Genomic DNA, 56,962 nt, shown 5'->3' with positions numbered 1-56,962 from the left:
ATGGGGTTATTAAAAACTAGATAAAAAATAAATATAAAGCTTGACCGCATAAAATAATTGCTCACATTATTAATTTTTATCGAGTAATTATTTGACAGGTTGTACCTAACTCCATTAAAAAAGAAACGCACCTAACTAATTTAATTTCTTTAATTAATTAATTAACGAGAGCGTGGCAAGAAAGCGCGTGTAATCCTGTCATGAAATCCATGCACAAAGCGAATAATTTCTCAAACCCTAATTATCCTATAAAACTTTCATCCATCCAACTATTCCTCACAATTCACAAACCATTTTCAAACTCTTCCTCTCCTTACAACATAATCTCAAACAACAACTTATATTGAAATCTCGCCGAGAACTTAAAATCACAACCCTTTTTCTCAGCTTCGTAGAGTTGCCAGCTTTCTAAATTTATCTCCGAAGATGTCAATGGAGAACGACGATATTCGCCTTAATCTAAGATTAGGGTTACCGGGATCCAATGAAACATCGGATAATAAAAGTGGTAGCAAAAGAGCTTCATCAGAAGTTGACCAAGATTCATCTCCTCCTCCCACCAAGTGAGTATACACCGTTTCTTCGAAAAACTGTTCTCGTAACGTAAAAAACCAGCTGAGACAGATAGAGTATATTTTTATACTTTCGAGTTATTAATTATAATTTCGTATTATTTTGCAGAACACAAGTGGTAGGATGGCCACCGGTTCGATCATACCGGAAAAACATCTTGCAACAAAACAAAAGGGAAGCCGAATTTGCCGGGACGTACGTGAAAGTGAGCATGGACGGAGCTCCATTTCTTCGAAAAATCGATCTCAAGGTCTACAAGAATTACGCGCAGCTCCTTGATGCGTTACAAAGTATGTTCAAGTGCACCGTAGGGTACGGTGGATCTGAGCATGCTCCAACTTATGAAGATAAAGATGGAGACTGGATGTTGGCGGGAGATGTTCCATGGGAGATGTTTATTACTTCTTGTAAGAGGATGAGGATCATGAAAGCTTCGGAAGCTAGAGGCTTGGGGTGTTTGTAGTTGTTTTTTTTAATTTTTTTTTTATAAATTATACATACAAATATAAATATATTATTTATGATCGGGCACCGAAAAAGGAATGTATTATAACTTATAAGTAGCATGAGATTTTCACTTTCGGTGAGATTGTAGATCTATTATCTATACACATATATATACACACGGCAATATAGTTTGTCGATTCTGATGTAATTTTTTTAGATTATTATTAATTCTGATGTATTGATTGAACTAAAATAAAGAAAATAGCAGAGGTTCTAAGCGATAATTTTGTAACTAAGACTGCAAATGAGCAGAGCTATTCGTTAATTAATGAATCTCAACTCAAAACGGTATTAACATGTCTCGGTTCGCTAACAAACTCGAGTTTGAACTTGAAAATAGCTGGATACTAAGTGGCATCCTTGTAATTACGATCATAAATACAGAGACCGATTCAACTCGATAATTAACTCGGCTTGACTAGCTCGATTTGATAATCAATATAAGTAAGAAAAAACAATTCGATTCAGTAATCGACTAGACAATTTGTCGAGCAGTACACCCAGAATAATTATTGATAATATATCATCACAGCCAGGGGAGTTGCGTAGTAAATTATCAGTTATAGCCTCAACTGCATTATGTGCTCTTTTGTTTGATGCACACGGTATGTAACCCGGTCATCTAAAATCTTAACGTGTCATATAAATGCTCCAACAGGATTTTATACTATAACAAACATTATTCGAGACAGGGAGTCCACTTTTCCTGTTAAACTGATGCAAACTAGCTTGTGTTCAAGCTGCAAAAGCATATATACACTATCAACTCTAGCTCCCTTGCTTAGCTTTCAAGAAATTTCAATCTTTGCTCCTATAGATGTAACATATTGTCTGTTTCTGCAATTTTCTTATAATCTTCAAATAGCCAGCTCAGTTTCCCCGCAGCTTAGTGATAAGCTGCCGATCTTTTAATCTTTATCATGAAACTTTTTACCCAGGTTGCTTATTGTCTTTTCCTTCTGAAATGCTAGTGAGGTTCATGACCTCTGTCTCTTATACTTTTCATTCTTTTACAGATAACCAATTTAAGTATACAGCACAGATAACTGAACTATTAATAACAGGAAATTGTCTCGGTCCAGCTAAACAAATCGGTTTGACGGATTATTTGAACATCCGACGATGAAAAGAAGTGGACTGATACAAGTTAAACAATTTTAATCACAGAAAAAGAATGAAAGAAAAAGTTTACCTAACAATTTAAGCTTCGCAGGGTTGTGTCCATGCTGCCCAGCTTATAGCAAAGCTGCGAAACTTTCTTTACAGCAAAAATCAATATCTGTACACAATTGGTAAGAAAGAAGCAAAAGAAAAAGTAATAGTCAATTTAGCAAAATAATAAAAAATAAAGTAATAGTCAATTCTATCACTATGCAAATTGCATTATCAAGCCGACCAATATACTAAAGAAAAAAAAAAGCATAGACTTTTCATTGATGATAATAGCTGCACCTTTATGTAAAACCAACCATTACTCAGTTAAGTTTCATTCCACTTATTCAAATCATATAATTACACTCATAGACCTATTTACAAATCATACTATCAAAGGTCCCCACTATCCACTATCAACTGTGCATAAAAAAGTAGACCTCCCACTATGAATGAGCACAGGTCACTAACCACTACACCCACCATTGAAACAAAAAGCAGAGCATATAAAGAAAGCTTTGCCAATATATTTTGTGGTTGAATCTGGCAAAAGATGTGAATGGAGGGCTTTAATTATTTTGAGCAAGGCATCACATCCTGTCTCGAATAAAGTCAATGGAACGGTTGGTGACATAAACGTAGAAGGTGGACACATGACATCTGAGTTCGGTTGCAATTGACCGGGTTTCTTCTAGGAAATGTTACGAGGGGTGTATTGTGTCTCTTAGGTTTATAACTGAGGGTTTGTTTCGGGTTTGACATGTGAAGTGGTGCTATCTGGTGGTTGAGTGTGGTAGATAGCCGTGGCGAGTGAGATGGGCATTATGCAAAGTGCCTTGGATTGAAGGAATTGCATGGCCGCCCCAACATTTTCGTCCATAAGCTTTGCCACCTGTTGCTCCGTGCCATCATTTGACCATTTCTCCCAGGCTGGTTGGTTTCCTCCACCTTCAGTACCTTCTTCCTGAACAATATGATACACAATCACAAAAGACTTCAGAAAATGGAAACAATTACCAATAGAAGCATTTATAACCTATTACCTCAAGTGAGGAGATTGGAGTATCAGCAAAAAGTGGGGCAACAGCACCAGCACCTCCCAGTCTACTCATGCTCAGCACCTGTAAAAATTAATAATTTATATGAAAACACAGAGTTTTGAAGCCGGTAGCCAAAAGCCTCAAAGTTTCATAATGCAGTCTCTTGATGGTAATCGTTTGCTTGCCCTTACTAAGGTCGTCATGATGTCACTGATTGCATAAGAAAACATTAGTTATAACTTATTACCCTACATAATTTGCGCTGTACTTTTAACTAAGAAAGTAATTCAGTATATTTTGCAGAGAATGATGAAAGAACTAAAAAAGAGACCAATCGAGTGCATTGGCACTTCCACTACTTGTGCAACTTTGCAAGGGACCTGATAACTTTCATGTTGATTACACCTCACTAAATGAGGGCCCAAGGAGTTGACAATGACATGTATCTAAAATATAGGATATGCCATAAGAGCTGGTAAGAAAACTTCAGTACGGTTTATTGTGGAACGAGATTATACAATACAGGCACATAGATCCAAATAAGATCTGTCCATAGTGTCTGCAGATCCTTGTGGGCAATTTTGGTTTCATCTCCAGCTTTAGCTTATCAAAAATAATTCTTATAGTGGAAGACTAAAGTCAACAATAGGTCCCTTTACCTTCACTTGAAGCCTCAGGAACTTCACATAATCCACAATTTCATCAAGCATTGCAGCTCTATCAGTCTGCACAAGGAAGATATGAACATTTGTCTTGTTTATATGGGATGAAGCGACAGCAAGTTGTTATACCACAGTTAAATTTGTGGTCACCTAGTAGGCTAGTACCACACTAGTATCAAAGAAAATTAAGTACGCATACATATCAATGATAATCTGACTGTTCGAGTTGGGTAAGAAAACTACTTGGTATCTGCTGCAATAAATCATAAAGCATCTGTAATTGATTTTTATCAAAGTGTAAACTACAAACTGCAGTTACTAAATATTAAATAAAATTATATACCATAAACTCATAAAGCATACATAAAGTGAAAATAATAAAAGCGCAAACTAAACAAACAAGAATGGGACTATATATCACTACGCTTCAATAGCTAATTTGTACTTGCGGCCAAATTTCATCTCCAATGTCAAAGAGAGAGGTTACATATCTAACTAAATGTTCAAGGAGAATGCCAAATATGAATGAGTATGTCATCTACTAATGCAATAAATCAAATTCTACCTCTTGCTTTAGAAGTACATTACTTGTTGAAGTTTTAAAAGATTAAAGATTAACACAGATGGTCAGAGACTGCAATAGTGCGAAACTTAACAAGCATGTATATATATAGGCAGTGATTAGGCTGAGAACAGTTTTTAGAGTGAGAACGATTGTTTCTGCACCTTAAGAGTGCAAAACAATACAATATCACATTAAAAATGTAGAATCTAGAAAGTACACAGAATACCTGTTTTCCGCACTTTTTAAGAGTGCAGAACAATTATAATTGTTCTCGCGCGAAAATGTATACTCCATAAAGCGAGATACTATATACATATCACACATATGGGAAAAAGCATGAGAGTTATTTAATTTTATGAGAAAAGAAAACACCGCGAAAAACTAGGAGTCTAAATATGACTGCACAGAGGAGATTCTAACCTTATTCACACTAGGAACGAGTTCTTGTAGTGCCCTAATTCTTTCTGCTATTCTTTCTCTACGCAACTGCACCAACAGAATAATTCAAGCTGAAATATCCTCTCACAAATATATAAGAGACAATCTCATGTAAGAACTAAACATCACTCTCACGTACATACTGAAGCAAAGAACAAGTTGGAGCTAATATGCAGGTGCAAAACATGCTGTTTATGGAAGAGGAGCCCGTACACTAGTATACTAACCTTCTAAACATTCAAAGAAGCTACTCTCATGCAAACAATTCGACTGTTGATGGATAGTTATCTACACTCCCATGTTAAATGACTGTGAGAATTGCGTTATAAGTTACCTTTAACAAGAAACGGGATAGTACATATCTGTCTCTGACTTGTTTGCATATCAATTTTAATATTAACGGTCTTAACTCTTGAGCCAAAACTCATAAAGAAAAAATTTCTTCAACAAAATATACTTATATCACCTATTAAGAGAGCCCCTATTTCTATTTCACTGGTAACATACCGATCAACTTTCATGCCGAACATTTGATACTGAGAAGACGTTGAGGTGTGGGGTAACAAATAACAGTACTTATTTATCCCTAATACCCATTCTAAAATTAGGTCAAGAAAAACTAGTGACTTTACCCGCTCGGCAATGCTGTGGGGATCCGTGGCCTGGCCTCTTCTTGCCCTTACTCTAGGGCGAACTGCCGGTGGATGTGACATTGCAGGAACTGCATTATGAATTGGTTGTCCTTGGAAACCCTGCAAAGTTAATTACCAATAAGCAACAAGCCAACAGAGAAATAAAAGGAAGCTATTTTCACTGAGGCAAAATGAAAGCTGAACTATCAAAAGAAAACAAAAGCAAGAAGCACCACAGTTCCATTACTTTGTTTTGTACAAATGATTTCTTCATATTGAATTCCTTCTTTCTATTAACCCTGATCCTATCATTCAAAATATTAACTCACATTAAAATAAACCTTCCCTTGTCATGGAAATGCAAGTCAAAACATCTTCTCCCATGTTAATTACCCTCCGGAAAACAACAAAATATTTACTCCACCAAAAACCTATATTAATCATAATTCTAACTCCTCTTAACCAACACTAGTGAATAATCCCTCAAAATGACACAAAACAGCGTAAAATCACAGCATAAAGAACATAATCCCAGCATTAAATTACTCTATTCCTGATCACCCTAAAAACGCCAATAAGCCACCCTAAAGAAACCGGATAACAATTGTTATGCACATCTCATAATTTACAAATTTCCACAACAATATTTAAAAAAAATACATGCAAACAGAAGTTCTAAACTAAAAAAACTGTTCTCGCTTGAGCCACCTTTATACTACACAAAACTATTCAATTAAAGAAATACTCGAAAACTCGAAAACTCTTACAGTTCTATTAGCATGAGAACCTCTAGAATCAACAACCACCTCATCGACTCGAAATCGCTTTCCGCTCCCTGAGGCCTCCACCTCCTCATGATCCATCTTAAAGTACTCTCCACTCCCCTTCCCTTGCTCCAAACTCAACCCTAGCGGAAACTCAAATCCTCCGCCGCCGACGTCGCCGCCGGGGATATTACCGCCGCCGCGGTCGCCGGAATTGAGCTGAAGCATCATCGGAACCTCGTTTCCCGCCAAATTCGTATCCGCTCCCGCGTAAACCGGAAAGCCGAGGATTTGCTCGAGGAAGTCGTCGCCGGCGCCGGCGTCTCCGGCGTTGTTGGACATAGCTCCAGCGAGTGTAGATTAACAATCTATACGTACATAAACATGTATGTATGTGTCGAATAGAGAGTTGGAGAGTTCTGGAATCGATCTATACGTACAGAAAATTGTGTCTATATATAGGGATAGAAGTGCGGGGAGAAATGGTGAGTGTTGAGAAAAGTGGAACTGTGGGAAAAGGAAGGCTCTGGCTCAGACTTTTTTAAATGGACTCCTTTATATAAATTAGTTTTATTCGGTTTACTTTATCAAACGAGTGTAGTTTGGTTTAGCTTGATTTTAATTTAAAATCATAAAAACAATTATAAATAGACTTTATGATTTGATTGATTGATAATAAAATATAATTGAAATTAAATTATTTGTGAAGTCAGTGTTTTCTTAACAGATAAATAATTTTATTAAAACAAAATATTTATAAAACAAGTACTTGAATTAGGTTTGGATAAATTCCTCAACTATCAATTACAATCAGAATTATAGTCAAATTATAAAATAAATAAAGAGGTACACAGACAGGTGCTTCTGAAATTCATGATAAATGGAAGCCTTAAGAGCCTTACATTCAAGTCCGTGCTCACAAGAAAATGAAAAAAAATTGACTTCATTTTGGAGGCTAAATATTTCCATTGATGTCGCATTAGTATTAGATTATCATAATTAAGGTGGTAAGGATTATCTTCTGTTGATAAATATGATTAATACAACATGTAAGGATTTATCTTCTGTTGATAAATTCATGTCTTAGAAAACTAAAATATGGACGGGAAATCATTTGTTCAATATTAAAGCTGTGGAATTCATTTATTAGAAGTGTTCTTTGGACAACGACCTACCGATAGCAGCATACTTGATCGACAATGATAATAATCTTCTTAACTTGATCGACAATGATAATAATCTTCACAACTATGTGTGAAAGGCTTTTCCACATAGAGTGATGTTAATTACTGATCCACGGATCATAACTGATCAAGAAAATAATGGCATGACAAAGAATCAATCACACAGCAACGGTACCTAAAGTGGGAATTTTGTGTTCAGTTGAAACGCCAAGAGAACGATTGACACTGAAGTGGAAATTTTGTGTTCGGTTGAAACGCCAAGAGAATGATTGACATCAGCGTCACTATTAACAAGCTACGTGTCGCAAGAGACAGACTTCTCCGGCACAAGCATTAACCTGGCTGGCTGAGAGTAGAATCATTAGGCATCAAATACCTACTCTCCTAATGTCACAAGAGAGAATCTACTGCAGTGTAACTCTTTATATCTGCAAGTTTCAACCTTTTTGTTCTCTGAATCAGATTGCTCACATTCATCACATTACAAAAGGCTCTCAATAAAGATACCGAAAGTTTTCTTCAATATTACATGAAACAAAATCTTACTGGTAGTGAATTTTACCATAGAGTTTGAACTGAATATAAAGAGGTGTAAGCTGCTATATACATTATATAAAAGAAATGGGACACTTCACATTGCCGTTTCATAAGGTCTAACAAGTTATATCAGAGGAGCATGAAGAAACTCCGCAAGTACATATATCAGCACTCATTTTATTCATAATATCATATCCACTCGGAACCATAAATAAAATCCGTTATGAAGTTCCAAAACTGATTCATAACAAACAAATTACTACAGAAACTGGCGGCTGGACCAAATAACAAGATATAACATAAATAACAGACAGATTAACGCCGCTCAGATGCCACTGATTCAGATGAAAAGAGGTACTTCACCCGAGAAAGAACAGAGTCATGTGCAGGATCATATGGATGGTCTTTTGAAGGAATCTCCAAAATTGCTGGAATTGGTTTATTGTAGCTGTCAACCAGAAACCTAATCATATTGGCAACCTGAAGATCGAAAAGCATTTAGAGTGTATACAGATACATGTGAACACTTATATATACACTATTCATCTATTCAGAAATGATCTGAAAAATGTTAGGAACCAACTAAATTGAATGCAATAAAGCATGGTACTGTTTTGTACCATTTCCTACAATGTCTTAACAGTGGGACACGTGTAATTGCCAAAATCAAATCACTTGCTGACTTAAAGACGATGTTACAAGGTCCACAAAAGATTAGGTCACTGAAACAAAAATGTCTATCAATCATGACAACCGAACTGATCTATCTACTAAAGAGTAGACAATAAGAAGATGACCATTTTTGGAAAATAAAGAAACAAAGTGAGATGACGTAAGTACAACGTAAAAAGAATAACCACTCACCACCATAGCAAATTTTAAATAATACTCCTATATGGACTAAAAGGAAGGAGTTTTTCATGAAATAGATTAATTAACCAAAAAGATCAAGAGAACAAGTTCGACTTAAAAAGGAAAGAACTGAATCCTAAGAAGTGCAGTTGATGGGGTAGATATATCATCCAGTTCTAAATACTGCTAAATCGCTAAAATGAACAAATAAGGACTTGTATAATGGCCCTGTTTAGAGGTTAGAGGTTAGAGAAAAATTAAGAGGTTTGAGCCACATTAGAGGTTTGACCATGTGAATCATCTAATATTGGTGTTTGGTAGCTAGCGAATTGCAATAGCGGTTTGGACTCAAAAAATTAATTTTGAAAAGGCTACTTGAAGGAGCTTTTCAGTTAGATGATTGCCCCGTGTCTGCTTAAAATACAAAAAGCTTACTCAACAGCTATATACCAAACAGTTTCATATATAAAAGCTAATTCAAACTGCTTGTCAAAACAACTACTTCCATCAGCTAGTCAAAACAGCTAATTCAATCTACTAACCGCTAATTGCCAAATAGGGCCAATATAACAGGTCAGCGAAATCACTAGGCTTAAAGAGACACCATGCTCAGACAGACATTAACCAATTAATTTCAACTAACAAGCTTACACAATGAACTACTAGTCTACTACTACAACAACAACGAAAAAATAACAGTTTAAATTCTCTCACATAGGAAGCATGCTTTCAGAAAAGCATCAGTCGAAGTCCATATAACAACAAAAGCATAAGCTACAATTGTGTGATGTGACATAATTTCCATTAAAAAAGGTATACAAGTGTATGCTCATTTTAAGTCCACATAACTTCCACAGAAAAATATCCGAAAATCGAAATAGTGAAACAGTACTAACAAGTTGACAGACAAAGATGAATACAAAAAGGCTATACTTACATATTGGCTGACCAAAACTATTGCAATGTCCTCTCTTGCGGTGAACTCTTTGAATGCGTCTTCGATTTGTTTAACAGTAGTTTCTGAACCATGAACAAGAATTATATGTGAGACAATGAACAATAAGTATATATAAGACCAAAATAATATCACTTAGTGTTGATTCAAAAGTATCCTTGCTTTTCTTGGCAATCAAATATACCTCAGGAGCTTAAGAAAAAACATGAACCAATCACTTGTATGGCACATATTATTGATTCAAAAGAGTCAGTGAAAGTGAATATAGATAATGTCACAATTATTAAAAGAATTAGCCAATAAACACATTCCCCCTACCTCCACTCCCACAAAAACAAAAAACAAAAAAAAACTGATAAATCGGGTAAAGACACACAAAACCATTTCCGTATCTAAGCAGAATTGAATTTGAGATGCCATAGATGAAAAAATAATACTGCATAACAACGTTACATAAACTATTCGGCCAAATTTGCCACTTTGGTATTTACTCAGAACCCTGAAAAACTAATTCTAGATAAATATAAAATTTTGTGACAGGATATTTTACTTAAAACCAAGTACTGCAGCAAAATCATTCAGTGCATAGCATAACTACTGCTAGCAGAAAAAACATTACTTCCATCCACAATTAGATAATTTGTCTTCCTCCTCAAGTCAACATTTCCGACTCCAGCAAGCAAGAAGCCAGTTATTGTGTCCTGCACAAGAAATTTACTATTTATCAATTTGCCTAAAAAGGTTAATAAGAACTCATAGTTTTTACAGGCTGACACAAACCAATTAGGAATTTCATAATATGCAGTCAAGGGCGGAGTTTGCACATATGTGTATATTTTAGCAAAGCCATTTCTGACTCGAGCTATTCTACTGAAACCTTTAACCCATAACTGAAAGCTACAACTACAAATACTCATTTCAAAGCAACACCTTATTTTCACAACATAAACTCATGGACGTCCAATTATTGAAAGGAATAAGATCGTTTTCTAGAATATTCACGTCAGTTACTAAAAGAACTATGCAGTCATACTACAAACTTAATCTAAACCTCCTGTTTTTGAGGAAATAAACAACACCAATCCGCATAGTTTGTTCATATGCTAGGACAGCCATACAATATTACAATATGTTATAAAAAATTGGGGGTACCTCAGAAGGTCTACTTGAGTACTTCACATTAGTTCACCAAGGGGAAAAGAGGATTCAAAAGTAAAGTTGGATCTACTACTCTACCTTAATGTTCTTATTTAAGTGAAAAGAAAGCGTGCTCAAAACTTCCCAGTAAACATAGTTCCTAAATACCTAAAGCGCAAAAGATCTCTTAAAGCTTAGGCTGCAAATAGAGTTCATATAAAAGAGAGAGCAGCGGAGCTTCAAAAATCAGGAGCAGCTGCGAAGCTGATTTTTTTAGCAAAAAAAAAAAACGCATTTCTTAATTAAGGATGAACCGTAGCCTTTCTGCATTAGAAACACCAAAATCAACCCTTAAATGCGAGCTTCGATATTCTATGACATTAAAATCAATTCAAGCTGCATACATATTAACTTTTTCAATTTTACTGACTAATCGACGCCACGCTCCAAAACTGAAGTCTAATCAACTTACCTATCTTCAAATTGCGCTTTTCTACGCTTCAATTTTGGTTGCACTTGAGCAGAATTTTTAGAAGTCACTGGCCTTTTATAAAGCAAAACCCCCTTTTTCCTGTGATTTGGGTTACAAGAACTTCTCACAACTACACTACAGAAAGGTACGTGCTCCGCTATTCCTCATTTCTAACTCTAAAGGTCCTTCACGAAAATTAGACCCCGTAACTTCACCACTAAAATTTCTTATCTACCTGTATCCTACCTATCACAACCAAGATACAACAATCAAATTTTACCAACATCACATAAACAGATCTGAACTAATTCGATCATGTAGGCCAATAAAATACACACATTAAAACCCTCAAATCTCAACAAATCCATACAGTAAACACATTCCACAACATCAAAACACTGCTAAATAACAATTAACTCATCAGCAATTATCACAATTAACGCAGAATTATTAGTCAGAATTTAACCTCTACTCACATTCAAATCCTAAATTCTCAACAAATACATACAGTAAATCAAACTTAATCCCACAGCATCAAAACACAGTAAAATAACAATTACCTCATTAGCAATTATTAGTCAGAATTCAACCTCTATTCACATTCAAATCCTAAATTTTCAACAAATCATACAATAAACTCAAACTTAATCCCACGGCATCGAAACGCCGTGAAATAACAATTACATCATCAGCAATCATCACAATTAACGCAGAATTATTGGTCAGAATTTAACCTCTATTCACATTCAAATCCTATATTCTCAACAAATCCATACAATAAACTCAAACTCAATTCTACAGCACCGAAACACCGTGAAATAACAATTACCTCATCCGAAATCATCACAATTAACGCAGAATTCAAATCCTAAATCCTCAACAAATCGGTACAATAAACTCAAACTTAATCCCACAGCATCGAAACACAGTAAAATAACAATTACCTCATCAGCAATCATCGCGATTAACGCGGAATTATTAGTCGGAATTTGAGCTCTATTCGCCATTTAAACACAAAAAACACCGCCTACAAATCGAAATCAACACAATCAAACATCATATCCAGTATTAACAACATTTATCCCCAAAATCAGCATCATTACAGCGCATTTGGAGTAATTAACATGTATTTAAGCAATTGAAGTATGTAATAATCAAATCTGAAGGTGAATCAAGTTTATACACACACAAAACGTTGTGATTAGAACTTTAGAAGAGAAGTATACGTACAGATGTGTGTATGTATATACAGAAAGCTACCTGTGATATTTTCTTTGATGAAGTGGTGCGAGATTTGTATCAGTGCGATTCACTGGTTTGAAGGTGCGAAGAGATTGTGGTTAATCAGTTGTAGTTAGCGGGTTCTTCTTATTTAAGAGCATCTCCGAGACTAATATCTAAAGTCAATATCTAAATGGACTATACAAATTTTTTATTAACTGTGAAAGTTTTTAATCTAATGATGTTATGTATAATATCTTTTTTGGTTCAACAAATTTATTGAATGAGACTTTGCTATCTATAATTTTTTTGCTAAAGAGTGATGGTTGGAGTGCAACTCTTTTTACATATTATCTAAAAAAGCCATCTAGATGACACATAGGATGACACATAGATTTTTAGCTAACAGTTTTGAACCCTTGGAAATGCTCTAATTCAATTCATTTTATCTGCTTTATCAAAAATTAAATTACTGATTTTAAAAAAATTAAAATATAGATCTCGTTTATATAATTACATTGAGACAAAATTAAATCAAATAAATATATTAATATTTAAAATTAGTTAAGAAAAATCCTAAGTAAACTAATATTAATTATAAAATTTAAAATTAAATTTATTTCATCAATTAACTATATATAATATCTTAGTTTCAAAAAAAACAATATATATATATATATATATATATATATATATATATATATATATATATCAAATTATGCGTGGATCTCGTTCTGGCGTAGATCAAACAATTCAATTTCATAATACGGCCTCTCGAACCAAACGAGCTCAATATCATCCTACCACCTCTTAAAATAAACGACTCGATCTCATTTATTACTCTATCGAACCCATCACTTTTTAAATCAACTCAATCTCATTCTATCGCCTCTCGAACCGACAAAATTAATCTCATTTTATCATCTTTAATCTCATTTTACCATTCATCAAATCAAAAATAAACAGCTCAATCTCATTTTATCGCTCGAATCATCTACATTCACAAGCTCGATCAAACGAATGATGATCCAATTATGAGTGAAAGATCATGCACTCCCCCTGATTTGTTATGTGATGTTTTGGTGAAAATTGAATTAAAAATCTAGATAATTTGAAGACGGTAATTATCACCGGGCACAATCATATTTGAAATTTTTAAAACCACTGTCGTCACAATTGTATATCATTCCAGGACTTTTAGAGCCTTGTCAAGTCAAGGCTCCAAAGAAGTCTTTAGAAACTTTAGACCGTTCTTTAAGCCAAAACCTAACCCCATCAGTGTACATCATTGTCCCATTAGGCCCCACCTCAAACTTGAAAGATCCACCGAGGCCCATCTCGACGTATATCACTATCCTGAAACCCTTCTATTATATTTAATTATATTGATTTGTGTCTAGGGGATGTATTCAACTGAGATTATAATGGACTGTATCTGATTTTGATTTTGTACGCAATCTTGATAAAATGTCGTAGAGTTGATATCCAGGATTTAAGTACAATGCATCAAAATTCATGGGATTTTGGGGATTTCAAAAATCTAAAATACTCTGAACAATCTCCCAAAATCTATCATTTTATGAAGTCCGAAATATTCCATCAACATTTGAATACCATCATATTTTAATGAACTTTAGACAATCCCAAATTTATACTGTTAGATTTCAAGCATAATTTAAAATCCTAATTGAATAACATCCGATTTTGTCACATAATTTAAAATCCCAATTGAATATTCCAAGATTTTGATACATTTTCTAAAATCCGAGTTGAATATCCTCAGATTTTATGAGTGAAAAAAGATCTTTTAAAATCTCAATTGAATACATCCTCCCCTTAGTTTATATTTTAGTGATTTGATGGAGTAAGCGTCACACACAATCATTAAAATCGAAATATGAAAAATTCCGATTAATTCGTCGGTAATTAGGCATATACATCACCCTTTCTAAATTATAAAAAGTTTGAACGAGTTTTTTGATTATAACTTAAACATATTTCATCATTAAAATATATCTCTCGGGTCTATATTTATCGAAAATTTATTTTACATTGTCAATAAAAATATATTAACTTACGCACATTTATTAATTATTAAATATTAACATTTATACAACAAAAAAATATCATAAAATATAATACATCGCATATATTATAAGTTAGCATACATATTTTTAAAAATAATTTAGAAGAAAGCTAATTAATAAATACATTTTTCTTTTAACAGAAAAGAATAATTTTCATTTTGAGGCTATCCGCTGAGCCTCTTTCTGAATTTTCACTTTGAAATATCCCATCCTAGTTCTATGAAATGCTGTTCCCTCACAGTTACTCCCTCCGTCCCATAATACTTTTGTCACTTTCCTTTTAAGGTAATTCAAAATACTTTTCCCATTTCTATTTTGGGTCACTAGTATATATGCATACATATGAACAATTTTACGCGGCAATTAAAAAAACAAAAGAACTTACTATCACTCCCATTTATCCCATTAATCCGTGCATGGCTAATCTTGATATCTGATTGGTTGTTCAAATTTGTTCCTGTATTTTAATTGGTTGGCAGCGAAGTAGTGCATTGTACAAATATTTTAGCTAGTGTTGGTACTCTGTTAGTATATCTGTAATTAATGCTGGGTTGTAGGAGTCAATACAATTAGTGCAAAGTTACTCACACTGTCATCACTCTTAAAAACCGTGTCATTCATGTTATGAGAAAAGTATAAAGGTTCATTCATGTTATGAGAAAAGTATAAAGGTTCAGAGGGAGTATATGTCAAGAAACGTTCAAACAGCACACACTTTTTCAATCCGTGATCCAACAGCTGGAATTAAAAAAAATACCTTTAATTATCCGCAGGGGCGGATCCAGGAAGAGGCACGGGGGGACACGTGCCCCCTAAAATTTTTTTTTTACATTTTTTCACCATTCTAAATTTTAAAAAATTATAGAAGTGCCCCCCCCCCAAAATTTGAAAATATATAGGTGTTTTCCGAAAATTTGCTTGATGCCCCCCTAGATTTCATCTCTAGATCCGCCCCTGATTATCCGTGCATATTTTTCACGGACTCAAAGCTTTCCGTTATAATTTACCGCGAATAAATTACACGTTCCGCTCTTATTAACCGCGGACAACGCAGAACATATTTAAAACGCTGAAACCAAACATTTGAAAACAGAGCACCCTATAACAAGAGACGTATTCGAACCAGAGACACAGTTAACATATTGCACATCGACTTTCAACGATCAAGCTTGCTAGTGACACGTGATTCTTGCGATCTTGAACCTATTTAACCGTATACAGGTGCGTGGTATATGTATAGCAGTTTTCGAATATCGTACATGTATGTGGGCAGTTTTTGTGCTTGTATGTAGTCGATAATTCTTGAGTTGTTACTTTGGATTTGTGTCTTAATGGTTAGATTGGATATGTGGTTAGTTGTTGTGCTTGTGTGTAGTCTGATTTGTATATAGATAGTTTAATTTCTGGAGCAATGGTTGGATTGAATGCTAGGTGTTTGTCAAAATGTCTCAAGGAAAAATATCGCCTAGGTGTTTGTCAAAACGTCTCAAATAGCCTGTTTTATTGCACATGTAGAAGAAGCATGTATATCTAAATCTGTGGGTTAGTTTTGTTATGATGGTGTGCAATGGCGCGGCGGAGCCAGAAATTATACTTTACCTGGGCTACTTTCTGAAGGTTTTTTTTTACTTGTTTTTTAGGCCAGCAACACTATCATAGTAATAAAAACTTATCTCACAACATAATTATAAAATTTAAACACGATCAAACAAAAACAAATTTTAAATAAGACCCAGCTTATAATATATACAAGATAGTGTTCTCTCAAAAACTAACTACCAAATTTGAGTAATTCTTAGTTATTATTTAAGTTAAAACCTTCAATTTTTAATAGAATAATATTCATCTTTTACCATAAACTGTCTTCATCTCTTTTTTTCTAAACTTGTCATTACATATATCCTGTAAAGAATAGAGGAAAAAGTTCAAATATATTTTAACTATAAAACCTAAATGGCAAGAATATAAATTTTAAATAAAAAAAAATATGAATTGATCTTCTTGTTGATTCTTTTCTCCTCCTTGAAACCTAGTTTTCCGTCCTAACTGAAAGTTTTGCAAGAAAGATTAAATGGGTTCGGACAAAATGTAGTGGGCTGGCCTTAAAATATTTGGGCTGAGTAATATTAAAATTTGGGGAAAAAAAATTTGCCCTGGCTGGAGCCCACCCCAGCCTTGGCTGTGGCTCCGCCCTTGATGGTGTGCAGGAAAAGTGTACATATGTACATATATTCATAAGTTTCCTAAAATAGAATGGTTTATTGAATACGTAATAGATATAAACATGTAACTTAAGTTTGTTTGTTGATTACATTACATGGTACGCGGGAAATATTTAATATATATACTATGTTCTCATTTTCCTAAATAGCTATTTTTAATGGGGCCATTTTCTGTGTTGCAGGTTGTTAACGGGAAGGAAATACAAGAACTTCAGAAAAGGAAAGAGAAGGAGACTCGGGAACGTGAGCAAGAGAAAGTGGATAAGATGGTAATCATTCTTTCCTTGAAATAGCGAGGTTATGTAGCAGTTGTCTTTTTTGTTTTAATTTCAGTGTGTTTTATGACATTCAGCTAGCTTCTGCAGTTTTTTGGGTTCATGTCCTTTACCTCAAAATACTGTAGGACGGCAAGGTTGACAACTTTGTGAGAGCTGATAATGATGCATTGAACACAACCTCGAGGCAGCGTCAGCCTAGGGACACTAGTACAAGGCTGTCAGCAGATGAAAAGGAGGCAAATGGGAGGAACGGTTCTAGGGGAAGAATCAGGTAAGTTGGAAACACGTTTTTACTTGCTGCGTGGTAGAATTATATGCTTTTATTTCCTCATTTTTCATGGGATGGGTCCCTGTATCTTGTCTGAGCATGTGTGCATATCTTAAACTACCAGTACATGACATTGACGATAGACAAATTAATTTTAAAATAATTATTCATGAATAATTTTAAATATGTATATAATTTTACCAGTACCAGAGACAAACAGTGTCTAAAATATTCATTAGAAACTATAGGTATAGGTGCATATGGTATTGTGTTTTATGCTATCCTAAAAAGGACATAAACAGAGCTCAGTAGTTGTATTAAAATATCATATGGAACTTTCAAGGTAATACTAAAATTTCCCTTACCTCACCCACAGTTTCAAAAATTAGAAAGGTATGACTGCACTTAGCGCTGAACAAACTAAATATCACTAATTAATCCAAGTGGTCCAACTGTATTCTACTCTTTTTTACTCAAATCGTATTCTATAGCACAAACCAAGAGATATCTTGTTTGAAGACATGAGATTATATCATAATACTCCGGCTAAGTTAGTCCAGAAACATCAAAAATGAGTAATCACATGAATATATTATACCCTTGCACTATAAATATGTAAGTGATGCATATATATATCTCTTCTCTTTAATATATATTGCCTGAAGGCTAATATGCTGTTTAAAGACTGAAATGTCCTCCTTTTTTCAAATCTACCGTATAGTGCCATTACTTTATGGTATTATATGTGTTACAGCCGTATACGTACAATGATTGATACATTCAAAACCCAAACAATTGATAAGCTTCTTGGAGAAGCGGCTCTTTCCCCGATAATTCAAATTCCTATTTCAAAACTTTGAAATTCAATTATAGTTTATCACATATCAAATATTTAGTATACTTTCTCTTAATTCTCTCTTCCAAAACTTAATTTGAATATTTTCTGTCAATTCTCTTTTTTGGTAGGTTTGGCAATTATCCACAAAATTATAAATAAATTATTATTAATTTGCATATCAGGTGTTTGATTAACGTTGTTTATCGTTATACTGTTTATCGGCTTTAAAAATTATTTATATGATAATAAAATATTATAAATTATGTTTTAAAGTAATCTTTTATATTTTTCTAAAATCAAATTTAAAATTAAAAGTAAGCCACTAAAAAAAGGCTCGAATTTTTAACATATGATATTCTAGCTTATAAATAAGAAGTTACTCCCTCTGTGTCCATGGATAATATAAATTGGGATACGAGGACGCAACACCCATTTTAATACTCCTCTAAAGTACGGTCTTGTGACTAAGTTTAAAGATCTTTTCTAAATTTTTATCCATTAAAAAATCTTAAAAATAAGTTATAGAATTATACTTTATAAGAACATTGAAATGTGTGTCGAGCAGTGAAAAAATGTATATAATTAAATGGACAGGAAATGCGTGTCGAGCAGCGGAAAAAACGTATAGGATTAAATGTGATATGAGTAACTTATTAAGTAATACACACAATGATACGAGCAACGAAAAAACGAATAGAATTAAATGTGACAGGAGTAACTTATTTTTTTTTTGCTAAATAACAGGAGTAACTTATTAAGTTATATACAAAGATATAAATACATTGATGCTCACTCATATCTACTTTGCACAAAATAGCATTAATATTTGAGTAATTTAAATCGAATAGTTTTTTATTTCTTAAAATTATATTATGTATGTAGTTGTTAGATAATAAGCAATTTAGAAACAAAATGTTAATATAATATTAATTTAAATAATTAATAATGTAGACATATCATGATTTTTCTGAATGAAAAATTAAAATCTAAATTTTTATTCATAAAAAAATCTTAAAAATAAATTATAGAACTATACTTAATAAGTGAATTGAAATGCGTGTCGAATGGTGAAAAACATATAAAATTAAATGGGACAGAGGGAGTACCCGGAGTAACTTATTAAGTTATATACACAAACGATACGAATAAACTGTTCTAGTGCTCAGTTGCATCACTTGGTGGGTCCGGGTTGTTTTGTCAAGTTGGATTTCTGGAGGTGTAGTGGCTGGTATTTCTCTATTTTTTCTAGTGCTCAGTTGCATCACTTGGTGGGTCCGGGTTGTTTTGTCAAGTTGGATTTCTGGAGGTGTAGTGGCTGGTATTTCTCTATAAGTTGGTATTTCTCTATAAGGTTGTCGTGTTGGAGCTATGTGGGTGTGTCTTCTTGGACTTGTTTTATTATTTTTTATGCTTGTAGTTTTGTTTGGCACTTTTTATTTTTGTAGTTGTCGTTGTTTTGATTTCTCGGAGGGTGTTCTGAAAAATCTATTGTTGGACCTGGGAGTTTTTTTCTCCCTTGGTTGTATACTTTTGTTTGATTTATAATGATGAATTAAATAATAATATCAGTTGCTTTAATAATATAAATGATTTGAGATTTTTTTGATATTTTTTTTCTAGAGATATTTGAATTTATTATTAAAGATCGAGGGATGGCCGCTAGGCCATGCCGGGAAATCTTTTCATTGATAATAAGATATTTATATTAAATAATTTTTTTATTTGATAGTATAATATACTCATAATTGGAAGATAATATTCAGTTTGTTAACAAAATAATAATATTTCAATTTTTTTTGTACATATTTTACCTTATAAATCAGAAGTTAACTTATCAAGTTATTTTACATAAATGAAACAAATAATTTAACTTTTTTGTACTAATATATTTTAAATAAATTTAAAACTAAATTTAAATGAAATGATCATTATTATTTAGGTTATACTCTGTACTAATATATTTTAATACATATTAAAATTAGGACGATGCTGCATTCACTAGCTAAATTTATTTATGCATTTCCTCACTTTATTTTTTAACCAAATTATTTTTGATTTATAAGAAAATAGAGATAAAGTTTTGTCGTACATAAACAAATTTAGGTTACAAATATGTAAGAACTTAATATTATTATTTTAATAAATTAATGATATTAAAAAAATAAAAATTACACATATCAATTCATTATATTTAAATTTATTATTATTTTTAAATAACAAAAAAATTATAACATACAACCATGCGAAGCGGGCAAAAAATCCTAGTCTCACTTAACTTGACAAATATTTAACAAAAATATTCAGAAATAGTGAAGCCACAACCAGTAGGCAGTAGGATTATAAATACATTGGACAACCAACTGAAAGATATTAGAAACAGCCACAAGTATATATATTCTTAAAAGAATGATAGGGTTAAACAACTTAAACACTAAAAGGAATAAAAATGTGGCAGGAACCCCAAGTTATTATATAGTATATACCATGAATGAGACTAATATTGCAGACACTCTATTTCACCTTTTATATCAGGCTCCTTGTAAAAGCTGCTGATGTGTCCCCTGTTCAGTTAAAGTAGAATCTTTATGTTTGAATACCATTGTCCAGTTTTACAAACTGGTTGCTCCCTGCTGCCTTATTCAATTTAAGAAATAAATATATTTAGATATTTCATAGTTTATAATTAATGGCATTGATGTCGCAATGTGTACCTTGTATAAATATGTTGTAACATATTGTCGGTGGAGTTCAAGCCCGACAATTAAGCAAGTCCTGACATGTGTAACACCAGAACCTAAGATAAGAATCAATTATAAAGAATGTCAAATCGAGAAAAGGTTAGTAAGAATGCCGTGTATACATTGTGCATTTCACTATTACAAATAATCAAAGCGTGAACCTGGATCGATTTTGTTACATATCACAAATAATCAAAGTCAGTCAGAATGATTACAATATGCGAAAAAGATAGTAACTATTATGTACCAATCTCAGTAGTTGTCCTGGTAGCTCTATTCGGATCAACATTTTCATTTGGTGGTGATTGGTCATTCCCAGTACCCTGACTATCATGCGCATTAGAATGACACTTGTGAACTACTATGAAAATTATGCTACAGGGTGTATACGATTAAGTGCATTGAATAGGATTATAATAGCAAGTAAATTATAGTTATAAGCATTTTGTGTTGAAGAGTGTTCAATACATATTTCATATATTCATATATACACACAAACACACACAAAAGAACTACTAACATGCTTGGTCCATAATGCTGAAATTACAGAAAAAAACTGGATAAACTAATATTCAAAATCACTCTGAAGATATTCTTGGAAGATATTCAAAATCACTCTGAAGATATTCTTGGAAGATGAATACAATTATTCGAGATATTACCAGATGCTCCAGGAATAATGGGCCTCTTTATTGTTGAAGCTGGCATCTGGAACGCGATGGTTTGCTTGGAGCCTGTTATACCCCTGTTTATGTGCCTGGACGATGGAAAACGTTGGCTTGAACCTGCAAGTTTCAAGGATACACTTTTAACCCAACGTCATAACATTATATTTTCATATTCCATAAGTTGGGATACCAACCAGATAAATCAACGTTCTGTAACTTCCTCTGTGATGGCGTGAGAGATGCTTGCTTAAGCCTATAGGCTTACCACAGACGTGAATATAAGTATATAACCAGTCTGTTAATATAATTTAATAAAATTTCAATTCATTAATATTAAAACACTAATAAAATGATGTTAAAATTTAAATTATATATAATAAATTTAAAATTATATAGCCGCCCGTGCTTTGCACGGGTTTAAGGCTAGTAATTATAATATTTTTTAATGAATATAGCGCTCAAAACTTCTTTTGATAGGATATAACCCTCGAGTTTAGTAACACTATTATTGTTGTGGCGGTGTGGCCTTGTAGTAATTTGGACAAGCCCTATTACTAAACTCAAGACTCCACTCTATAAACGATAAACCCTCGTCGCGATTCTCCCCGCAATCTACACACACTCCTCCATCTCATCACAATCTATACTTACACCATGGGCGTCAACAAGATTCAACTCGAGTGCGTTTTGTTTTATTCTCATCATTCTTTTGTTTCTTCATTGTTTTTACATGTTAAATTAATATTGTTTAAATTAGGGCTATTTGTGATTTTATGCTTTTAGGTTTTATTTTTTGATAGTACGAGCAATTTGGTGTTTTATACGCGTTACTGAGATGTACGGATGATTATTTATGTGTATTTATGTGTGTGAGAGAGAGAGGGAGGATAGGGAAGCCTACTTAATGTTGCCTTGCTGGATGTGTGAGAGACATTGTTCTAAAAATTGGTGATTAATTAATCACCAATTAATCGACCGCTTATTAGATACCCTATTAAATACCCGATTATTTAATTAATCATCCTATTAATTCCGATTAAGTCCAATTTGCGCTTTTTACAACGCGAGGGAGGGAGGGAGGGAGAGGGAGGATTATTAGCTAGGGAAGCCTCCTTAATGTTTCCTTGCTGTATTATAAAAAATGGACTCATGTGCCCTATGAACCGTTTTTTATCTGAGACCTTATCATGCTAATAATTCATTGTTTTTATTACTTGATCTTTGAGGTCTATAAGCGTTATTTGTATTAAGTAATTTGGAATTTTTTATAGTTTAAGAAGATTGATATCTCGGGGGATTGTCGGGTCCATTTTAACTAATTAACCTTGCAACTGTTTCCAGAATAGAACTAATATCAGTTAAATCCAAGCAATAAGAAGCTATGGAAGCCTCCTTAGTGTTGCCTTGCTGGATTATAATTTATTTTTATTTGGGGAGTCTTTACTATTGTCTTTCCTTTTTATATTGCCATTTATTGGAGTTGCAGTTTGATCATATAGAAATCACAATTGTTGTTCTGCCTTGAAATTGTATAGAACCATCTGCTGACAATAATGTGATCCAGTAAATTTCATTTGCTTGACAATGCTTGACCAATTGTTAGACCGGAGGAGTTCATTGCGTTTTGTATATATTTCGCTTTATGCTATAAAACATTATTTACTTTACATCTTCGGAAACATTTTCTTTTTTGCAGTGCTGAAATCGACAAGCAATTTCTTGCTGCTCCGGTAAAATCTGCTGTTGATAAGTTCCAGCTTCTTCCAGAATTTTTAAAGGTAATATTAAAAAAACCTTGCGTTTTGTTGGATTTTTAGGGGATATGTTCCAATGTTTAGTCTGATTTCGTCTCGTTATATTTATTATCTGTTATGTGTCAAGTTGTTCAGTTCGGATTATCACATTGTTCCATGTTTTTGAATCAGCAAGTTATATCATTGTGTGTTATTGTTCCATTGTGATTCTGAAGGAGAATGATAAAAAGCTGCAGCTCGTACACTTTAGGATACAGAAACATGAAGCTCTGTTGCTCGTCTTCTTGTAGACTTTTTATATAATTGCAAACTATTTGGAGGAAAGTGAAAAACATTTAATGAATAAAACTATGAAGTGCCTTGTAGCTTCAGGGTTTATTGACATTGTTATTTATGTTTTTAAAATTTGCTTTCCAGTTTCACCCACACATCTGGCAGAACTTGGAAGTGAGAATGTGTCAGTGTGGTTGTTGGAGGATGAGATTATTAGGTTTTGAGATCTGATATGCTCCATTTTAGATAGCCACTTAGCAACGGCATGATGTGTGATATATTTAAAGTTGCAGACAGCCAATATGATGTCCACTAATGATAGTTCTGTCTTCTTTTGGAGCTGTAGGTGAGAGGCTTAGTGAAGCAACATCTTGACTCTTTCAATTACTTCGTCAGGACAGGAATGAAAAATATTGTGCGAGCCAATAAAGAGATAAGATCCACTGTTGATAAGAATGTTTATCTCAGGTAACACTTAATTTTCTTCTCCACCATGCTTAAATTATTTTACAATTTGTTTGTACTGAATTTGCTATGAGATTCAGAGTGAATATTTGTCTGTTCCGTCTGCCTTATGCATGCTTACAGATATAAAAGTGTTCGTATTGGTGAACCTTCAGTGGTAGTCAATAGTGTCATGGATCAGCTCAACCCTCACAGATGTCGTTTATCTGACATCACGTAAGTGTCTATCCCTTTTTTATTTCGTGAGCACTTTTTGGGAGAAGAAATGTGCCGTATTTGGCGATTCATTTGGCGATTCATTGTAGTCAACAAATATTAGTTTTGAATTACAGTTTTTTTCATAAAAACTGAATTGTTCCTAAAAACATAATGTTCCCTTCTGGTGTCCATTTTCAAAATTTTGTATCATGAAATTTGTTGGCATCTTCACATGTTATATACTGACACAATTAGAGGTTAGTGTCCCAAACTACTTTTGCATATGTAGTCAGTCATACTCATACAAACTCCAAGCAATATTTTTTGACTTTGCAAACTCTAGCATTTTATGACTTCATGGTGAATTCCACATGGTTATAGGTATGCTGCTCCAATATTTTAGTGTTTTATTATTCTCATTTACACATGGTTATAGGTATGCTGCTCCAATATATGTTGACATTGAATATGTTACAGAAAGTAATGGTAAAAAAAGCGTAGCGATTAAGGTAATTTTTTTTCCCATTTCAATGATACTTTCACAGTCATAATTATACTCTAGCAAAAGATCTTACTGTTTGTGTTCTCAGAATGACGTAATCATTGGGAAAATGCCTATAATGTTAAGAAGCTGCTGCTGTCTCTTATATGGGAAAGATGAAGAAGAATTGGCGAGATTGGGTTAGTCAACTGAGAATTTTGATGTAAACATTAATATTAAACAAGTTAAATATATATAGTTTACAGAGTGCACTTTTGGTAATTATAAGAATTTCGAGAATCATTTGTGCCTTATAACTCTGTATACCCAACCATAACATAGGCAATTAGGCATTCAATAGGATTCATGGATCTAGGTCTAGGTATAATGTGCAAGCAGGCAAGACAATGAAGTATAGTTTTCTCTTCGCATTAGGTAAGCATATAAAAGTTATTATGGCAATAATAATTGCAATCTCTCAGCAATATATATGTGTGTGTGTGTGTGTATGTATACACACACATATGCATAAATTGTAGTGCTCCAATTAAATTGTATAAATTTTAATATTTGTTTCATTGTTTTTCTTCCATTATGCATTGCTAAATTTCTGGAAGTTGTATATAAGATTATTTTATCAGTAGGCAGCAGGCTGGTTTTGATGCTCAATTGAGTATCTGGAACAGTTCATTGTAACGTGTATATATTATCTGTAGTTTTTTGTTGTTTCATTTACTCTTTGATGCTAATATTTCTTTTTTCTTTATTAGGCGAGTGCCCACTTGATCCTGGAGGATATTTTATCGTCAAAGGAACAGAAAAGGTAATTTCTTTTTACGTGATTCTAGAACTTTTATAAAGCTTAACTTGAATCATAAAATTTATAGATAGAAGGGTGTTAGTAACGAGAAATTATAAATTACTTCCTTTGCATGACTACTGTGTTTTCTTAGTTTCCAGTTTTCACTGAGGTTTTAGAAATGAGCATCCTATTATCTATTGATTTTGTTGTTGAGGAGTTCTTTTTTCATTCTCACATAATTTTGTAAGTACAGATTTTCATGATTCAGTGATTGTTTTTTAAATTTTCAATCGATATATATGTATATATATATAGGCTCATGATCAAATAGAAACCACTTTTAAAATAAAAACTAGAAACCAATACAGGTTAGTGATATTCTCAGTACAATTTAGTGATATTCTCTTTAGGATTTAGTGATCAGTGTTGCAGGAATTAGTGAAAACTTGCGGGAACTGCCCAGAATCTCTAATATGTTCCAGATTTTGCTCAGAATCTCCAGATCTGTTGACGTTTTCGATTCAGATGGTGGCGATGGTGGTGGAGATGGTGGAGGTGAAGGTGGAGATGGAGGATGATGATTGTAGCGGAGGTTTGGGTGGCTTGAAATAGGGGGTTTGAGCGTTGCCGGAACAGTAGAGGCTCCCCCGCGTTTTGAGGTTGAGCCGAGGTTGAGAAAGAAGTATGAACGGGGCTGAAGGAGGTTGAAGCAGCGACCAAGATGGGGCTGGTGAAGATGGAGGTGGAGATTGTGTTGTTAGAGAAATAATGGAGGTGGAGATGGAGGTGGTGGTTATGGAGGAGGCAGACGGCATAGAGCTAGTGGTGGTTATGGAGGAGGCGACGATGGAGGTGGTGGCAGTGGCGGATGTGGAGGCGGGGTTGGTGAAGATGGAGGTGGAGATGGGGTTGTTTAAGAATTTAGTGGTATTTGCTTTAGGATTTAGTGATATTCCAGCTTGGTTTTTAGTTTCTAGAATAAGGAGGTTTCTATTGGAGTAATACTCTCTCTCTATATATATATAAGTCTTACTCCAATGGAAACCTCCTTATTCTACAAACTAGAAACTATCACTAAACTAGTATTGTTGCCCGCTCCGCTGGGCTATATAAAAGATTATATATATGACTATAAGAGAAGAACATGCACAATACGTCTGATAACAAAAGATAACATAAGTTAATCCAAATACATATTTGGATAAAATTACAGACTGTTGTTTGTTAGTGCAGACACAAATAAAATTACACCCATGTACTCATGGACAGAGCAAAAGAGTTTTGCAGCCATTTTACTGTTTCTGAGTAACGGTTGATGAGTCTAAGTTGTCTTCTGTAGCGCCTTGAAGATGATAGTACGATGTTGTTGTTTCAGTTGGGCAACACCTGGTAGATGCCCTTTGTTCTTCTGTTTTTCCTGAGTTCACTGTGTTGTCCCGTTTGAATCACATGCAGATGTTTCTTACTGAGTACAATTTAACATTCTTCTTAACGTTCTCATCACAAATTTGCAGCATGATTGTGAATGTTTGTCTGTAAACTGCCTCAACTGATTTGGAAAGAAAGCCGGAAGAGCTCCCTGGAATTGTTTTGAAGAAAAGAATTCTTTCAACAATCAAATTATTTGACAACAAAAACAAAACTTGTTATCTAAAAGGGAAAACAAATTTCACCTCCGGTATAACATCTCTGGCTCTGTAACCTATGAACCTATGAGGCTCGTAAACCTCACGATCACTGATTATAACATCCAATTTTCCAGTTTGATCGTAAGCCACCACATGAAGCCTAAATCTAAAATTGGAATAAACAACCATAACATTTCCATGACTGTTAAACATAGTTATATGAAGATCTGAAGAACCAATACCTTTTCTCGGCATGAGGAACTATCCTTGCACACAAATCACAGTAGAAAGCAGCAAAGCAATGTAATATAGATAGTAATTAACTATTAATCGTCGTGGATATGTATCGGTGATTGAAGCATTGTCAATGGATGAATGACATAATAATCGGATTTGCCACTAACTCTTGAGTTGGGATCATGTGTAAGCAATGGTAGTTCTGGATCAACGTTACTTGGTACAAAGAAGGCAGGCTTGGAAGGCACCTGCAGAGTGAGAGAAAACTGTTAAGCATAAGTATCACAGAAGTCATGGCAGGTCTGTTTGTAACATTTTCTTGCACACATAGTAACCCCATGTTAATACATCTTATCATTTCGCGTATTGATGTTGGATTATTTCTCAGTACTGGATCGATAATATTAGTGTTGCAGTCCCTTTTTGCCAATTCTTCTGGGCATGAGAAACATAAGTTTAATCAGATACAAATGATGCATTATATTATGAATGTGATCAAGTATGCTAACTGAATGCATTCAGTATAAGAAATCGATGCATGAACTCTGTGAAAACTAAAACTTCCACAACTTGCAAGGTCTGCAATATCATCTACATTTCCAAAACTAAATACTTCAAACTTAACCGAGAAATGTTCATGCATTACATACTTAGGTGCCATATATCCGCAAAGGTATATACTATTGTTACTATTATATTTAATTCTTATGCTACAATTTGGTCAGAAGACTTACTATGTTCCCACAATTCTATCTGTAGATCCTTGAGTTTCATCCAAATTGAATAACCTTGTAATTCGTTGTTAGTGCATGAATGTGTGAGTAAATTCCCAAGTTAATAAAAAAAATTTACCCGACAGTCAGAGACTTCTATGTGCTCTGCTCTGGTAGTTTGTATTAACTTAACTTGTTATCCACCACTATTATGTTGAAGCAGGTGATTCTTCTACAGCCCTAGTTACATCCCACCAGAACTTGATTAGCCAAACTCTTATTCTGTAGTCATATTTGTTGTGTTTAGTTGAGATGATACAGTATATTTTGTTGAGGACATGTAATGAAGTTCTATAAAATCAAATTGAAACTATTGTTGTATGGCAGTGAAACCTTACAACATACTCCTAAGCAACCTGGGTGCACGTCAAAATATAGGTGCCACAAAATATTAGCACATAAGTTATAAGTGAACTAATGCAGAATATCTTGTTGACATGAATATCTGCAAATATCAAAATTATAAATGTAGTTTCCAGGATTTTGAAGTATCTGCAAATATCAAAATATGAAAAATTAACAGAAAAGAGGCTATAACATGAATAATACTCTAAACATGAACACTACATGTTTGGCCAAGCACACTCAAACTCCCATTAAAAAAATGTATAGCTATCTTATGTTTTGTCACAACCATCATAAAAAGGCCAAACTCCATGATCAATTTAAAAAAATGAAGATACCCAAAACATAGTAGGGTCCTGTTCCACAGCAACCGCGTGTTAGATAAGGGTTATCTAACACACTGTACGGGGGCCATTGGATTTATATTTCAAGGGCTCAGATCCAATTTTGGGTTTTTAATGTATCCGCGGTTATTTTCCGCGGAAGGGAAAACTCCCTATCCGCGGTTATTCCGCGGTTTTTTATAGCGGATACATTAAAATCTCAGATTGGATCTGGGCCTTTGAAATATAGATCTAACGGCCCCCGTACAGTGTGTTAGATAACCCTTATCTAACACGCGGTTGTCAAGGAACAGGACCCAACATAGTATAGGCATATACAAAATAGTCAACTTACTAATCAAAACTCACATAGTCGCACACAAAAGTTACTTGAATCAACTGATGTCACACAACAGAGTTCTAAAAAACATGAGAGCAAGAAACAAAGGTAGCAGTAATTACAAAAGCTACATGAACAAATACTCTGCAAAATTTACATACACTTAGAACTATACTTTCATTTAAGCGGAAAAAGTAGAATACCTCTTCTCGCAGTGTGGAACAACTTCTAATCAAACCTCTTCATAATCAAACACCTCGAGTATGACAAACAACAAAAATATGCATATAACCAATTAAACCTTCAATTTTCAAATCTCAGTATATATTATCAAATTATGAAAATCAATAAACATAGCATGACAAAGTTTGTGTACCATCAATAAAAAATATCTAAAAAGTTAAAAAATTTACCATTTTTGTTCTTTTGGACAAATCATCAAACACTTTATCAGCATAAGTTTAACCTGCATGTATAAAATAAAGAAATTATTAGGAAACTAATAGTTGAAATGGAGATTATATTGAAGAAATACTATGAATATAAAAGAGAGAAACGTGACAAAGATCACGGGGGTAGAAGAAGGAAGAATGAAAAATGAGAGAGAGCATAAACATCTTCTTTTAATTTGAATTCTTGGAAGACGTGCCTTGCAGATTCATTTACAAACTGTAAAACTTTCAAAAAAAGTTAAAACACAGCAGAGGTTTAGCTTCCTGAGAAAGCCTCTTTGATTTCGGTTTGAATCATCTTTGCTTTCGGTTTGAATTAAGAGTAATTATTGCTTATAACAAAGAAATTAATTGTAAGTGAGAAATTAATTATAAATGAGAAGTAATTCTTAATCGTGTTTTGATTCTAATATTTTTTTTGTTATTACAATTTATTAGACTTAAAAATTATTAATATAATAACAAATTAATATAAATTATCTTTTAAAGATTTTCTTCACATATTTTTAAAATAAAATTTCGAAAATAGAAATAAATTATTCGCCAATAATGGGTTTATAAGACAATCCAAACACCCAATAGTATTGAATCTTAATTAATTACTTCATTTATTTTCAAATATAAATTTGTTATTTTCAAGTTCATTAAATTCATTATTAAATTCGTTATTTTCAAATTCTCTGAATAAAAAAATACAATTAATATTGTAATTTTAAAAATAGAATTTTGAATAAAAAAAGTCTTACAAATATGTGTTAAAAAGTCAAACGACCTATATTTCGAAACAGAAGGAATAGTAATTAATATTAATATATATCTATTTGTCCAAAAATCAGATTTTGTGATTTGTGCGTTTGGATAAGTTTTTTTATTGTTTACAATTATTGGCTCTAAATATTATTAATATAATAATAGATAATAGATTATTATAAGTTATCTTTTAAAGTGTTCCTCTACATATTTATAAAATAAAATTTTAAAAATAAAATAAGTCATTAAAAATGTTAGGATTTTTAATTTCACATGTTTTAGCTTCTAATTTGTTACACAAATTATATGAATAAGTTGACTTATAAGTTCAAAAACTCGGCCAAATATCCAATAAGATTGAATCTTAATTAATTAATTACCCACCTATTTTGAAATATAAATCGTTTGACTTATATACAAAGAGGTAACATGATTTATTATATAGATTCCGTCTTTTTTTAGTTGTCATTTTGATTTTTTACAAGTGATTTAAGATGATTAAAAAACATACTTCCACCTATTATTTTTAAAATAATTTGAGTGAGTAGGTACAAATTGGGGGGAGGGGGAGTTTAGCTTCCCGGGGAAGACTCGCGCAGCCTGCTTTGTTTTTTAAAATAAATAATTGCTTAGTTTTTTGTATTGTAATGATTTGGTATGTAATTAAGATACATTGGTCAATAACTGCATCACGTGTCCATTTGTTGTACATATGGTAGTGGAAGCAGCCACGCGTCGTCATTACATGCAGCAGAAAGAGAATGGCACGCTCGTAATTAAGCAAACATGGAGGGGTAGTTATTTAGGCTGTTTTCAGTACTATTGGAAATAGGCAACAGCAATTATAATGTAGATTGATTGTAAAAAGAATATCACTAAATTCTTAAACAATCCCACTTTCTCCTTCTTCTCCAACCACTTCCGGCAGCTTCACCCCGCCACCCCTGCTAAGTCTCTACTGCTCTCTCCACCTCCGTCCCGCCTGAACCTCCATAACCACCACCTCCATGTCGGCCTCCATTATTTATATCACCACCAAATCCAACCCCCCTCCACCGCCCTTTCGATTCCACCTCCACCTCCACCTCCACCTCCATCTCCACATGCACCTTCGTCCTCACCTCCACCTCGATCTTCCTCACCTCCAATACCATTTGCCCATCTTAATGCGGATTTTAATTTCAAATCCGTAAAAGAATATCACTAAATTGTACTGAGAATATCACTAAACTGAATTGGTTTCTAGTTTTTATCTTAAGGGTGGTTTCTATTTGATCATAAGCCTATATATATATAGAGTCTTACTCCAATAGAAACCACCTTACTCTAGAAACTAGAAACTATCACTAAATTTCAAAGAGAATATCACTAAATTCTCAAACAACCCCACTTTCCCCTTCTTCTTCTCCAACCCACCAACCCAACATCTGCCTCCACCCCACTTCCGGCAGCTTCATCCCGCCACCCCCCCCCCAAGTCTCTGCCGCTCTCTCCACCTCCGTTCCGCCCGACCCTCCATAACCACCACCTCCATGTCGGCCTCCATTATTTATATCACCACCAAATCCAACCCCCTCCACCGCCCCTTCCGTTCCACCTCCACCTGCACCTTTGTCCTCACCTCCACCTCGGTCTTCCTCACCTCCAATACCGTCTACCCAGCTTAATGCCGATTTCAATTCCAGATCTTTGCCAAAAACGGCCGGATAGAGCTAAAGGCTTCTTCCATGTCCACCACCTCCATCTCCACTCTCACTATCTCCACCACTGCAACCACCACCTGAATCGGCAACTGGAACAGATCTGGAGATTCTGAGCAGTTCCTGGAGCAGATCTGGAGATTCTGGGCAGTTTCTGCAAGTTTTCACTAATTCATGCAACACAGATCACTAAATCCTAAAGAGAATATCACTAAATTATATTGAGAATATCACTAACTTGTATTGGTTTCTAGTTTTTATTTTAAGAGTGGTTTCTATTTGATCATGAGCCTATATATATATATGTATGTATGTCAAGATATATAAAGCGCTGGTCAAAAGAGTTGAAAGAGCGTTATATGTCCTCAGCTCTAGTTGACTATTTTAAATAATGCATCGGACAATATTCATCTTGACTTTACCATCATTTGCTAGGTGATTTTGATTCAAGAACAACTTTCCAAGAACAGAATTATTATTGACACCGATAAGAAAGGATGGTAAGCAGATTCAGATAATTGTTTCTTTGTTATTGTAAACATGTTTCATTGTTATATATTATTTTATTGATTTGACCAACCTTAGAGAAGAGTCTCGGGATATGGGTAGCGTAAATTGAGAGGATAAACATTAGAGTGATAAACTGAAAAGTGTATTTTAATTATAAAAATTATCTTCTAATAAATTATCCATATTTTTCAGGCTTGATACCTTTGTTTTCTTGTGGAATGTGAAAACAAATATCTTAAAAAGTAATAGATATTACTAGTTAAATGGTAGATATTTTCTAGGGTCCCATTTGTTGTCAGTACTGGGTAGTTTCTGAATGGAAACACCAAACATATGTTGTTAATAGAACTTATTAAATCATTCTGCAGTCTCTGCACTCTGTGTATCCCATCTTAGGAAGCCAACAGTAGATAACAGGCTGACATTGTGTTTAACTTGTGTGTGCCAGAACTAGATTGAAGAAATTAGCTTTAGAATATATGACGCCACAACTAGATGCAATAAACTAGTTATAGAATAGATGACGATGAGTGTTTTCTCAAAAACTTTGTGAAAAAGATGAAAGCAAATTAAGTGATAGCCAAACGCTATTTTCCTTTTATCATTTGGATTGTAACATCCCTAAGATCATGATAGTTACTTGCATGACCTGTTAGAGAATGTATGGTTTCACTTAAATTGAAAAGAGGAAAAATTTTGATACAAGAACTTAAATGCTGCTGATGTTTTTAACTTCACTACTTATGCGAATCATACATGAATATATAACTTGCTGCATACTTTTTGGAGTTGTTAGAATGAACTGCAGCAGAACTAACTTGTCGTACTGAGTGTATCGAGCAGGGTTCCAGGAGGGCAAAATGTATGAGACCTTACCCATACTCAGAAGAGTAGAAATTCTGTTTCCACAAAGGCCCCTTGCTTGAAGAATATAGAATACAATAATAAGAGCATTTTATAGGAAAATGAGAGACAAACATAAGAACACGGTATAAAAGATAAGTGACAACAAACAAAAATTCAACATCTGGACATAAAATAAAACAAGAAAAGAATAATAAAATACACATCTGCAAATAATATTAGAAGGTATTTTTTCCAAATCAATAGATAATTTGGCTTTTGTATGCAGCAATTGTTGTTTTATTCAGCGTGGCTGATCTCTGCTATAGCTTTCTATGAATTTCATTCTTTAAGATAGGATCATTTTATACTTCTGGCAGATTAGGCCATTGACTGAGAATATGATGATTTATTTAAATGCCCCTATCTTGCAAATTCATTTTAATCACCATACTATCAGTAAATTAATTATGTTTCTCCTTTTAACACCTCTTTAGTGTCCAAGCCTCTGTTATGAGCAGTACTGAAGCACGAAAAAGTAAAACAGTTATAGTGATGGAGAAAGAGAAGATTTATTTGAGTCTGAACCAATTTGAAAAGAAGGTAAGCCTCTTACTAGTTACAAATCAGTTTGCTTCAAGCCCTTGTGTGTGACAGTTAAAACATTTCTACATTTAGTCTGTTAATTTAAAAAGAGTTATAAGATTTTATTGTGATTTTATAGGTGCCAATTATGGTGGTTATGAAGGCTATGGGTATGGAGAGTGACCAAGAGGTTGTGCAAATGCTTGGAAGGGATCCTCGATATGGTGCATTACTTTTGCCATCGATTGAGGTGAATTTATTTTGGTTGTGATTTTCATTATCCCTTGAAATAAGAAAGGAAATAAAATGAGAGAACACTTACAAAATTGTTGGTTCCTTGTGGAAAAACTCCAATGGAATTGTTTTACGTGGAGTTCTAATATATATGTAGTTAATATGTAAAGTGTCTCTCAAACAGTAGTACTGTCGGCTATTGCCTTATCTCATTCGTTAATTGCAATTTTATGAGGTTTGTCGCGGCTGACAGTATTTTATTTGCATTAGGAGATCAATTTTTTTTTTATTAATTTCTGTTTATTTATTGTAGAGTAATTTCGTTTGTTTCTAATTTCAGGAATGCGCACTAATTCACGTTTACACACAACAGGAGGCCCTCGAATTCCTTGAGGGAAAGGTTGGCTTACTTGGTGTAAATCGATTAAAATTTGATAGTTCTGTTTTAGTTAAACCTCATTTTTTTTTATTTTTAGTGAAAAGATCCTTGTTATCAACTTGGATCAGAGAACTTCCTCAATGCAATAGGTGACGCATTGTAATTTTTTTAATTCTTCTTAATGATGTAATAATCTGTTTTGTATTTGCAATTTTCAGGTAGCAAAGTCACGTTTTTATAGTGCTTCGGTTGAAAAGGTCTCGTCTTCTGTACTTGCATTTTTTAAAATTTTACTTTCTTTCCGGTAATATATCAGTTAACACTTTTCATTGTGGCGAGCAGGAAGGTCGAGCTTTGGTTATCCTTCGTGATGTATTTGTTGCTAACATTCCAGTAAGTTACAGTTTTTATACGTGAATAAAGACATTTATGTTGCATTCTCCTCTGTAATCTTCTTCTTTATGCAATGTGTGCATGATATTTATATGCAGGTTCGAGAAAACAATTTTCGATTGAAGTGTATGTATGTGGCTGTAATGATGCGACGCATGATGGAAGCAATTATTAACAAAGATGCAATGGATGACAAGGTAATTTCAAGAATCTTGTTAGCATATTTTTTAACCTTCGGTTAACGGATTACTTACGGAATTGGTCTACTATAAATAATGCTGTCAAGTAAAATTACTGAATATTGATTTTTAGTTATCTTCAGTATGCATGGATCTGTTTTTAGAGAGCATTAAAAAGTTCCCTTTCTTTACCTATTGCCATAACCAGAGATGTTTGGGAGTGAGAATTAAAAGTTTCCTGTGCGACTATAACTCAATATTTCAGTTCCTCTGTATCATTCTAATGATTCACAGTTGACTCGAAGATCTGAACTATATACTGATTGGGTATGGCCATATAGGAAGAACTCGTGCTGAGTGATAGGATAATAAATTTTGTGTCAAATCTTGTTACTTGTACTAACTGTATTTTAGTAATAAATGTTTTTAGTTTTTGTAGTTAGTTAAATGTTTTACACCAATTGAATAACATATATTTCTACTTGAGTACATTAAATCACATGGTCTACCGATCATGTATCTCTGGTGATCAGTTGAGCACTTGTAGGTACACCTTACTTTCACTTAAAAAGGCCTTGTACACTTGGTGAATAGTAGTGAAAATTGTTGTGCCACTATAAATTTGTGTATCCTTGTAACTAGATGACAGGAATTAAAACTGTTTCAAGTGTTGTAATATCTGTAGACTGATTAGTGATTACAAATAAGGTCTCTGAATATGTTATTTGGAACTTTAATATTAGCCAATATTTTTATCTTTCTAACCGAGCCTTGTATTTATTAGCTGGTAAAAGTTATTGAACTTTGATGATATTATGATTATTCTATGTGTGTGCATTTTGCTTGCTTGATGTAAGGCTTATTATTTTATACTTTGTAAAACATTAATCGAGTGCCATCATATTTTGGCATGATTGTCTAAGGCTTTACGATGGCTATGATATGCGCTACTGACCATGGTCTCTGCCAGTTTCACATTTGTGTTTTTTTAACTTTTTACATTTTTGTTCATTATGATTTCCTCGTGTAATAGGATTATGTGGGGAACAAAAGATTGGAGCTTTCAGGGCAATTATTATCTCTACTCTTTGAGGTAATCCTTTATATTGCTTAGTTTCTATAATAAAAAATGCAAGAAAAGAAGAAGTATAGTTTCCGTGTTAAATAATGGAACATGTATTACAGGATTTGTTCAAGACGTTGAATGAAGAAGCTGTGAAGGAGGTGGATGCTGTCCTCAACAAGCCAAGTAGATCTCGTTTTGATTTTTCTACCGTAAGTTTGCAAGAGATACATATTTGGAATCTTCGATTATATTATTGCCTGCTGTATTTATCTTCTGACTTGATGTTGGGCTTCTACAGTATATTACTAAAGGTAGAATCACAGTTGGTCTAGAGAGGGCCCTTTCTACAGGTAACTGGGATGTAAAAAGGTTTAGGATGCACCGGAAAGGCATGACACAGGTGTCTTACTTCTTCCTCCTTCCTTCATTATTCATTAAATCATATCTTAGGAGCCATGTAGGTTAAGCATACATATCTTTGCAGGTTGTTGCTAGACTTTCCTTCATAGGAACATTAGGTATGATGACAAGAATCCAACCACAATTTGAGAAGTCGAGGAAAGTTAGTGGACCTAGAGCCTTGCAACCTAGCCAGGTAATGCTAATGTAGTGAATTTAGAAATTTCTGCAGCTGGGTTATTTCCTTGTACTTATGTTTGATAGTGCTGTATTAATGACTTCCGCATGCAATGATACTGGTATATGTATTAAATCTTTTCTCTTGCAGTGGGGAATGCTTTGCCCTTGTGACACTCCAGAAGGTGAAGCATGTGGTTTAGTAAAGAACTTAGCTCTGATGACTCATGTTACAACTGATCAAGAGGAAGGCCCTATAATTTCTCTGGTAATTGTTCTGTCTAGTAGTTGTAATCCAGGGATGTACTAGAAGCTGGCAAGCTGCTATTGTTATGATGTGGGTCACATTTAATTGAAGTTTATTGCACCAAGTATATTGCAATTATAAGTCTTATGACTCATTTTCTAATCTATGATACATGCAGAAAGTTTAAGGGAAAGACATTTGTCTAAGTGTTGCGTTGGAGTCGCACTAATTTTCTTTCTAAGATGAACATAACCTTACTTGTACTTGGTTCCATGGACAAATTCTGTTCGTAGGACCTTGTTCACAATCATAAATACTCCAAATCCTGTAATTTATGAAGTAAAATAGTGACACTGATGCTATGCTTGTTTACCAGAGTTAGAACATCAAACATGTATCATAGACCATAATTTGTTACTATTGTTAGTCGAACTATTCCATCCTCCAAGAATATTAACTTTTTTAATTGTTTGAAAGGATACTTGCAGTAATACTATAATCATTAGAACTATATTGGAATTTTGGTATTGCTTGTTTCTCTCTTACTAGATTTTTATCACCCTTTCTTCTTAAGTTGCTTGTTTGTCAACATCTGAGTGTCTATATTCTTACATTGGGTTGTTTGTTTCTAATCTGTATAAATATTTCACTGGATCACTTCATCACTATAATTTGCCCCAGTTCTATCATTCCATGTTCTAAAGGTTCCGTTCTGTCCATTACTATTTCAGCAAGTTACTTTCTTTTTTGTCTAATCAAGTACATAAAGGAATAATTTTTTTTATATGCATAATTGAGTTGTCGTTTATTGCTATAGTTACCAATAAATTTTTAAAGTGTAATTGTTCTGTTCCTTTTTCCTTTTTTTATTGATTTCTGCTAATAACTGCCGCTACAGCCAAAATTTCTGGTTGCTCTGAGTTATATTTTAATAATCGTCTATAAAACATTGATCCTTTCAACTCATCATGTGCTTTACATTAATGTTCATACATCATATGCTTGAATTGTGTTAGTGCCACTGTTTGGGTGTTGAAGATCTGGAATTACTGTCCGCAGAAGAACTTCATGCACCAAACTCATACCTGATTATATTAAATGGGCTTATACTTGGCAAGCATCGGCGACCAAAGGTATTGTGCTTTGTTTAGGCATATATCAATATAACTGATTTAAAACTCATCTGTATTTTATAGCTGATCTTTATATTATTATTATTATTATTATCTTTTTGCATTATTAATGAAGAGCATGTCTATATAAATGCATCGTTATGTCTTTCTTTTATTGTCTAGCAATTTGCACAAGCAATGAGAAAGCTGCGAAGAGCTGGTAAAATTGGGGAATTCATTAGCATTTTCGTGAATGAGAAGCAGGTAACTATCATTGTCTCAGAATGTAGTACAACTTTTGAATACATAATATGTCTAGGAAGCATGGGTGCAGTACCCAGGTGCTGCACTGCGCACCGGGTGCGGTGCTGGTGCAGCGGTGCGGCTGGGTGCTGCGTGGTGTATGCCGTTGTTCGTGTCGGGGATTCACGGGGGTGCATCAAAGGGGGGGTTGGGAAGGGCATTTTTTGTAAGTTTGCAGTTATCTTCTCTTCCTCTTCTCTCCTCTTCCTTTCCTCTTCTCTCCTCTTCCACTCCTCTTCTCTTCCTCTCCTCTTATGTAGTTTTGTTTGTATATATGTGTGGCTGAGTCTGTATGTATATATGTATTTATATACTTGTAAACGTTGGGTAAGATAATGACTTGTATATGGGTGTCTTTTCATCCATATGTATATACATACAATTATATTCGTTTATAATTGTATAAAATATAAATGCACTTTGTAGTGGGCATGGTACGATGATGAACCTATGTATGTGACTATTTGGTTCAATATAAATGCTACTACTTTAATTTGTTAATTTATTATATATGTAATATATTTTTATTTTATTTTAAATTGCCGTACCCCCCGCACCCGAATCCCCGTATTCTTTTTGCCGAATTCCCGTATCCCCGCACTCGTGATTCATGCTATATGATCCGGGTAATTCCTTTAAGCACCTTCACATTTTAGCATGCAACTTAAAATAGTATTTTAGCTTGGGTTTTTAACCCACCTCGCATGATTTTCTCAATAATTTTGGTTGGTCCTGAGGTTGATTGTTGCCCCAAAGAAAGATAGGTTCCAACCTAGAAATGGGAATGAAGTGAAGATGAGTGTTAAACACATACTAGCTTGCTACTCGTCCGATGCACAAATCTTCTTCAGTACTCGCTCTGTCCCTCTCATTTCTTTACAATTTTCATTCACTTGACACGCATTTTAAGGTTTATGTATATAATTTCATAACTTAATTTCGAAATTTTATTTTCCTTTTTTATATTAAAATTTGAACATTAAACTTTAATTCAGAAGAAAAAAAGTTTAAAATATTTTATGAAACTATATTTTACAGGAGCACTAAAATGCGTGCCAAGTTCTCTGTCCCCAACGTAAAGAACTGATTTGGATAGAGGGAGTAATTTTAAGAAAATTTAATAATTATAAAATCATAGAATGATTTTATAGTTAATTACTTAATTTATATTATTAGAAATTTAATAACTACAGAGACTTGAAATAAAATAATTATAATAATACGTGGATGATGAGAATTGAGTCCTATTTGTTTGTATATTTTAGAATTAACAATACTATTACTTGTTTCAATATGTGGACGAGATTGAAACCTAATACATTTGGAATATATTTAAATATTAAAATATGTAATATCCTTTAGATTCCTTAATTATAGATCTCAAGGTTCTAATTTATCTTAAGATCTTTATTATTCTTCCTGGACCCATGTTTTACAACCAACCAAATGTACCCTATTCAGGTTATAATAGTATAGTCTATATTATAATCCAACTAAGTCATCCTTACAGCTTATGGTTTTAGGAGAGACAGTAATGTAGCATCTCAGTGATATTCGCTTTATTATTGATTGCAAATAGCTTTAGTTGTAGCGGCAGTATAACTCTTGTAAATATTCGAAGCTTGCTTACATTTCACCCAATTTTAGATTTCATTTCCTGAAGTGCAGATAGGATGGGATGACTAAAACGATGATGAATTCAGACATTCTTATTTAAAGCATTTGTATAATATTCCTTTACTTCAATACATTAGAAATAAGAATTAGTACTACACAACTGTAATTTCATCACATATCATTGCACTAGGAATTTTTTGTTTCACGTTATGCACAATTAGAACAAAATCACAGAATATCATACTATGCCCTGTTTTTGATAGGTAATTAAGACCCAGGTGGTAAGGATTAATTTTTTTATTTTTCGTCAAGTTGATTTATCTTTTCATGATCTTGATATTTTTAAATGCCAAAGTTGTTTTCAGTTGAATTAATGATAATAACAAATGAAACTTTGGCAGCATTGCCTCTACATTGCTTCAGATGGTGGCCGGGTATGTCGACCTCTTGTAATTGCTGACAAGGGTGTTTCAAGAATCAAGGAACATCACATGAAAGAGTTAAAGGTAATTTTTTTATGTCTATATTTCCAACATGTCCTTGTATGTTATGTGACAAACATTTTACTTTGTAGGATGGAATGCGCAATTTTGACAGTTTTCTACGGGAGGGCTTGATAGAGTATCTTGATGTTAACGAGGAGAACAATGCATTGGTATGTATTACTGTAGTGTATATCATATTTTTCTTTTGGGCACTGCCTAAACGTCATTCTTATTCTATATTCATTGCATATAGATTGCTCTATATGAAGGAGAGGCCACAATAGATACAACCCACATTGAAATTGAACCTTTTACTATACTGGGTGTTTGCGCTGGATTAATTCCATTTCCACATCACAATCAGTCACCCCGAAACACATATCAGGTTCTAGTTCGTTCTTTATAATGTGGACATCTGCATTAATTTTGATTTAAGTGTTTATTAAAGTGAACTTTTTGTTGGCATTATCCCATCAGTGTGCAATGGGAAAGCAAGCAATGGGAAATATCGCTTATAACCAGGCAAGTTGTCATTTAAAATCCTTACATTGACTTCACTTTTTTAAACTGAGTTGCATGAAGCCTCTCCCCACATATTCAACACATGTAGTTGACTTATGTATTTTCATTTACAACATGTACACTTTTTTTTTCTTAAAATATTATTTCAATTTAGAATTTTTGCTCCATTTGAAAGTCATCTTCACTTGTTTATATCCGCTGTTTGTAGTAAATGAAAACCCCTTGCACAAACACACAATTATGCACCTGTTTTTTTTAAGATCTACCGTTGTGGAGATTCTGAGCAAGAAAAAGCCACTGTGTATAGGGTATTGGGGTGGTAGGAAACTAGAGCAAGTAAGAATAAATAGATGCAGTGATGCACTCAAAGAGCAAATCTAATACAGTCATATTGTAGGAATTAAATGGACAGACTTCAGGAAGTAATAATTAAGTAATATGCTATCCTTAAAATTCTTTGTTTCGTCTCTTATATTCTTAGGATCATCTATAAGGGAGTATATATATAAGCATTTAAATGAACACCGTCAATAATTTCATATTTGAGTCTCCCAATGAGAGGAACATGAAGGAACACCTACCATAACCGGAGTAAAAAAACAAGTCGAAGATGGCGCCAATGCGGACTAAAATTAATGTTTTAACTTGAAGACAAGAAGTTGTGTGTAAAAAAAGTGCGAAGAACTCTATGTATCACGCTATCCTTGTGTCAAGTGTTAAGGGGAACACCTTTGTTACATGAGAGAAGTACTATCTGTAAGGATGAAGTTTGGTTCTCAATTACTATGATATGTTGTATCTAGCTTTAAGTTCTGGCATTTATATTGTTGGTTAATTCTCTTTCTTGTCACTTTGGCTCAGTTAGAGTCTCTCTGATTGATATATGGATTAACCTCAGTCTAGCAAGAAAAGAAATTGAATTTGTCTTCGTACTAACTTCCTTATCTTCTTATACTTGCAACTCGCAAACACTTAAATGATACCATTGTTTTCTAACTTATAGATTGTACTTATAGTCCACTGTTGAATTAGGGTCTTTCCACTGAGTGAAGTCTTTTTAACTCGATAACTTTATCTGCTGATTTTAAAGAATTCAATAATGTTGATTGTAAACAAGACACCTTAGGTGATATCTTCTCTTTCTCACTCTTCTTTGGGTTGCTGAAACATTGCTTGCCTGATGATTGTTTTTTGACTTCTTCTTGGCCATCTGCTTTACTTTCTCTGTAAGGAGCTTAGTTATGGTGATCCCATTTGCTCAACTGTAAAGCTTTCTTTGCCTTCAATGATCTCTCTGAAACGGGCGATACTGATAGTAGATTTTTAAATTCTTATTGTTTGGAGGGTTTAGATGCATTGACATCTAACATTTTCATATTTGTGAACGCTGTGCTGTAGTTTGGTATCATGTTATTAGTTTTAAAGTCTTCTTCATAGCGCTGACATACTATTTTTGGTGCTGCAACTTTCTGTCTGAAATGATCTTTACTTTCTGCAGTTATGTCGTATGGACACACTAATCTACCTATTAGTGTATCCACAAAGGCCATTGCTGACAACACGGACAATCGAGCTGGTTAGTGTATTGTAATTTGTGTTACTTTACCTGTCAGTGTACTGTCAATTTTTTGTATTTTTGGTTTGTGTATTATAATTATTTATTATTTACATTTTTAGGTTGGATATGACAAGCTTGGAGCCGGGCAAAATGCAACTGTTGCGGTTATGAGTTATAGTGGCTATGACATCGAGGATGCAATAGTTATGAATAAATCCTCACTTGATCGTGGTTTTGGCCGTTGTATAGTAATGAAAAAGTATTAAACTGGATACCTTTTGTTTTGAAGTCTAATCCTTTAGTGACACTGGGCACTCTCGGTTCTCTTGAACTTGGGTTGTATCAAATATATTCTGTTTAACATGTATGGTGTTTTTATTATAGGTTGTCTGCTGTGCACCAAAAATATGCGAACAATATGTCGGATAGAATAATTCGACCACAAAGAGATGGACGAAATGCCGAAAAAATGCAGGTAGTCTCCATCACCTGATATTACAACCAAAGCATTTTCTGTCTTAGTGTAACTTCTCATTGATGTGTTTTTAGCTAATAGATGAATTACATTAATATTATGTGGAGTTCACTTTCTCAATTCTTTTATTCATTTGATCTTCAACACACTGTTGAAATATTTTACTACTCCCTCTGGTCCTATATATAAGTCACTTTGACTCTTTACACACAAATCTAGGCATTTTGATCACATACTTAGAATTAATATTCTTAAAATTTTCTCTTCTAAAATAAAAATATATATCTTATATTTTAATTCAGAAAAAGGAAATTTTAGATTTTTTTTAAGTAGGTGGTCAAAGGACATAAAATTGTGTGCAAAAAGTTTAAGTGACTTATAAAAAGGACCAGAGGGAGTATATTGGGATAAGGGCAGATTACGAGCTTTCTTCTACAAATATTATCTGCTACAGCGACGATGCTGTGTACACAAAAGTGTATTTGATAGAATGTTGGGTTCCTCGTATGTGGTAGATCCAGGAACAATATAATGTTCTTGCAATTTTAGCCATTAATAAGGCGTGAAGTGCATCGAGGAGCAGGCTCCTCCTTGTAGTCTAGGCATTAAGCGCAAGTATTCACCTCACTTATATTATGAGAACTTTGTAAGTGTATGCAAACTCTGTTTGTGGGTGTCTGCGCAAATATCTATCACGTGGTCTCTTTTTTTGATTTCACCTCTTTTTAATCCAACTACTTTCAGCCTCTTCAGCTCTTTCTTTTTTTGTTATATAAAAGTACACTTGAATGCAACGATGTATCGACAGCTTACAAGTTCAGAAATGAATTAAAATTTTACCTTAGCTAAGGTCTTTTTACTTGTGCGAATATCTGTATTGGTAACTTACAGTATTTGTGGAAATTGCTACTAGGCTTTTGTGATTATTGACATATTCTACTTCTTGAAGGACTTTAATATCATTAAACTGATATTTAACATTATATATTATTTATATTTTGCCACCAATTTATCCTTATTTTAGATTTTGGATGATGATGGACTTGCTGCCCCTGGAGAAATCATTAGGCCGCATGATGTCTATATTTATAAGCAGTCGCCTAGTGATACGAAAAATACAGTTAATGAGCCAGTACCAGATAGGTATATTTGTATTTCCTGCTATATGTGTAGGCCACATGTTTATATGGATGGTAGGTCTTACCATAATTACCATGTGCAGTTTTTATAAAGATAGTTGGCAAACATATAAGGGTCCTGAAGGGGAAACTGCTGTGGTGGATAGAGTAGCTCTATCAACAGACAGGAATGCTAACTTAAGTATCACATTTATGATACGGCATACTCGTAGGCCTGAGGTAACTGATTTCTCTCTGATTTTTGTCATATTAACAATACAATTTCAAGGTAATGTGGTGTTGCAAGTATATTTATGTATTATATCTATCAGGTTGGTGACAAATTTAGTAGCCGACATGGCCAGAAAGGTGTTTGTGGTACCATTGTTCAACAGGAAGATTTTCCTTTCTCTGAACGTGGGATCTGCCCTGATTTGATCATGAACCCTCATGGATTTCCAAGGTAGATTTTATTTGAATGAATCATCAAAAGTGGTTTCTTATGATATACTTGTACACAGGTCACCATCAAGGTCATGACCTGATAGCACACTTTTTAGTGGTAGTATTAGGCAATAGATACACAATAATGAATAATAGCAGCGACATATTTTATTACAGGCTGGCCTTGAAATTCTTTTAAGAAAATCTTGGTATAGTTTTTGGTATATTTTAATGGCTAGTTTTTCTGTTATTACTGGTGTAATCTTTTACTTATTCTCCTTATAAAAATGGTCTATATCAGCCGGATGACTGTTGGTAAGATGATAGAGCTTCTTGGGGGCAAAGCGGGAGTTTCATGTGGCAGGTTTCATTATGGCAGTGCGTTTGGGGAACCTAGTGGTCATGCAGACAAAGTTGAAACAATAAGGTGCGTTTTTCAAAATGGGTTAATTTGTCTCACATATTTATGTTTTTCACTGATCTTGTTTATGGCAGTGAAACCCTTGTTAAGCATGGCTTCAGCTATACTGGCAAAGATTTCATTTATTCAGGTTTTTTACTTTAATTTATGAATCTTAATACATTATTTTGTTGAACTTACTTAATTTGGTTCCAAAGATTTTTACTCAAACTTTGCTAAGTTGAATTAAATTACAGGAAACCGAAGGATGTTAGATTATTGCGATTATTTTTTAATTGATGTTTCTGAATTTTGAGTCAAATTTGGTTCTGAGTTATGTTTATCAAGTACCATGCTGTTACTGCAAGAAATTGGGTTTTGTAACTCTGTCATTGTCACAAGCAAAATAGAAATATACGCTCATTGTATGGGCTAGTGCTTCATTGCAGATGGTGCCTACAGCTTTTATTTCATGGACACTATTCCACCCATGGAGTCTATGTTTCCATAAGAACATGACTGAATTCATTGCATAAAATTTATTTTTGACCAGATCTTTCTTTTGTCCAGGTATCACAGGTATGCCGCTACAAGCATATATCTTCATGGGGCCAATTTACTATCAGAAGTTGAAACACATGGTATGTCGGGAGGTCTTTTAATCTTGTAATTAACTTCTCTCAATTCTTTTGTAATTATTAGGGTACATTCCACCATGCACGATCTGTGTCTGTGATTGTGGGATTTTGATGTTTCCTCTTTTTAAGATAAAAACAGTCGTAATTAGTGCACATAGATGATTTGCATATAGCTATTCTTGATATACATTGTGCGCAATGCTAGTTATGAGGTAGAAGTTGCAGTGTAAAGGATTTTTAAGGTTGCTTTGCAACAGCCAGATAAAGCAAGTTCAATATAATACATGTATGATGTATATCTTTTTATGTCAAAAGTTATAAGCTTCTTCCTAATAAATAAGAAATTACTCGTTTACTATACAAAACTAATTTTAGAAAATTTGCCAAATGATTTATGAACAAATTGGATCCTCTAAAGAGTGGATATTTTTTTATTTTTTTTTTGTATAGTTTAAACAATGAGAAATATATATTATTAGTATCATTCAGTTCTGAAACGATTTAATACGTAGTGTATGTATCATTCATTAAGAACCAAGGTTTTATGGAGGTTAGTATGTTAATTGTTAGTCCCTCTTGTCGGTACTTTAGGGTTTGACTTTATGCACACATCTGAAATGCTTTAGAAGTATATATCAATGTTAATACATCTATTATTTTTGAAATAAATTTTAGTTGCTCATGTTTGATTCCAAAAAAGAAAATTCAGGTGTGAATTATCATAAATATTAGAGAGCCTTGAGAAAAGTGCAAAAGTCAATTGACCTTTAAATTAGTGAGATTATAATTGTTTGTGAATTCCTAACTGTAATGTGATGAAGAGACTGAAGAATGCAACAATATTAGCATTTCATTGATAGGAATATAACTTCTTGAGGCATAAAATGTGATTACCACCATATTTTTCTCACTATCCATGGATGTATCCAGTATCAGTTATTTTTTTGTTTAGGTGTTTATATCAGGCGATATCTGTCCACCTTTGATATGAGCATAACCTATGTGCTTGTGTATTGTATCAGGTCTTGGATAAAATGCATGCTCGAGGTAGCGGGCCAAAGGTCATGATGACTCGGCAGCCTACTGAAGGGAGAAGTCGAAATGGAGGTTCATATTTTAATAATAATCACGATTTCTTCACTCCATTTGTTCAGGAATTGATTTGGAGGTGTTGCAGGACTACGTGTGGGAGAAATGGAACGTGATTGTTTGATAGCATATGGTGCTAGTATGTTGATTTATGAGCGCTTGATGATATCCAGTGATCCTTTCGAGGTCCAGGTATGTTGTAATGCAGAATTGTTGTCTATATCATACCAATATATACATGTTCCACCTGGTGGCGTAATTCCATCAACAGATAGGGAACACAAGTTATATCACTGTGTAGTTAGAAGAAACCTGCTACCTGAGTTAAACATGTTAGTGAGGTATTGTGGAGAAATTAGCAAAAAACTACTCTGTCTATGTTCCATTAAGAAGAGTTGCAATTGCATATTATTTATGGTTGATTCTGGTTGTAAAGTCGTAATTTGTAAAAAAGTGTCCAGAAGGCATATTAGTGCAAACAACCTCCTTTTTTTTGACGGGGAACCTTTAGAAGTAAACCTCAGGTGTAGACCACCCTACTAGACCCCGGACGAGGTAGATCGAGTGCTTATGTAAGTTCAAGTGTTTTAAGGAAGTGTTAACACATATACTCTTATGTATTGTAAATAATAAAAAATATTTATGAAGTGGTTCTAAATTAAAGACACTCAGGGCATCATAACCAATATACTCTGTGTCCGGTAATTATAGTCTCATTTGACTTTTAAAAGACAATTGATCGATCAATTTTAACTAATGAAGTAAATATAGCATATAACTAATTTATACTCCTTCTGTCCCAACCATTTCTTCACAGTTTCTTTTTTGGAATGTCCCATCTAATTCTTTACATTTCAAAACTTATCAAAAATAGTCAATGGGTCCCACCACTCCCACTTTTTCTCTCTTTTCACACTACTTTTACTCCACTATCTCCTTTTTATACATTAAAAATCAATGGGTACCTCCACTTCACCCCCTCTTTTTTTTCTCTTTTCCACTACTTTATACATATTTCTAAACCTTCGTGCCCAAACCAAATGTAAAGAACTAAAGTTTTTGAGTAATCTACTTTAAGAATTAGTTTATAAATTATTAAACTAATAAATGAAAGCATTTTAATGACTAGTCGAATAGGTCAATTTGACTTTAAAAAGTCAAACAGAGGCAAAATTATAGGATGGAGGTAGTAGTATATATTTTTAAGTCTTGAAATATGCCATACTATTTTTTTTCCTGGAACTCAAGTAATAATAATAATAATAATAATAATATAGGGGATTATCATTTTAATGTATCTTTTCTTAACTATTTTATAATATGGTTTTTTTGTTAATGTATAAAATCTAGTTTTCAAAAATTGATTAAGATTTGAGCCAACATTAATTTTTTTTTTTCCGTTTATTATCTTTATGTGAAAATTAGTTAAAATAACATTTAGCTCTTTAATCTAGACTATATATACTATACTATAATAAGCAAAATGGGTAAAATTTGTTTAGTTTTTTAGTTTGGTCATGTTTTTTTGGTCATCCCTAAATTACCCTTAAAAAAGACAAAGAGAAAAAAATCCAACATTGAAAAACTTTTCCTTTATAATTACGAGTCTATATCACGTAGAGGTCTCTTGCTCTTACATCATTACACAATTTAAAGACTAAAAATACTTGTGATGTGCTGTAAGACAAAAACTCATCCTTTAAAATAAAATTTATTAATGTTAGGAAAAACGATCACAGATAAATAATGAATGTGTTTGTTGTTTATATTACTGATTTACGATAAAAAAATATTGTAAAAAATAAATTTTCAAGAATATATCAGTCGTTTAATATATTTTAGTCAAATTTTAATTCATTAATACTAAAACACCTACAAAATGATGTCAAATTTAAATTATATATAAAAAATTTCAAATTAAATACTCGCTCGTGCATCGCACGGGTTTAAGGCTAGTTATTGTAGAATCTTAGCATTTTTAGACAATAAAATTATATTAATTCCTACCAAAAAATTTCATTTTATTATAATAAGTCAACATGGGTATAATTTGGTTATTTTTTTTAGTTTGGTCATGTTTTTTTGGTCATCCCTAAGTTACCCTACTTAAAAAACAAAGAAAAAGTCCAATATTAAAAAACTTTCCCTTTGTTACTACAAGTCTACAAAACGTAGAGGTCTCTTGCTCTTGTATCATTAAACAATTTAAAACAGTTTCAAAGACTAAAAATAGTTGTGATGTGCTTTAAGACAAAAACTCCATCATTATCCTTTAAAATAAAATCTATTAATGTTAGACAAATATCTACAGATAAATAATAAAAATGGTTACCGTTTATACTACCGATTTACTATATTAAAAAAATATTGTAAAAGTTAAATTTTCAAGAACAAATATAATCAGTCGTTTAATATATTTTAGTCAAATTTTAAGTCATTAATACTAAAACACTGATAAAATGTTGTTAAATTTTAAATTATAAATAATAAATTTCAAATTATATACTTGCACGTGCTTCGCACGAATTTAAGGTTAGTATTTTATAATAATACATATATCAGCAATCACTTGAATCTCAAGACGTTCTTCAAATCAATAATATACTTTATTGAAATAGGTGGGACTCCTCCGAGAGCCATATATGAGACTTTCATCTCGTACAGCTCAAGCAAAACTTTTCTTTTAAATAAGAAATACATCAAAAAAGTAATTCATGTAAAAAATTTCTCATAAAAAATACTGAAATGTAAATTGGGTAAATAACAAATAAGTCATATTTTTAATTGCATGCCTTGTGAATTCGCTTTGGGTTGCCTCGTCCTTGCAATTTCTTATTTTCTCCTCTTGCGTTTATATTGGTATTACAGAAACTTAAGTACTTACACGCCCATGCCTCTAATAAGGTTTGAATGCTAAGGATTTAACAATCATGTATGCAACAGGTTTGCAGGAAGTGTGGTTTGTTGGGATATTACAACTATAAGCTGAAAGCAGCAATATGCTCTACGTGCAAGGACGGGGAAAAAATTTCCACCTTAAAACTTCCATATGCATGCAAGCTTTTATTCCAGGTTAGTGCAGTGTTTCTTTAAATTTTAATCCAAGGAGTACCGGGACATTTTTTTTGAATATATGTGAGACCTAGGCTCTTGGTATAATTACAAGCATAAAATCAAAAAGATGATTACTTCAGTTAGATTTTTTCTAATCTTTAGGAGTTCACATGTTTACTCACTGCCACCTCTTACAAAAAGAACCTAGTCCAAACGGTGTGGTCGAGGTAGGCCCATCAATTTGACACGTTACACGCTAACACGAAACGAAACGACACGAATAAAATGGATATGGGTTTTGATTTTCGATATACGGAACACGAAAGTACACGAACACAAAATTACACGATAGATTTTGTGTCGGATATTGGTTTTCAATTTGGGTACACGAAGTACACGAAATATTTGTGCATAAATTTTCTTATATATATTTTATAATATATTAAATATATAATTATGTAAAAAATAAATATTTATATGTATACATAGATATATATTGTAGATACATTAACAAATTTGTAGAGAATTGTATGCAAGCATAAATATATCGTTCATATTTTGTAAAATTATATAGGAAAATAAATATTAAAAGTATTTTTTGATTAAAATTATTTTAATATTTCTATATATAATGTACACGAAAAATACATGAAACATTTTGGATCGGATACGGGTTTTAAATTACGTACACGAAATCAATAACGGACGAATACGGGTTTCACCTTTGAGTACACGAAACATCAAAATACATGAAACGAAAATATACGAAACGAAACGATTGTCAGCTCTAGGTCCAGCCCAGGATCTATAGCTTCAGTTATCAAAGTAAACATTCTAATTATATGTTGTGGAGTGTTGGACTCCATGGTTTGGTTTTGTTTGACTTCTTAAGCGTGTGCCTAAACTTGCCTATTAATTTTTCCCCACATATGGGTTGATCTTAACTGTTAAAATAGAAGTACCTATTTGTTGGCCACAACTGTAAGGATTGATGACCTATGATAAGACATCTTTTGTACAACTTTGCATAGATAGTGGAAGTGAACAAGTTGAACTTATGACCACACTTTTAAAAGATTGTCCAATGTGTTTCCTTTTTCATATGTTAAGTGTAGCTAATTGGTTATAATTCTAAAGAGTTCCCCTGTATCTCAACCTACCAGGAACTACAATCTATGAATATTGTTCCGCGCTTACAGTTGACGGAGGCTTGATCAGTATACCTGACTCCAATGCTCTGAAGACAACGTACTGTGTTCTGGTATACTCAGTTAACCCAAATCATATATGTTAACACCTTAAAGTTTAGTAGATAAAAGATGTTTCTGTGAACTGCAAAATTGTAGTCTACACCTTTATTTTTATGTTATATGCTTCCAAACCGAACCTCTACTGTTGTGTGTGGTTGGGGTGAATGAAATGGAATGGAATGAGTGAAAATAAAAGGAAAAATAGAGGGCAAGAGGGATGACTTCTAAAAAAATGAGTGAATGCAAATTTTGTGTTATGAGATTTGGGTAGAAAATAGGTATGATAACGAATAGAGCATTCTTTTACAAAGTGGTGGGTTTGAGCTCTAGTTAAAGGTGATAGGAACTGAATGGTAGATGGAATGAAATAATTAAAAATTCTACTAAATTATAGTTCAAATTTCATTCCATTTCCTTCATTTTCATTCACCCCAACCTAACACAACACAAGTGTATTTATGCTAAATAAGAAAAGGGCCCTCTCTGATTGAGTACAACTTCTGAAATACAATGTGCAAAATGTATGGGGTTTTGGACTATACCAACCATGTTCCTCAAAGTGTTATGTATTTATTGAAAAATGATGATTTAACCAACTTCTGATTAAGAGCCGAAAGTGGAATGAAGTGTCTAGTCTTGTGAAAGCATTTGTCATTCTATGAGTTTCTAAGCATAGTCGTGTTTTGGGACGAAACCATAGAAGCTGGGGTGCGGCACCCACCGCTATTGCACATCAGATCTATTTGGGGTGTAGGTATTAGGGGTAGTAATTTTGGGTAACGGATCTGGTTCGTGTCGGGTTTGTTATACCCGGTCTTGTTTTTGGGTCAACCGGAACCCGAAATGGACTGAAAATTTCAAGCCAAACCCGAACTGTTATGTACCTGGTCAACCTGAATATTACCCCGCTGGGACCCAAAATTTATTATAAATAATTATTTACTTACGTATAATATAATAAAGAATATAAAATGGTACTTAATTAGTTGATATGTGAATAAAATTATTTAGTTAATATATAAATTAACCACACATGTATGCAATTGTGTAATATAAACTTATATATAATGCATATATGATAAAATTTTAGGGTTCGTCAGCCCAAACCCATCTTGATGTATTGTGTGTTACTCTATAGATTGTTGTGTCAATTGAAATTGTGTGAATCACATTTTAATTTACTGCTTGTTTCTTTTGCATGTTAATGATTATTTCTATAAATAAGTTACTTGTTGAATTACTCCAAGTATTACATTTAATATCATTCATTTTAGTTACTAAGGGGCTGTTTGGACAAGGTTAAAAAAAGTGACGTCTTGCTTAAAGTAAATAAGTGGATTAGAAGTGAGAAGTAAATAAGGGCCCATTTGTTTACAAGTGAATCACACCGTCTGAACTGAACCCTTCCTGATTTGCTCGTTCAGATTATTTGATCTAATCCACTGGACGACACCAAAATCTTCTTAACCACAGCTCCTCAAAATTCTGTCTGGACGGTTTAAATCCAGGCCTTGTGTTATTTTCTATGTACATTTATTTATATGCGTTAACACCTTCATGCATGCTTGTAATTTTATTCTTTATTCAATTAATATTTATTTTCAAATGTACTTCTTATAAAACTAAATATAAATTTTCTTATCTACAATAATTAATGTGTGTGTATATAATTAATCAAATTAAGATAAGAATATATAAATGATTGTTCTTTTAAAGATATTAAAAATTAAAATTTGAATATTATGTTATTATTAATAATTTCTGCATAAATTATTTTTTAATTTTATAATATCAAGCACAAGAAAATATAATCATAAATATCATGGTTTAGAAATTTTATCGATAACAGTATTCATTTTGTTTTATTTATGAAGTAGATATTTATAGAAAACATAAGTGTGTATTATATTATATTAGTATAATAAATTATACGTAAAAAGAAATTATGATTGTTGAACCAACAAAGTTCTCTAAACAGACAAAATATTTATATTTAATAATATATGTTATAAATAATAATTAATAAATCAAATTTATCTGGAAAAAAATCAAATTCAAGAATTTGTCATTTGAATAAAATAGATTAACAGACAACAATTTTTATTAACATCCAGATTATCCGTTCATTCAGATTTCAATCGTTCAGAAAAAATGATCCAGATTTAACAAATGACCCCTAAGTTAATAAAGTGTTTGGAAAAGAAGCAGGAGCTCTGAGAGAGAAGTTAACACTCTCAGCTTCTTAAAAGTGTTTCTACTTATTTACACAAACGGGTCAAGAAAAGCAGAAGCTAGAAGCAGCTTCCGCTTCCTCTAAGCAAATAGCCCCTAAGTATCTCTTTAGTGTGATTCTTGTATCCTCGTACCATGCACTCCTCACCTGCACTCATGCTTTCTAGGATAAAGCAAATTAAAAGGCACAAATTGAAGTTATACAAGTGTAGCTAGAGCCTAGAGGAGATATTTGTATTCATGATTTAATGGTTTTAGTTAGTTAAGATACACCATGGAAGCACACTCCGTGGTTCAATCTGCACCGCGAACAATTAAATGTCAATCTTTGCTTTTTTTGCAAACACATGGGCTTCTCAGCAATTAAATCATAATCTTAAATTTATATGACGTGTCAGCTCTCTATTCATCATTTTGTGCAAACATTTTCTTGAAACAAGGTATTAATCCATGACATGGCATGAAAATGTTGTTTGAACCACTAGTGTGTCTGTTTTGCCGACATGGTTTGCAGTGAAGTCGAGATAAACCAATGAGGCACACTCTGTGGTTCAATCTGCACCGCGAACAATTGAATGTCTATCTTTGCACTTTTTGCGAACACATGGGCTTCTCAGCGATTAAATCATAATCTTAAATTTATATATAAGATGTGTCAGCTCTCTATTCATCATTTTGTGCAAACATTTTCTTGAAACAAGGTATTAATCCATGACATGGCATGAAAATGTTGTTTTTAACCACTGGTGTGTCTGATTTGCCGACATGGTTGGATTTTTTATTTTTATTTTTTTTGCAGAAAATAATAGCATTATACTTGTAGACAGCCGTTCACAGTTTCAGTAACCTGTAAAGATGACATCCTACTGCAGCTTTCTGTTGAAATTAAAATCGCATCATAGAAGAGGCTCTTTGCTGTGGAGTTCAAGTAAAAGTTTTAGGAGTGCCCTCTCCAGAATGCAGTAATTCAGAGGGTTAAGTGTATATTCGGAATTTTGTTGTGCGCAGTTGAATACAATTTTTTCTTTTACCAGAGACGAGAATTCCATTGAGGTGATAACTAATGGGTAGGAGGTTTTGCTGTAATCCGCAGTTATGTTCAATAAACCAAAAACTTGTTATGCAGTGGTTAAAATATATGCTTTTTGTTTACATTTATTATAAGTTATGACATGTTATTATCTCTCATCCAGTTGCGGTAGGGATGAACATTTGGTTCAGATATATCTGGCTAATGGTTTTATCTAATATTATAATTAGAGTGCCATTATAATATGGTTTATTATTTGAAATGATTTAGTTGGATTTTTTGTTTTTTACCTAATAATAAAGTTGAATTAGTTTTGAATTGGAAATATGCTTTTAACCCTGATTTCAATTTGTGAATGTTACTATGTGTTGCTTAAATCTAATGCAGCTCTTGTGTCTGTTTGGGATTGTTAGAAGCTGCTATAACTAGGAAGAATGTGCTGGTGGATAAAATGGGGGAATAACTAATAAGTCATTAACTCTGGTAAAATAGATCCTAAAGTTGTCGAGGTAAAAGAAGATGCAATAATATATCTGAATTTGGATTTAGAAGCACTTATTTTTTCCTATATTCAGACATCAAATTCTAAATGTGGAACTCGTTAGCATAAATTATTTGGTTGTTCTATTTGGGGGGTTAGTTTTGTGCCTTGGCAAATGAAGGGTATTTCTTTATCTTTTTTGGGACAAATTGTTCTATGAACCCATTGTGCTCTAAATATAAATTGTAAATACACATAAATTATTCTACAGGTAAGAATTTACATTATTGTAATATATATATTTCGTTCTTTCGTTCTGTGCAGAATACATCAAGAAGGCTTTTGTACGGTAGATAAGGAAGATGATGCATGTCTTGTTATTCTTGTTATGTGAATGTCAATTTTGACAGAAAATTATGAAAAGTTAGTAAGAAAATACATGAATTTGTGAACACGAATTTGAAAGAAAAGATTATAAAACTGTCAAAATTGTATCTAATTAATCGAAAATTTGGTAAAACACATGATAATTATTTATACAGAGTTATTTTAAAATAATTTTAATTACGGTTTTTTTATGGTGTGCCTATGGGTACACAATAAACACTACTATGAGTTTGGTACATATTTATTGGTCATCTAATCATAAATAAGAATGCTCCTCCTGCATATACATCAAGTCCACCAATCAAAATCCACCAAATTTATCAACTTTAGTGCTTAATGTGTGCCTATGGGCACACACTAGAAAGACCCTTTTAATTAATATTATATGATAAATGAATAGATGTTCATGCAACTGCTGAACATGAACATGCCTCGTAATCATCAAGCATGTTATATGATAAATGAATAGAGATGTTCATGCAACTGCTGAACATGAACATGAACATGCCTCCTAATCATCAAGCATGTTATAGATATATTTCTTGATATGGCACGATCATACGCACGTGTCTTTTTTTTTTTATTTAGTTTTTCTTCAAAATGACAAACATATTTTTTTGGTCACTCGTGTTTGTAAAAACTCGACTGAGTTAATATCTGGATAAAAAAAAAATACATTAACATGAAACTCATGTAAATCAGTGTATTTTACCCGTAATTATTAAACTAAACCACTTCATTTTGACTACCGATCAACAACTCATATGTTGAACCAATTTCAATATCTTGAAACTCGTTATTTGTAGAAGCTAAGTACTGTAAACTTTAAAAATGGTTCAACATGTCTTTATTTTTTCAATGGATATAAAATATACCTCACACCATAATTATCATCGATGAACCTGATATTAATTATATCAATATTACTTGAAACTACAGTATCCTTATTTACAATAACGATGTCAAAATCATAATTTTCCTTTATCAGTATTGCATAAATTAAGAGGTAACTTGAGTTAATCTACATCTTTTGTGTCAAGATCAGTATAATTAATTAATAATTTGATGGTTCGCCTTGATATATCTGAGTGGGGTTATGTTGTCATGAATTAGATGTCTCTTGAGAATATTCTCTAATATATTTTTGAACATTTTTGTTCATATTTTTCTTTATCATCATATCATCTTCACCTAGTTGAGTAGACACAAAACTTTCACAAGTCAATGTTTCACTTTCTTCTTCAACCTCATTCGTGCTTATTATTTGTCCCGAAACATTTATTAAACATATTATCATATGTATGTAATACTCAACCATATCATCCTATTTATATTTGTAAACTTCTTGATTGCAACTTTGTGTTCAAGATCTTGAAGTGAAAAAGGTGTCATTATTGCAGTCGACATATGCCTCTAACTCAGAATATGCTTTTTTCAATTTTGT

At 33.1% G+C, this 56,962-nt stretch overlaps 4 protein-coding genes and 1 long non-coding RNA gene across 9 annotated transcripts; 2 read left to right on the top strand and 3 right to left on the bottom strand.

Moving 5' to 3' along the window:
- Positions 1–255: 255 nt before the first annotated feature.
- On the top strand, positions 256–1,223 carry LOC108214649 (auxin-induced protein 22D). The gene is made up of 2 exons (XM_017386774.2): positions 256–563; positions 682–1,223. The coding sequence occupies exons 1-2, from the start codon at positions 427–429 to the stop codon at positions 1,034–1,036; spliced, it is 492 nt and encodes a 163-aa protein (XP_017242263.1). The 5' UTR covers positions 256–426; the 3' UTR covers positions 1,037–1,223.
- Positions 1,224–2,484: 1,261 nt separating this feature from the next.
- Positions 2,485–6,867, bottom strand: LOC108214648 (transcription factor UNE12). Its single transcript, XM_017386773.2, has 6 exons — positions 6,337–6,867; positions 5,570–5,689; positions 4,920–4,985; positions 3,932–3,997; positions 3,276–3,353; positions 2,485–3,196 (listed from the first exon to the last, which is right to left on the bottom strand). Exons 1-6 carry the CDS (start codon positions 6,673–6,675, stop codon positions 2,963–2,965), a joined length of 903 nt encoding a protein of 300 aa, XP_017242262.1. The 5' UTR covers positions 6,676–6,867; the 3' UTR covers positions 2,485–2,962.
- A 1,344-nt stretch (positions 6,868–8,211) lies between these two features.
- Positions 8,212–12,893, bottom strand: LOC108211037 (V-type proton ATPase subunit F). 2 transcript variants are annotated; one of them, XM_017382515.2, is made up of 5 exons: positions 12,731–12,893; positions 12,415–12,497; positions 10,481–10,562; positions 9,844–9,926; positions 8,212–8,534 (listed from the first exon to the last, which is right to left on the bottom strand). In XM_017382515.2, the coding sequence occupies exons 2-5, from the start codon at positions 12,475–12,477 to the stop codon at positions 8,370–8,372; spliced, it is 393 nt and encodes a 130-aa protein (XP_017238004.1). In that variant the 5' UTR covers positions 12,478–12,497; positions 12,731–12,893; the 3' UTR covers positions 8,212–8,369. The 2 variants fall into 2 exon arrangements, with proteins under 2 accessions (XP_017238004.1, XP_063946299.1); XM_064090229.1 differs by having other exon boundaries at positions 12,701–12,824.
- A 2,897-nt stretch (positions 12,894–15,790) lies between these two features.
- LOC108214355 (DNA-directed RNA polymerase III subunit 2) lies at positions 15,791–54,808 on the top strand. 2 transcript variants are annotated; one of them, XM_064090227.1, is made up of 41 exons: positions 15,791–15,999; positions 17,183–17,269; positions 17,404–17,549; positions 23,487–23,568; positions 24,164–24,285; positions 24,406–24,498; positions 24,917–24,989; positions 25,071–25,161; positions 25,732–25,784; positions 32,747–32,811; positions 34,162–34,267; positions 34,389–34,499; positions 34,824–34,883; positions 35,081–35,119; positions 35,205–35,255; positions 35,354–35,452; positions 36,468–36,527; positions 36,620–36,709; positions 36,799–36,900; positions 36,985–37,095; positions 37,228–37,344; positions 38,340–38,456; positions 38,619–38,699; positions 40,757–40,861; positions 40,930–41,010; positions 41,094–41,225; positions 41,318–41,362; positions 42,861–42,938; positions 43,040–43,179; positions 43,305–43,395; positions 44,420–44,538; positions 44,618–44,753; positions 44,846–44,976; positions 45,259–45,384; positions 45,453–45,508; positions 45,928–45,998; positions 47,018–47,102; positions 47,173–47,276; positions 50,028–50,156; positions 51,302–51,399; positions 54,420–54,808. In XM_064090227.1, the coding sequence occupies exons 2-40, from the start codon at positions 17,267–17,269 to the stop codon at positions 51,350–51,352; spliced, it is 3,552 nt and encodes a 1,183-aa protein (XP_063946297.1). In that variant the 5' UTR covers positions 15,791–15,999; positions 17,183–17,266; the 3' UTR covers positions 51,353–51,399; positions 54,420–54,808. The 2 variants fall into 2 exon arrangements, with proteins under 2 accessions (XP_063946297.1, XP_063946298.1); XM_064090228.1 differs by lacking the exons at positions 15,791–15,999; positions 17,183–17,269; positions 17,404–17,549; ... (1 more) ...; positions 24,164–24,285; positions 32,747–32,811 and having other exon boundaries at positions 24,429–24,498.
- LOC135151604 (uncharacterized) lies at positions 26,920–30,119 on the bottom strand. Of its 3 annotated transcripts, XR_010290236.1 has the most exons (5): positions 29,823–30,119; positions 29,613–29,665; positions 27,634–28,063; positions 27,437–27,557; positions 26,920–27,342 (listed from the first exon to the last, which is right to left on the bottom strand). It is a non-coding gene; the product is annotated as an uncharacterized LOC135151604 (long non-coding RNA). The 3 variants fall into 3 exon arrangements; XR_010290235.1 differs by lacking the exons at positions 29,613–29,665; positions 29,823–30,119 and having other exon boundaries at positions 27,634–27,876; positions 27,977–28,832; XR_010290234.1 differs by lacking the exons at positions 29,613–29,665; positions 29,823–30,119 and having other exon boundaries at positions 27,634–28,832.
- Positions 54,809–56,962: the final 2,154 nt, after the last annotated feature.

Source organism: Daucus carota, chromosome 3 (assembly GCF_001625215.2).
Source record: "Daucus carota subsp. sativus chromosome 3, DH1 v3.0, whole genome shotgun sequence".
Taxonomy (NCBI): Eukaryota; Viridiplantae; Streptophyta; class Magnoliopsida; order Apiales; family Apiaceae; genus Daucus; species Daucus carota.
The sequence above is the reverse complement of the archived record's forward strand: the minus strand, read 5'-3'. Positions and strand labels throughout refer to the sequence as shown.

What these genes read in the sequence shown, in the direction of transcription:
- LOC108214355 (XM_064090227.1), top strand. An exon ending in GATAAGAATGTTTATCTCAG is followed by an intron (nt 24,286 to 24,405) that starts GTAACACTTAAT and finishes GCATGCTTACAG; the next exon opens with ATATAAAAGTGTTCGTATTG. An exon ending in AGAAGAATTGGCGAGATTGG is followed by an intron (nt 25,162 to 25,731) that starts GTTAGTCAACTG and finishes TTTCTTTATTAG; the next exon opens with GCGAGTGCCCACTTGATCCT.
- LOC108214649 (XM_017386774.2), top strand. Translation starts at nt 427, where the DNA reads ATGTCAATGGAGAACGACGATATTCGCCTTAATCTAAGATTAGGGTTA. An exon ending in TCATCTCCTCCTCCCACCAA is followed by an intron (nt 564 to 681) that starts GTGAGTATACAC and finishes ATTATTTTGCAG; the next exon opens with AACACAAGTGGTAGGATGGC.
- LOC108214648 (XM_017386773.2), bottom strand. Translation starts at nt 6,675, where the DNA reads ATGTCCAACAACGCCGGAGACGCCGGCGCCGGCGACGACTTCCTCGAG. An exon ending in CCCACAGCATTGCCGAGCGG is followed by an intron (nt 4,986 to 5,569) that starts GTAAAGTCACTA and finishes CTGTTGGTGCAG; the next exon opens with TTGCGTAGAGAAAGAATAGC. An exon ending in CTCCAATCTCCTCACTTGAG is followed by an intron (nt 3,197 to 3,275) that starts GTAATAGGTTAT and finishes CATATTGTTCAG; the next exon opens with GAAGAAGGTACTGAAGGTGG.
- LOC108211037 (XM_017382515.2), bottom strand. Translation starts at nt 12,477, where the DNA reads ATGGCGAATAGAGCTCAAATTCCGACTAATAATTCCGCGTTAATCGCG. An exon ending in TCGCGATGATTGCTGATGAG is followed by an intron (nt 10,563 to 12,414) that starts GTAATTGTTATT and finishes TTTCTTGTGCAG; the next exon opens with GACACAATAACTGGCTTCTT. An exon ending in TAGTTTTGGTCAGCCAATAT is followed by an intron (nt 8,535 to 9,843) that starts GTAAGTATAGCC and finishes TTCGATCTTCAG; the next exon opens with GTTGCCAATATGATTAGGTT.